The sequence below is a fragment of the Podarcis liolepis genome, assembly GCF_965112155.1.
Source record: "Podarcis liolepis genome assembly, chromosome: 3".
Taxonomy (NCBI): Eukaryota; Metazoa; Chordata; class Lepidosauria; order Squamata; family Lacertidae; genus Podarcis; species Podarcis liolepis.
Window position 1 is genome coordinate 6,933,760 of NC_139557.1, and position 72,089 is coordinate 7,005,848.

The following is a 72,089-nucleotide window of genomic DNA, read 5'->3' on the forward strand; positions in this document are numbered from 1 at the left end:
AGTCATGCTGGCCACATGACCGGGAAGCTGTACGCTGGCTCCCTCGGCCAGTAAAGTGAGATGAGCGCTGCAACCCCAGAGTCGGTCACGACTGGACCTAATGGTCAGGGGTCCCTTTACCTTTACCTTAAGGCTAATATAGGCGGACCTCACTGGTAGTGCGGATGGTATCAAAATCACTGAAGGAACTGTGTGTGTGTTTGTGAGATAAATCCATCCTTAGACTGAAAGCTATGACATTCCCACTGTGCAACCCAATTTTTTCTTGGCTTGAAAGTTACTTTAAACACATTCATGTGCATCCATCTACTACTAATTCAGTTTCAGTTATATGTCTGGTCTGTTAGCTGCAAAGTCTACATTACAAATTCCCACCCCACCCTCAGCTAGCTTGATAGATTTGAAATTTGCTATCCCCACAGGTTTGGGGTACATCTGTTAGAGAGGGCACCCGGGATCTCCTTTGGCTGAATGCTAGCGATGGCTCCAGCAGGCAATTCTGTTTCTTCGTAGCAATAACTCTCTTTCTTCAATCAGTCTCCAGAGAAAAGAAAATGTCAGCACACTTGAGTCCCAGAAAGTGAGTTTTCAATCACCAGGAAAGACAATTACGTCCATAGAATTACCCTTTTGAGGAGGTCTGCAAGAGTGTGACGTGACAGACTGGCTTGGCTGTACCACCAGACAAAATTCAAAGTCTTTCTCGACCACTTTCATTTTTCAACTGTTCCATTTAAACCACTGCAATCATATGTCAAGAGACAGGTCACCCCCATCTGCCATATTGCCGACTTACATTATCTGGGCCTTCCTCAGCAAGCCCACAGCACACTTCACAGGTTATCAGACAGGCAGGGGTTATCCTGCCCATCGTGAAGCGATCAGTGGATAGGATATTGATTTGGGGAAACAAATTAATGAAAGAGATTCAGGGTATCAGAGAGGCAGAGAGAGGAGGAGAGAGAGAACGTGGTGGCTCCACCCGTTGCCGACTCCACCTTTGCTCCCTGCCATCAGTACAGGCATCAAATGAATGTGACCCTCAACAGATAAAATGCCCCCCTCCAGCATTAGGTACTCTATCCCCAGTATATAAGCTCCATATGGGGAGATGTTCACTCAGATAGCAGTGTGGTATAGCTCTCCAGGCTCAGGGAGGGATGAGAGAATATGTCAATATAGGGTTGTTGGTTTCTCATTTTTCCAGTCTTAACTTCAGTTCTCCACACTTCCACAAGTTTGTGGTTATTTTTTTGGAATGCAAGTTTGCCTAATACATACATTTTTGCCAAGCAATTTCCCCTAATATAAGGCAATTTTGTATGTCCCTTTCAATAATATTTGCATTTTTGCACAGTTTACCCAGTACATGCATTTTTATTTTTATTTTTGTACACATTACTTGGCTGGATAACGGTGATGAAAATTTCAGAGAAGGGTGAATTTTGAAGGGTGGCTCACATATTGCTTCAGGGAGGAGGTTTCAGTTGAGATATATGACATGGGGTCCAGCTGCTAAAGAAAAAACTGGAAAATTCCACTGGGGGACCACAAACTCTGGACTAAGGAGACCTTTAGGGCTTGAGAACTTTCTTAATTTTTAAAGAGCTGAAAACTTTTATAAGGCATTCTAAAAGTAAAAAATAAAATAAAAACCATCTTTTTTTGCTTCTTGGCATGCCATCTTAAATTCAGATTAAAGCCCCTTTGCACCATAGATCTATGGATATCATAATGAAAAATTCAGAGTAGTTTCTGTGAAATGAAAGGGATAACTTAAAGTTAAACATTGACTTAACTTTAGGCATTTAGTGTGCTGGTGCATCAACAGCCATCTTATTCCCTTGTGCAGGATTAATCAGTGCAATGGAGAAGTCTCGCTACTAGAATGATTCCGGTAGGGAAATGGGGTTTTGCCAAATGACAGTCAGCATGGCCACCACCACGACTCTTGTTGAATTCTTGAGTTCCCCTCTTTCCTTCCACTTCTTAACTTTTCGGGAAGTCAAGTTATGATGCAGTGCGTTTGGCTCTGTAAGCAGAGCAATTACTTTCACGCTGCCGAGACCCATCGGCAACCTCATGTCTCTTGTGGTTGTCTCTTCCATGGCTAGTTGGTATTATTTTTGGCAAACTTGGAAAGTTCTCGTGTTGTTTCAGACGTTCTGAAAATGTGAGGCACACAAGACCTTTTGATTTCTCCCCTGCCCGCTAGGATTATTTCAACTCCGCATACGTAAAGCCTCACATTATGCAAGAAATTAATCATATCAAGGTAAAGTAGCTACTGGATTGTTGCCAAACGCCATAAACATTGGCCAGAAAGCAAGCCAACCATTTACCTATGGATTAATAGAAGCTCTGGATTCAGAAGAGTGACTTACAACTTTTCACGATGAATTACAAGCCTTGACAGACATAAAATGGTGGTTGTCTGAGGGACCATGTTACCTAAAAGTTTTTGATCACCGTTTTATAAAAGTATTGCGATACAAGGTTAATCCTTCATTCTAGCATGGCTTTAAAATGGGATTAGACAGATTCATGGAGGATAAAGCTATCAGCAGCTACTAGCCATTATGGCTACGCTTTGCCTCCAACATCAGAGGCAGCAATGTTGCTAAGGAACCACAGGAGTTGTGGGTGAGTTTTGCACAGGAATCTAGTTGGCCACTGTGAGAACAGGATGCTGGACTAGACCGGCCATGGACCTGATCCAGCAATGACCTTCTTATGTTCTTAGCAAGAGATATCTGGATCTGGGGGAGGCAGGACTGTACAAGTTCAGGGCAGTTCCCTCTGTCTGCTTTTAAGAGGCACCACATTCATGACACCACGTTTTGCAACCTACCTGAAAGCACGTTTTCTTGTCCCATGTTATTGTTGTTTAGTCGTTTAGTTGTGTCCAACTCTTCGTGACCCCCTAGACCAGAGCACGCCAGGCACTCCTGTCTTCCACTGCCTCCTGCAGTTTGGTCAAAGTAGTAGTAGCTTCGAGAACACTGTCCAACCATCTCGTCCTCTGTCGTCTCCTTCTCCTTGTGCCCTCCATCTTTCCCAACATCAGGGTCTTTTCCAGGGAGTCTTCTCTTCTCATGAGGTGGCCAAAGTCTTGGAGCCTCAGCTTCAGGATCTGTCCTTACAGTGAGCACTCAGGGCTGATTTCCTTCAGAATGGATAGGTTTGATCTTCTTGCAGTCCACGGGACTCTCAAGAGTCTCCTCCAGCACCATAATTCAAAGCATCAATTCTTCGGTGATCAGCCTTCTTTATGGTCCAGCTCTCACTTCCATACATCACTACTGGGAAAACCATAGTTTTTACTATAAGGACCTTTGTTGTCCCATAGTCATGGTTATAATTGTCCCAGGATAAACCTTTGCTACTGTGAGTGGGTTTTTTATTTCATTTTTTGACCTATATTTAAGTCATACTCAGAGAGGAGACCACGGAATTCATGGGCACAAGCTACTTCAGTTGCTTATTATTGCCACAAGATATAGTTATGGCTAGCAACTTGGAAGGCTTTCAAACAGGATTAGACAAATTCATGGAGGCGGTGCGCTTCTGAATACCAGTGGCTGGGAACTGTAGGAGGATACAGCGATTTTGGGCTCATTTCCTGCACATTTCTGGCTGGCCCCTTTGAGAACAGGATGCTGGAGGAAGGTTGGGAATCTAGTCTTATGTTTTATGTCTATTGATTTCAGTGTGTCCCCACTGAGCATGACTAACCCTGTACATCACCCATTAATTATAACGTTCATTTATACATTTGTAGCATGCCTTTCAACCAGAACTGAGCTTTCCAGGTGCCTTGCACATGTAATTTATTTGTTACATTTGCTCAGTTTCCTCCAAAACAGGATTTCCCAACTCCCATCAGCCCCAGCAATCAGGGCCAAAGTTCAGGGATGATGAGAGTTTGAGACCAAAACATCTGGAGCCTTCCAGATAGTAGAAAGCTTCTGTAGGGAATTTTGGGAAGTAGCCTTCTGACAGCCCTGTGAAACAGGTTATGCTGAGAGACTGGGCTTGACCTTGAGATACCCAGTGATCGCCATAGTGAACAAGGATTTGAATGCGGCTTTCCTCATGCATAGGCCTTTCGCTCTAGACGTTGCACTGCTCACGGCTCGCGCATTATGTAAAATGTTGGGCTTCCCATTTTCACTGCAGAAGCTATGTTTGAAAATGACACAGTTATGGGTCACAAAAGAGCAGATAACATATCTCTGTTTATGAAAAAAAATGGGAGGGGGTAATAACAGACAGGGGGGTGGGAGTATATGCCCGAGTGATTTTCTTTGCATTTTTGCAACCTACCTAATGACAAGCCTCACTTCATTCAAGGCTGGTCTAATTAATTTGACAGCACTGGAAACTTGTTCTTCCTGTTCACACTTATTATTCATCTCTTCAGAATGCCCTGTAGGGCGTACAGAGCACAATAAAGCAGAATTTACCGAGTCCTTTGATACTAAATACACCTTTTAGGCTGACTCTACACAACACAGCAGTGCGAATATCTGACTTAAGGGGAGCCAAAGAAAGATGACATCTTCCAGAGCTGTGTCAATTTAAACTGGGCCAGTAAGTAAAGCAGGGAAAAGACACTCTCTATTTGTTGTTACAGCTTTCAAATTCTGCCAGGGGCTTCTTTTGAAATTTTAGTTTATTCCTCGATGACTTCAGGGAAACCAAAGCAACTGGCGTAACAGCCTTTCTGACACTCAATACTTAACATATAATGTTAGTTCACAAATGCACACACATTTTATTTCCTAACTGGATTTGAATTGGGATTATCCTAACTCAGCATAAAGCAAAAATGGAAAGGGGGGGGGGTCTACTGCAGGCAGGAATGTGAAACTGTCAACTGGGATCTAAACAGTCCGAAGTGTTGGAACTTGTTTGGAGAAAAGCAAATCCACTGGTCTGAGAAGGTCCCGCCAGGACGGACCCTTGGCCCCAACTACCAGAGGTCCTGGGGCTGCATAGATGTCAGGAGCCAAAGTCAGGAGTAGGGAAGAAGAAGAAGAAGAAGAAGAAGAAGAAGAAGAAGAAGAAGAAGAAGAAGAAGAAGAAGAAGAATAGTAGTAGTAGTAGTAGTAGTAGTAGTTTGGATTTGATATCCCGCTTTATCACTACCCGAAGGAGTCTCAAAGCGGCTAACATTCTCCTTTCCCTTCCTCCCCCACAACAAACACTCTGTGAGGTGAGTGGGGCTGAGAGACTTCAGAGAAGTGTGACTAGCCCAAGGTCACCCAGCAGCTGCATGTGGAGGAGCGGGGAATCGAACCCGGTTCACCAGATTACGAGTCTACTGCTCTTAACCACTATACCACACTGGCTCTCAAACACCCTGTGTCAGTGGTTAACTCTTTATTCAAAGAAACCAAAACAGTGCAGGCTTAGTGATCAACAGCAACTCTTCCCAGTAGATCTTGCCCCCAAGGAGGCAGTTGCAAGGACTGAAGGTTCTTCCCACCACTAAGACTCCTCCTTCCCCAGGTCCTTCTCAAGCAAGCTGAGCCTTCTCAGTCTATTTCTCTTAGCTCTGCCCTCTTCATTCCTCTATGTATTCTGGGAGACCAGGGGGGAAGGGAGTTGGTCGCAGCAGGAGGGGAGGACTCACTGAATTCTTCAGCAGCCTGCCTCATTTCTGTCTCCTGGCCCCCTCCTTTCCTGCTTCTGGGTCTGGACTGCTCTATGCCCCAGCCTCTTCCTGCTCACTAAACCTTGTTACCCAGATCCAGATTTATGTTTGATGAGGCCCTAAGCCACTAAAGGTAATGGGGCCCTTTATATGTCTGGCTGTCCTTTGTCAACAACAAATTGTCACTGTTTTTTGTGTTGAATATATGCTATATGGTAATTTATGGATCGTGAAGCTGAGGCTCAAATACTTTGGCCACCTCATGAGAAGAGAAGACTCCGTGGAAAAGACCCTGATGCTGGGAAAGATGGAGGGCACAAGGAGAAGGGGACGACAGAGGACGAGATGGTTGGACAGTGTTCTCGAAGCTACCAGCATGAGTTTGACCGAACTGTGGGAGGCAGCGGAAGACAGGAGTGCCTGTCGTGCTCTGGTCCAGGGGGTCACGAAGAGTCGGACATGACTAAATGACTAAAAACAACAACAACAACAACAACAAGCAAGCAAACAAACAAGCAAACAAACAAACAAACAAACAAACAAACAAACAAACACTTTGGGTTACAGACTCTGCTAACCGGGAAGTAGTAGCTCGGATTAAGAACAAATAGGTATCTAAAGCCATTTGCACATAACAAAATGTGTATTTTATCAAAGTAATTGTTGAACTAAAATACAGTTAAGAAGAAGTATATTAATGGTGGATTTTGGGGGGGGCGGGCCCCAAGAGAGTGGGGCCCTAAGCTATAGCTTATTTAAAGGTAAAGGTAAAGGTACCCCTGTCTGTACGGGCCAGTCTTGCCAGACTCTAGGGTTGTGCGCTCATCTCACTCTAGAGGCCGGGAGCCAGCGCTGTCTGCAGACACTTCCGGGTCACGTGGCCAGCATGACAAGCTGCATCTGGCGAGCCAGCGCAGCACACGGAAACGCCGTTTACCTTCCCGCTGGTAAGCGGTCCTATTTATCTACTTGCACCCGAGGGTGCTTTCGAACTGCTAGGTTGGCAGGCGCTGGGACTGAATGACGGGAGCGCACCCCACCGCGGGGATTCGAACCGCCGACCATGCGATCGGCAAGTCCTAGGTGCTGAGGTTTTATCCACAGCGCCACCCGCATCCCTATAGCTTATTTAGCTTATATGTAGATCTGGCACTGCTGTTACCGCTTCAGCTTCTGACAGCTCCCCCCCCAGTCTGCCCCCTCTTCTCCCTCTGACCATTCGTTGTTGTCCCACCACCACTCCCTTGGCTCTGAGTCTTCTTCCCTTGGGGGCTCCCTTGGGGGTTCCCCAACTGGGGGTACCTCCCACCCCTCTTCTACAGCCAGCCAGTCCATGACAACAGAGCAAAAGAGAAGGACATTCTGGCGTCTGCTATTGGCCAGGGTACCAAAGGCTGTTCTGCTCTGCCTGCCAGCAACAACATCATGGAAGGCAATAGCAGATGGCATGAATGGGTCGCTGCCACTCACCTGATCTCTGGGTGATCACATCAATTCTGCTTACTGGTAGCTGCAGAGGATGCAGTACAAAATGCACCTGCAAAGACAATCTGGTGCTCCTGCTGGTACATTTGCACTGTGCCAACTTCTACTTCCTAGCAAGCAGGAGCAAGATGACTGACCAGAGATCAGGTGAGTGCTGGTGCCCCAGCAGGCCATCTGCTAGTGATGGAATTAGCTTGCGCCATCCATCTCCAGGGAAGAAGCAGCTGCAGGAACATTGCTTTCCACACTCCCTTCCAGAATGAGTAAAGGGCACCCCTGACCGTTAAGTCCAGTCGTGGGCAACTCTGGGGTTGCGGCGCTCATCTCGCCTTACTGGCCGAGGGAGCCGACGTTTGCCTGCAGACAGCTTCTGGGTCATGTGGCTAGCATGACTAAGCCGCTTCTGGTGAACCAGAGCAGTGCATAGAAATGCCATTTACCTTCCCACTGGAGTGGTACCTATTTATCTACTTGCACTTTGACATGCTTTCGAACTGCTAGGCTGGCAGAAGCAGGGACCGAGCAGCGGGAGCTCACCCCGTCACGGGGATTCGAACCGCCAACCTTCCGATCAGCAAGCCCAAGGCTCAGTTGTTTAGGCCACAGTGCCACCCGCATCCCAACTCCAGAATGAGTACTTGGCCCCAATGACCAGTTGCCCTGAGACTGCAAGAAGTGAGAGGAAGTGCCAGTCAGAGAGGAACAAGGGCCATTGGGACAGTTGCAAGATGTCCATCCCAGCAAGGGTAGATCAGCCTGGCACCAAATGAATGTAAATATTAGTTTATCACTTGCCAGTTTCACCTGGACAGTGCATGAACTCCGTTCACACTGCCCAGGCTTGTGTCCTGGGGAGATCACTTCGGTGCTGCTAATGCAGTAGTTTGACTTCACCCCTGAAGGCACACTCCATTTTCTCTCAAGATAAATGGATGCCAACAATACTTTCTTTTGCCATTATCAATGATCTCTCTCTCCTTTGCCTTTTCTCTCTGCTCCTCTTCTCATATGTCTCTTATCTATTTACTTGGTACACTTAAGAGCAGGGTCTCACAATTTTTTTTATTGATGTGAGACACTTTGGGAGAGAAATATTATTTGTTTGGGGGGTGGGTGGGAAGGAAATAAATAAAGGAATACCCAATTTCATTACAAAAAGGGGTTTTATATTACAGAATTTTGTATTATATAATTATATAATTTCATTTTTTAAAAATGCTCACATGAATGAGGCACTTCAAATGTTATTGAAATTACGAAACCAAATGCATCCAAAAATATCACTGTGATACAGCTACCTTTAACTATTTAGTCTCTTAGAAGAATTCCCAAAGACTTTTTCCTCCATGACAGAAAAGCAGCCCAAACGAACCCTGAGATTTGCCTGAATATACAGAAGGATGCTTCCTGCCTTAGTTAATGCCATTTGACAGGAACTCTAGAGGAGATCCTTCTCAGTTCACACCTCTGCCTAGTTCCTGTGCAGGATAAACGCTAAGCACCTCATCTTTACAGTGCTTGGTCTATGTGCAGGCGCATACATTTGTGTCCCCTGTTGTCCCTCCTGGAATAAAACATGAAAATGTGGTTCCCTTGCTATGTCTTTTGTCTCCATTTGCCCAAGGGAAAACTGCTTATTCACTTCAACTTCCAAGCAGCTCTGCACATACAAGAATGCTGTGCTTTATGTAAGTTTTTGAAACTAACAGGAACTGTATCTGTGTATCTTTTACACTGTTCCATAATTGCTTGCTTATCCTGAAAACTTTAATTAAAAAACAAACAAAACTTGAATCAGAAGCTTGAATAACTTTGCTAGCTCACAAAGTTGGGCAGCTTGTGTCTAAGATATTTGGTTAGTTAAAAGAAACTTGCTGATGGGTATCTCTGCAGGGTTGCCATGTGCCCAGACTTGGGGTGTCTAATGTCTGTGATAGGTGGTGGCAGATTAAGAAGAAATCACCTCTCATCTTTGTTGTTGTTTAGTCGTGTCCAATTCTTCGTGACTCCATGGACCAGAGCACACCAGGCACTCCTGTCTTCCACTGCCTCCCACAGTTTGGTCAAACTCATGCTGGTAACTTCGAGAACACTGTCCAACCATCTCGTCCTCTGTCGTCCCCTTCTCCTTGTGCCCTCCATCTTTCCCAACATCAGGGTCTTTTTCCAGGGAGTCTTCTCTTCTCATGAGGTGGCCAAAGTATTGGAGCCTCAGCTTCAGGATCTGTCCTTCCAGTGAGCACTCAGGGCTGATTTCCTTCAGAATGGAGAGGTTTGATCTTCTTGCAGTCCACGGGACTCTCAAGAGTCTCCTCCAGCACCATAATTCAAAAGCATCTTTACCTACCATAAAAGGAAGGTGGGAGCTCTTTTATCACAAGCTGGCTTCCTCAGTGGCACAACTTCACAATGCTATTCAAATCCTGTACTCAGGGAGAACCATAGAAAGAGTCCAAAAAGTTTCAGGAAATGTGACCAAGTCCATCCAATATAAGAAGGAAGTTCACAAGATGTGCTGCACTGAAAGGAAGACACATTCTATAGATGTGCTCTGACTTATAGGAAAGAGCTTTAAGATAGCACACAGCATTGTTTTACATCTCCCAGTGAGCTCCTGTTGCTCTGTCCCAGCTCTACCAACCTAGCAGCTCGAGTAGATAAATAGGTACCACTGCAGTGGGAAAGTAAATGGCATTTCCGTGCGCTCTGGTTTCGGTCACAGTGTCCTGTTGTGCCAGAAGCAGTTTAGTAATGCTGGCCACATGATCTGGAAAGCTGTCTGTGGACAAACGCTGGCTCCCTCAGCCTGAAAGCGAGATGAGCGCCGCAAACCCAAAGTCGCCTTTGACTGGACTTAACTGTCCAGGGGTCCTTTACCTTTCCTGGTTTTACCAGGGAATAGAACTCTTGCATAGGGATGCGGGTGGCGCTGTGGGTAAAACCTCAGCGCCTAGGACTTGCTGATCGTCAGGTCGGCGGTTTGAAGCCCCATGGCGGGGTGCGCTCCCGTTGCTCGGTCCCAGCGCCTGCCAACCTAGCAGTTCGAAAGCACCCCCGGGTGCAAGTAGATAAATAGGGACCGCTTACTAGCGGGAAGGTAAACGGCGTTTCTGTGTGCTGTGCTGGCTCGCCAGATGCAGCTTGTCACGCTGGCCACGTGACCCGGAAGTGTCTGCGGACAGCGCTGGCTCCCGGCCTATAGAGTGAGATGAGCGCACAACCCTAGAGTCTGTCAAGACTGGCCCCTTCGGGCAGGGGTACCTTTACCTTTAGAACTCTTGCAGCATCCACAACCACTCTGAAAGCTTATGGTATTTCCATAAGATCTATTTCATTTCAAGCATACAAGCTGAGCAGGAGGAGGCAAACACACCAATAGTGCTAGACTTTAAAGCAGCTTCAGTTTTCATAGAACCCAGCTGCAAAAATTGCAGTTCCATCTGGCAACATTCAAAGTATTTCATTCCAAACTTTACCCAAGCAAGTACAGGATGTTCAGTAGCTAGCAGCTACCACTCATCCAAAAGTGTTAGCATACCTGCCAACATTCCTCCGATGAAAATAGGGACATTCCGGGATCAAATCAGAAACCAGGATGGCTTCTCTAAATTAGGGATGTCCCTGGAAAATAGGGACACTTGGAGGGTCTGTGTTAGTGACGATTTAAGCAAGCATCGTACAGCTATCAATGGTCCATTAAAGCTATATGAAAGCTTAGAGGAAGGGTAGTTTCATTTGACAAACATAAACACATTCCCAATACAGTAGGAACAGGGAAATGTTTTCAGCCTGAGCGTTACAATCCCTTTTGAGGGCCACATGTCTGTGGTGGGAAGGGACAGAAGCAGCAGGTGACCAGAGCCACAGACATGACTCTTAAGCTTTGCTGATTATGCTGCATTCTAGCCACACAAATTCCAGATGTTTCGTCCTGCGCAGATGTGCCCCACATCTCTTCATTTGGGCAGGCAAGATGCATTATCAGAGTTCAAGGACATTTTCCATGCAGGCAAAAGCATTTGACGTGGGTGCAGTGCAAGGTTAGTGGTGTGGTTTTAGGGAGAATTTCAAGGTGCCTTTAACTCCGGCATTACAGAAGTCTGAGAATTTATTTGATTGGGGCTGTAATTCTAAACACATTGACTAGGAGAAAGTGCCAGAGGACATGCTTCTGAGTAAAAAATGAGTAAAAATGAATAGGATTGTGCTGTAGATGATATTATCTATAGTCAGTTTCTATACAACCCAGTAGAGAAACTTTCACATCTTCTGTGAAATTTTGCCACACTTTCTTCACTCCTCTTTTCTATCACCAGAAATGGACTTCTGGAATATTCTGCATTTTCATAACATTACAAGCCGACTTGCTTCCATTTTATTTCATACACAACTAATTAAATACTTGTAACGATTTGTATATTATTCCATTGATACAAATCATTACAAGCATATTATTTGGTTGTATATGGTAAGCCTGAAAACTGGGGAATAAGTATCTTTTTGACTTCATTGGGAAGAAGAGGTCTACTGCATTTTTTTTCTGATCACAGCTGAACCACAATTACCACTAATTGTTTCTAGACCCAAATTCTGCTCCTGGTGAATCCCAATTGATCTCAGTTGAATAACTGGAAAGACTCTGGATATGTCACTGGGATTATTGCTTCTGTAAAGGCACTGAGTATTTGGCCTTTGGTCTATTACATAAGAAAGGTGGGTCTTGGAGCTAATTAATCTTCCCTGAAAAGATCAGCTGATCCATCACATTGTAAGCAACACATTTTTTAATTGTTCATTTTAGTCAAGCATCATTGGAACACAAGTCAATTTGCAATTTGATTAGAGTACAGAAAAGGCCTGAGGTCTATTCCTGGCAAAATGGGTAAGGGGGTGGGGGAGGGGAGAGAGAGAGAGAGAGAGAGAGAGAGAGAGAGAGAGAGAGAGAGTGATTCTGGCAAAATTTCATAAAAGATGTTAATCCTCTAATTAATTTTACGTATGAAGCAAGAATTAATGTGGCCTGCAATTTAAGCAGAAAGCATCTTGCCAAGAAGTGCATTTTGTCATACCTTCCCCTCCAGGAAAACCTCTTTACAACCTTTGTGGTGAGATATCTTGCCAACTAATGAGTAGCTTTGAAGCAACATTCACAGACCATTTGCTTTGATGACATTTGGAGTTCTTCTCTCGCGCTCCCCACCTTACCGTTCTCGCCTCCAATTCCAAAGTCTCTTGCAGCTGTGGGGTCCAGGCTGCAGACCCATTGGAAAACTAATCAATACTATAAGATCTGTCTGCCTGAAGTGACAGAAGATTGCATCCTTTTACTCTTTTCTTGCTTGACTTGGTGTACACATTTTTAAGTTAAACCTTATGAAGAGAGCTGGATGAATGATGCCCGCCTACATTCACAGGCACACAAGAGTGACACAGCTTTCCTTCTGTGCATTAACTTCAAAAGCTCCTGACAATCTGCGTTGGTTAGCCTTCCATAAAACTAAAATTACATGGTCATCATACATAATCTGCTGATTGATTGCATCTGTCAGAACGTCACAAATAATGAATGTATACCACAGTTACACTGTGAAACGCATGACACTTACTGTGCAAAAGACAACAAAGACTACATGTTCATTCAAACTGTAGTGGAATCTTTTAGCAATCAATCAAACGAACACACATTTGCTCCCCAGGTGGAGGCCACACTGTCGTCCCCATATCAGGAAGCTGTGCCTCTTTCACCAGCCAACCCTTATTTACGATGCGGATAGATGGGGCAGGTGGAATGGTTTGTGGTGGGAGCAGGCAGTACAGGCAAAATGAGCACAGGTCTATGTATGGGTAAATTCAGTGGGAATACTGCTTACCAGTCCCCTTTCAGTTGTTGCTGGTTATCTTTTTTTTTTTTTTTTTGATGGGGTGACTGTTCTCGGCGTCAGTTGATTTAAATGAGAAACCTGGTGCTTGCTTTGCTGGGTCTTAAGGTGTCTCGCGGTCGAGCGTTCTGCCTCTTTAGCGCAAGGTTCTCCTGTCCTACTCACAGCTTTTATGTCTGTTTTCAGTGGTATGGAGTAGCCGGAAACCCCTTTTTGCGCTGCTTGATGCTTTCGATTGGAGACCTCCTCCTCAATATTTTTTTTTGGGGGGGGGGGTTAACGTCGCCTTGCGCCCCCTCCCTCTCATTTACTGCAATGGGTATGCTCCACTGAAGCAGAGCACTTTTCCCGACCCACTCCTTAAGCGCACCATGCCGGAAGTCCATTCACGAAGCATTTCTGATGGGAAAACCTAAACCAATGAATGACTGTGTAGATATGATGGGAACCAACCGTATCACACAGAGCAACATTCTAGGGATGCTATTTAGCAGTCCACAAATGTTATCAATCATCTGGAACGTGTCCAGATGATTGATAACATTTGGTCCAGATGACCATTTTGGGCAACCAAAATGGTCAAAGGCCTGGAAACGATGCCTTATGAGGAACGGCTAAGGGAGATGGGCATGTTTAGCCTGGAGAAGAGGAGGTTAAGGGGTGATATGATAGCCATGTTCAAATATATAAAAGGACGTCATATAGAGGAGGGAGAAAGGTTGTTTTCTGCTGCTCCAGAGAAGCGGACACGGAGCAATGGATCCAAACTACAAGAAAGAAGATTCCACCTAAACATCAGGAAGAACTTCCTGACAGTAAGAGCTGTTTGACAGTGGAATTTGCTGCCAAGGAGTGTGGTGGAGTCTCCTACTTTGGAGGTCTTTAAGCAGAGGCTTGACAACCATATGTCAGGAGTGCTCTGATGGTGTTTCCACTTGGCAGGGGGTTGGACTCGATGGCCCTTGTGGTCTATTCCAACTCTATGATTCTATGATCTGTATATACAAAAAAAGGCACATGTGCAGTACCTTAGTGTATTCAGCTTCATTCAGTAATTCTCATAGCAACTCTGTAAGGTAGGACAGAATGAGTACTCCCCCCTTGCCTCCGCTCTTTGCATATGGGGTTTAAGAGGGTGGTGACTGATTGAAAGTAGCTTGCCAAACACCAGTCAAGGCATTTGCACCGACAGGCAGAGTAGATGAGCCATTGTGCTGATCCAGGAAGCTTGCCTTATACTCTTATTATTGATGTAATCAAGAGTGGTCTATAAAACCGTCTGATAATAAACAATGCCTAAATGAGGATAGCTGATAATGATAATAATAAAAAATAAATAATAATTTTTTATTTATACCCCGCCCTTCCCGATTCAAAAACCAGGCTCAGGGCGGCTAACAACAAATTTAAAACACTTAATTGTAAAAGCAGCATAAAATACAGTATAAAAACATGAATAACAATAAAATTCAAAGTTCAGAAATCAATTTAGGGGAAATCCATCTAATAAGCATTAGATAATCACCAGGGCTAGCTGGCTGAATTGGTCCTACTTGGGCCAGCAAGGAGGCCAAGGAAGAATTAGCTGTGGGGTCTCAGAGCAGGTAATCTTCATAAAAGGGGAGGGGGAGGGAAGAGAAGGGAAATAAAAGATCAGGCTGAATTCAAATTGAAGGCCAGGCGGAATAGCTCTGTCTTACGGGCCCGACAGACGGTGAAATCCTGAAGGGCCCTAGTCTCATGGGACAGAGCATTCCACCAGGTCGGAGCCATCACTGAAAAGGCCCTGACCCTGGTGGAGGATAGTCTGACTTCCTTAGGGCCCGGGACCTCTAAGCTATGGTTATTCATGGACCTTAAGGTCCTCTGTAGGGCATACCAGGAGAGGTGGTCCCATAAATATGAGGGCCCTAAGCCACAAAGGGCTTTAAAGGTCAAAATAGTTTAACTCTTGGCCTGGAGGTGATACTTAGAACCTTGAGACTTGAGATTTGACAAGCCTACCTGAAGGCCAAGGTCTGACCTGGTGGGCATGTTGAAGCCCAGTGATAGCGACAGGCTTTAAGAACAATTGGCTCTGTGGTGGATCAATTGCTGGCTGTGGTCACATTCACAGCATACATATAAAACCCTATGACACCACTTTAAACAGTTGTGGCTCTCCCAAAAATATTCTGGGAGCTGACAGTTGTTAGGAAACCCCCTATTCCCCTCACTGGGCTACAATTTCCAGAGCTCCTGTGAAGCAGGACTGATTGTTAACCCACGCTGCAAATCACAGCTGTGAATGCAGCCTGTGTCTCACACAAGTCTGAGTTATTTGCAGAAATTGTAGGCTGGGCGGCTTCTGCCTCCTGAGTCAAACTGAGGACCAAACTAGATGGTATGGGAGCAGCAATGCCTTTTCACGTGTCTGCCACATTTGTGTATAAAGGAGGGATTTACTTACAAGGAAATGTGCTGATGAGGGAGGAGAACTGACAGTCACCTGCCCCTGCTCGCTGTCTCCATCCATTTCATTGCTTCACCACACCCCTATGAAGGAATGGGTTTCTGTGCAGTCAGCTTGAAACAGGACCCCAACCCCCCCTTCTTTCTTCTTTCTCCAAGAAAGCATTTCTAAAATGCATTAACTTGAGCTGTTGAGCAAATGCATAACAAGAACACAGCTTTATAAACAAAGCTCTCTCCCTTATCAGTCACGGCAATGGACGACCTTGGCTGTTCCAGTGGAGTAGGGATGACATGTCTGGGTCTTATCTTACCACACTCTGATGCAAAGACCTAGTCCAGGAACAGTGCCAGAGTGTGTTCTTGGAGTTGGTGACCTCTTGCTCCAAGATAAGAGTATAGGAACAGGAATACCCTTTTATGGTCAGAAGTACAGGAAGGAAAACCCTTTTATGGTTAAGAGTACCGGAGCAGGAACATCTGTGATGTCAACCTGCGTATACAAGCTGACGTGGCTGGATTCCTGGAGAAGGGGGGAGAGGGTGCCTGGAGGATATATATACTGCATGAAATTTCTCATTTCTTTGGACTTGCTGTGGACTGACCACGCAAGTGCCTTTCTGCTGCTCCGGAAAGCAGAAATAAAGAACTCTTTCTCTGAACCAACCCTCGGTGTCATTTGACTTCCTTCCTCCCGTCCATGAGCTACGCAGAGCCCACCAATCGGTAAAGTCTAATAAGGCTACACCTCTAGCCCAGCAAAGTTATGGTATCATAGCCAGGCTGGATGAAAAGCACACACAACACTTAAGTGTGCTGAAATCTTGTTTTTAGCCGGATTCATCATGCCTGAATCTGGGGCAACAGCCAGAGGTTCAGCTCGCCTCTCCTCCCTTGAATATTTCCTTGCCAGAGTCCACAATGGAAACAAAAGCACAACGGCCTCATCCTGTCTTATTTGCCTCCCAATATGGCTCCAGTTCTGCAGACACCCCAGACCCATGAGAAGCACGGCAAATATCACTTAAGAGTTTGGCCATCAATTTATGCCTGTGCGACGGAGATGAGAACATGGCCCTGCGAATTTTATTTTTATTGTAACATTTCTCTTCTTCAATCAATGTTAAAATCTTTAAGTTGGATTTCTCATTTTCAGTGGCTTTGTGTAATGTGTCTCCACCATATACCTCAGCTAATTTAATAAGGTGCAAGCTAAGGAAGTACTTAAGTTACTTATCAAGGGTTTCAGATGACACATTATTATTGTACTCAAAAGTCAATATTTGCTAATCATGTTAGTACAGGAACTCTTCCAGGTCTACAATTCATGGATTTGCAAAGACATTTAAGATTAATTAAACCTATTTCTCCTCTCATTCCCCCTGTGCAAAGCTTATCTCCCTATTTCCCCTGCCTCCCTGTTGGAATGGACAAATCAATGTCACCGTTAGAGAATCCTGAATAGTTGACAGCTTCATGCTGAAGAGCTATTGCAGTTCTTAACTCTTATTTTTATAGACATTGCTGTAGTTACTTAATGCTGGAGTATAGCAGGCACCAGACGCTCTTCCATTTCCATTAAAGTTAATGAAAAATCAGCCTGTCTCAGGTTCCTTTCTATTGCATCTCACTTCAATATCAGACTGATAAGATGCAATTCCTGAGTTTACAATTTAATCTTGACTGCCCATGGCTACTCCCCTGATTAAGAGTGGTTGGAAATGATCTTTTAGACAGGGAGAGGATGCTAAAGATTTCATGATTTATTTATTTTACCTAACGTCACAGGGGCATCTGAACCATATGATAGATGCCCCCTTTTAATGATTCCAAGCTGTTGATAAATTTGCTGCTCATAAAACAAAAGATTAATTGCATTTCTCACTAGCCAGGCAAAATGTACACAGGTGATGTGCAAGCTTCCTCATATAGCCCTGCCAAAGCTCTTCAGCCAGGAGTTTCAACACTTCGCTTTTTCCAATCGTTCGTTGCCCAGGAGTTGAAGTTACCAGAAATGGGATCCAAGCTATGAAACACTATGGGGAAATTGGTGATAGGAACACATGCTCATTAGAGAGATTCTGATTTATTCTAACACAGGTTTTATTCTAGGCCCACCAACTGAAGTCACTTGCTTGATTCCTCCCTCGCCCCCGGCCACTTAAGCAGAGCAGAAGCCTGATTTATAAGATAGTAAAACTGGGATACAAAATTGCAAAGAGCATATCTCACCATTAATGAGAAAAGAGAATGTGGTGGCTTTTGGTTTTGTAATAAACAATGTGGTTGCAATCTAGATAAGAGTTAAGATCCTTTATAGACCCTGTTGACCTAATAAGACTAAGGCATAAAGAAAGGTAACAGGTCCTGGAAGATTCTCACCCCCAAATCCTCCTGCAAGGCACCGTTGCTCAGTCCCTGCTGCTGCCAACCTAGCAGTTTGAAAGCATGTCAAAGTGCAAGTAGATAAATAGGTACCGCTCCGGCGGGAAGGTAAACGGCGTTTCCGTGCACTGCTCTGGTTTGCCAGAAGCGGCTTAGTCATGCTGGCCACATGACCCGGAAGCTGTACGCCACATGACCCTCGGCCAGTAAAGCGAGATGAGCGCCGCAACCCCAGAGTTGGTCACAACTGGACCTAATGGTTAGGGGCCCCTTTACCTTTACCTAAAAGGATGCTTAGCTTGGATTGCGTTGTTCTCCTTTATATATTTTTCTGGTAGATCTTTTTTTTTCTTTCTTTGCAGGGTTTTAAACTACAGTTTAAATGAACGCTCCTACATGTTATTGACAGTATAATTCTATGTTGGTCTACTCGGGAACCAATCTCACTGAATTCAAGGGGACTTATTCTTTGGCCTTTAGCTATCTGTGGCCTTTTAGAAGTTAGCAGGATGATTTTCATGTATTACTTTTTCCTCTTGGTTTTAATGTATCTACATTTTTTTTGTCAGTCTGTATGTTTGGTTGTGGGTTGCTTTGGGTTGCGTGGGCAAGATAAAGCTATAAACAAATTTAATAAATAAAAATAATAAATAAAAATACTAGTTTCCAGTAAGTTGGTATAGGATCAGAGCCAGTGTGGTGTAGTGGTTAAGAGCGGTGGACTAGTAATCTGGTGAACCGGGTTCGCTTCCCCGCTCCTCCACATGCAGCTGCTGGGTGACCTTGGGCCAGTCACACTTCTCTGAAGTCTCTCAGCCCCACTCACCTCACAGAGTGTTTGTTGTGGGGGAGGAAGGGAAAGGAGATTGTGAGCCGCTTTGAGACTCCTGAAGGGGAGTGATAAAGCAGGATATCAAATCCAAACTCTTCTTCTTCTTAAGCTAATTCATGTAGAGCTAAAGCAACCCTGAGTTAGGGTAGGTTCTAATTTTGCAAACATCAAGCATGCATCCCATCAGTAAAAAAATAATTTGCTTTTGGCTATGTAGCGTGCTGTGGTCCATGGGGTCACAAAGAGTCGGACACGACTAAACAACTAAACAACAACAACAATGTAGCAAAAGAACCTGACATTACACTCCAAGCAATGCTTTAAAGCATTTACATATTTTATTACCTATTTAATTTTATTACATATTCTAAAGCATTTGCATATTTTATCTATCATAAGAATAATTGAATCACAGATACTCTAACAAAGTTTTCATCTGAAGCGTTTTCCCTTTCATTTTATATTTCTCTCATTTTTTCCTAATAAATATTTCTGCATATTATTTGGTTCACCATTTAAAAATCTTACATGAAAGTACCTCCTTTTGCTAAACACACATCAGCCTTCTTCCCTGATGGATTTTCCCATTAGCTCCCATTAAGCTCCCATTAAGATGCATGCACTTGGCTATCCAAGGTCATTAACATTATTTAATCCAAGACTCAAACTCTGACCTGGTATTGATGTAAGGCAAAGCCATACTGATGTACCATGTAGAGCAATCAAATCTTAGACCTTAAGACCACACTAAAGTTTATAAAGAAGCAGACACGACAACAAAAGCAACTGGAAATGCAGTATTTCAGCATGCAATTCATACAGCTTTCTATTCTTTCCCAAAGATGGCCAGCTCTCTGCCTTGTACCTTTCTGGGACTTAAAAGAGATATACAGTACTCAGTTGATTCTGCCAGAAAGGTTGCCAAAAAGTTTGCAGTGTTTATCTAATATTTATTAAGAACTTGAACCAGCATCCTCTCTCTCTTAATGGCTCAGCACTATTTGGGGTTAAAAGAGCACACTATAATAACAGAAATAAGATATGGGAGGACTTTTCATGACATTCTGAGATACATTTTATTTTATTTTTGCTGTAGAAATCCAGCAAACGCAAGGACATAAGTGCACATGATTTGCAGCAACCTGATCCTAAGCCCTCTGGACATTGGAACTGCTCCATTAGTTTTTCACCTAGAAGCAAATTATACAAAAAAAGGGGAATCAAATAGTTAAAGGGGCTGGATAGAAGCCAGGGAGCCTTGTCTGTCAACAAACTGAAGGATGGGTGATTTAGAAGATGTGTTCTAAGTCTATAGTGAAGAATCTGTAAAGGTTCCAGGTTTGATCCTCAGCACCTCCAAGCCCAGTTTGGAATGTCACTATCTGCAAGTATCCTTTAAACACCTTCCAGTCCCTGTCTATCTTCTCTTTTGAGATCCTTCCAATTTCTCCCATTGTTTTGGATATATTGCAATACTCCAATAAGGATACTTGCAAAACCATATTGAAAAACCAGAACACCTATTAGAATAAAGTTCCGTTTTAAATACTGAAATACTAAATAAGATGGATAACAATGTGTAACAGAAAAAGAAGCATGAAATTAGGTTAAAGGTGTGTGAAATAAAGTAACAGAAGTGGAAAGAAATTGCAATTGAGCAGATTGGAAGACTAACACAAAGGTGGGGTGAGGGGTGGCGGGTGGTGATGGGAAAAGGAATTATCTGTGGGATTGAGTGTAGGTATGTTTGACCATTTTTAAGGATTGTATGAAATGTATATTTGTATGCTTGTATATTCGCAATATGTGTGTATTAATGCTGAATTATTTTAATAATAAAAACTTTTCAATAAAAAAAAAGGAATGTCACTATCTGAAGCTCTGGAGACGGTGGAGACAATCCAAAGCTTTGAGAACAGTTTGGTCAAAGTAGTAGTAGCTTCGAGAACACTGTCCAACCATCTCGTCCTCTGTTGTCCCCTTCTCCTTGTGTCCTCCATCTTTCCCAACATCTGGGTCTTTTCCAGGGAGTCTTCTCTTCTCATGAGGTGGCTAAAGTCTTGGAGTCTCAGCTTCAGGATCTGTCCTTCCAGTGAGCACTCAGGGCTGATTTCCTTCAGAATGGAGAGGTTTGATCTTCTTGCAGTCCATGGGACTCTCAAGAACCTCCTCCAGCACCATAATTCAAATCATCTATTCTTCGGCTATCAGATTTCTTGATGGTCCAGCTCTCACTTCCACACATCACTACTGGGAAAACCACAGCCTTACTATTAGCTGTGGGATGGTGGAGAATAGAAAACGGTTGAGACAGGAGCCCTCAGCAGTACAACATTTTGTTGGTGAGCCCACTTGCTTTTAGTTTCTGATCTAGACCTTCCAACATTGGATTGGATTGGATTGATCTTTATTACGGCCATTGGCCCGTCACACGACAGTTTCCCATACCAACATAATGTACTTAAACCTCCAAATTTAAAACCGTCAAAACTTACAAAAAACAGACAAAAACCAAAGCAGAACAAAAACAAAAGACCAACATCATACATTACAATAAATTTGTAACATAAACATCACCCTCTACTCATAAATTAATAGAAGACATCAATGGTGATTCACCTAGTTACATCCTAAAACATAGATCATGGTTTAAAGGGATTTTCCGAGCCGCACAGGAGTCCGTTTCTCTTCTTTAGGGATAGGACGCTGATCAAGAATCTGGCAACCGTGAGTGATCTTAGGGGGTCATCATCATTTAATAGATATCTCAGTTTGGCTTCATTCGTATCATCGGCAATTCCCTTTAGATACTGAGCAAGAAACTTGCTCCTGGCCGATGAGTGAAAAGCACAATCAAAAATTATGTGATGCAACGATTCCGGTGCCCCACAATTACAATCACATAAGAGCGATATCTGTCCATTGGAGAATCTATTTCTCAGCACGTTCGATGGGAAGGTGTTGAATCTTGCCTTTACAAAGGCATATCTATGAGCCGAAGAAGTTAAGGAATTCAAATAGTTTGGGAGCCTTAAGAGGGGTAATAAACCAAGGTTTAGAGGTGAGCAGGTACCATTGCCCAAGACCATTTTCTGCTGCAAGTCCATCTCCTCTAGTTTACAGGTTACTGTTCTTTTAGCTGGAACTATGTCCTGCTCTAGTAATTTGGATGGGGAGATTCCCATTGCCGTAATTTTCAGCTCTAAATTTTTTACCCATGGGCTCTGGAAATCATCTCTCCACATACATTGTATCAAGTACAAGTTTGGGAGATTGTGCCATAGAGATAACCAGTGACAAAGTATGTGCTTCCACAGAGCGTTTTCCAGGGATAGAATATTAAGTTCCGTGCGTAACGCTGTATTACTTACACAGCTGGGCAGTTTCAATATCCCTCTTAAAAACTGATTTTGAATAACCTCTAGGTGAGATAGATTGACAAAAGTCCCCCAAATTGAGATGGCATAGGCAATTGTTGGGATCACCTTGGCCTTGAAGACTTTCAACGCCGATGGGATATGAAGGGCCCTGTCGGTGAAGAAGAATCACAAGATCGCCAAGGAGATAGCTTTGGCTCTATTTGTAACATAGGCTACATGGGCCTTCCATCTAAGGTTATGTTGTAACCAAACTCCCAAGATCCGGCTCTTTGAGAAAATTAGGATCTTAGATTTTCCATAATTAATTGTAAGGGAATTTGCGTTACAGTATGATCCAAAAAATTTTAAGGCCCTCCTGAGACCTACTCTAGAAAAGGAAAGGACCTTCCAACATTGTTGATCATAGGCTATATTTTATTATCTGGACAAACTAATAGGATTGTTGGCTATGGGGCATCCCTGGAGCAGCAGGAGGTTGAACAGAAAACCCACATGCCGCTCTTAGTTCAATACTGTCCAGCATTGCTTTGCTTTGGGGGTTACAAAGAAGGGAGAATGGAGTTCTTAATATTAAATAGCTGGTATTTATTTTGTTTTAAATGATTGTTTTGGTGAAGCTTTTAGCCAGGCGTCTTTTGGAATTGGCAGGGCAGGAATCTGTTTGGAAGGGCACCGTTACTCAATGAGAACAGTAAAAGTCTGAACACCAGTGGTGTCACTGAATTTTATATATCCTGGCCAGAAAGATGGATCTTGGCAGTTTCAAATACAAGGCAAGCATTACTGCCTCCAAAGGTCTCTCTGGCTCAGATTTTAATCCGAGTCTGAGAACATATTTTCACCATGTATCTACCCCTACACCAGCCCCAAACCCTCATTCCTTGCTATTCCCACTAGCCATCCTTACTGCTCCAGTAAAAATGGAGCTCTGCCTCTTCCCTGACTCCTGGCAGTCTGCTACAGTAGCATGCTAGGAGACTTGGGGCAACTCCATCTCCCATCCTGCCTTGCATGCAGCTATAAGCAGCATTCTGGGAGCCAGAAAAGGGAGGAGGTAAAGAGACCTCCTGACCATGGGACACTAGGGGAGATAGCAGAGGTGTAAGAGAGCTGTTGGGACGCAGGTGGCACTGTGGGTTAAGAACAGTTTCAGGTTAAGAACGGACCTCCGGAACGAATTAAGTACTTAACCCGAGGTACCACTGTATATCTTTTTGCTCCATGTACCATGGAGTCGGGGTGGAGTTGCATCAAAGTAGGAACCACAACTTACTAGTGTTATTAGTTTTGTTTTATTTCCACCTCTTCCCAAGTCTTGCACTGGATAACCTCAGGATTAGAACGTATCTCAAAAAACTTTAGATCAGGACTGGGGAACCTGTGCTCCTCTAGATGTTGCTGAGCTAGAACTTCCATCATCCCTGACCATTTCCCATCCTGGCTGAGCTGAGGGAAATTGGCATCCAACAACATCTTGAGTGCCACAGGTTAGCCACCCCTGCTCTAGAAAAAGGAAACAGTGTCTGATAAATCGCTTGTCTGATTCTGACCTGCCACGTTTGTTCTTTGCTTGTGCTCTTCTATGCAACATCCATGTGTCAACTCTCCCTACACCTAGATTGTTTTTCCAGGTTAGCAGCTATGCCTTGGGGGCTTATTCTAATGGCCACTAAATGCACATTGTGTGTATGTGTTTAAAAAGCAACATGTCCCTGAACCAAATAACCAAAACCTTGGGAAGAACAAGCAAGAGTTCTGATTTACAGCTCAGTTGTCAATGCATTCTTAGATATTGGTTTAAGCCCTTTGGGCAGTCTTCCTTGGTTTATTGCTGAACAGCCTTCTTATATAAACACTGGAATCATGGAAGTGGATGAATAGTTGTTAATTCAGTTCTCAGATAATAGAGCTTTTGTGTTGGCTTCCTTATAGTTTTTCTTTTGATTTTTCCTATTTTAGATCACTATCTTTTCTAAGAGTTTCCTTTTCCTTGCTTTTCAAATTATTGTTTATTTTTAATCTAATGACATAACCATTTTGCCAAGGTCTTAAAGGCATTTGCATGCTAACAGTGGCATTTATTTAAACTATGTTTAGACTGCTTTTAGTCCGAAGTGAAGAAAGAAGAAAGAAATAGTGCAAAATTTTAAAAAGCTACAAATTTACCACTAGAATTTTTTTGTTTTTGTTTTACAGAAGCAGATAACTGAGACAAACCATTATCACAGTGTTTGGAATGAACTAATTCAGATTACGAAATTCACTGAATTAACACAAAAATCTCCAAATTTCACCCAAAAGTATTTTCTACAATTTCCAGGTGATCTGGGTGTGAATTAATTTTCTTCTGCAGTGGAACTTTGGGCTGTTTTTAATTCAGTTCAATTTTAATTTTAATTTTAATTTTAATAATAATAATAATAATAATAATAATAATAATAATAATAATAATTTCTTATTTATACCCAGCCCATCTGGCTGAGTTTCCCCAGCCACTCTGGGTGGCTTCCAATCAAATGTTAAAAACAATACAGCATTAAATATTAAAAACTTCCATAAACATATATATATATATATTTGGATTTCATCATACTTAATTCTGCATTTGTTTGTAGCCATTGCATTTACCATTTTAACCTTGTTCACATTACATTATATTACACATTGCAGCACCTCTGTCTTTCTTGGATTCAACCTCAGCTTGTTTTGCCGTCCTAGAACTGCTGCAAGCCCCTGGTCAGGATCTGAGGGCGTAGAAGATAGAGCTGAGGGTTATCAGCACTGCAGCCCAAAACTGTGAAATTAAATGGCCCTCCATATATTGGAGCAGAGCCAGGTGTGATCATCAAAAAGGGACCTGAACCATTGTAATATGGTGTCTTCTACGCCTAATTCTGATTCTCAACTAAGAAGGATAGCGTGGCTAACAGCGCTGAAAGTCACTGAGAAATTCAGGAGAATCAACAGGGTTTCTCCATCCTTCATGGAGAACCAAGAAAGCTGAACCCAGCAGCATCTAAAACTGCTTTGGTTCGAGAGGTTGCATTCTGCTCTATCACCTTCCCCCCAAAAAGGCAAATTATAGACTGAACAGTAGTTGTCCATAGTAAAGGGTTCTGTGATGGCCTGGGATTCAGACTCAGATGCTGAACCCGAGGGATCCCAGGCTGCACAGGATTCCCCGCCTCCAGAACCAGCTGAGCTGGAGCTGGGGCATGCGCCTGGAGGGTCCTCCCTTGTGCTGGATCCTCAGGTGCAGGCATCAGCTGAGTCTGCTCTGGCTCCTGAGGTGATGGAGGACCCATTGCCTGCAGCTGCTCCACTCTCAGCCCCAGCAGAGGAAGCTGAGGTTGCTTCTGGGTCTGGCAACCCTCCAGCCTCCCCTGAGCTGCAGAAGCTCAGGGCAGAGAGGCGGAGGGAACTAAGTTCCCGCAGGAGGAGTGCTCGCCTCCAGGCCAGTCACCAGAGGATTGGGGCCACCCTATGCCTCGGGGCAGATAAAAGCCGGCCAGCCCAAGGCCCAAGAGCAACATTGTTGGTTGCTAGTTCCTGCCTGAACCCTGTCTTGCTTTCCTGCCTGAGCTCCTGTCCCGCCCTGGCTCCCTGCTTGCAAGCCTGTTCCTGACTTCACCCTGCCCTGCACCCAGCTTCAGCTACTACAGACTGCCTCCACTTGGACCTTGCCTCTCGGGTAATCCACAGGATCAGCACAGGTTCTGGCTTTTTAAGGCAAGGCCTCTCTATTGCACCCTTGAAGCAGCCAGGATGCCCTCCTTTTCTCAGAGGTCCACCAATGACCTCTGAGATCCAGACACTCAACCCCAATCTTGCCTATCTCAAAGGCCACAAAGGGAGCAGGTAGCCTAAGCAGCCTGTAAGCTTTAAGCAGTTTGTCTACATTTTCAGGCAAAACAAGGTCTCCGTCCTAACAGTTCTAGATCGTAACCTGGTTCTGTCCATCTCTGACTCTGCCACAACAAGAGCATCCAGTTCACTGCAGACATGAGCAATTCCACCTGCAAGGTGCTTACAAACTGGTTCCAGCAGCACCTTAAGGGTTCCTGATGTTTCCGCTTCATGCCCATACTCAACAAGCACTTTGCTCCTCAAGAGAAAGCCACTGGGTGGCAAATCACATCCCGAGACAGCCCTGTTCTGTAAGCAGAATTGGATTCACAGAATTTTGGATTCAACCCATTGTTCTCTCTCACTTTGTTGCATGGCAATGCCAACATTTATCACCCAGAATTTGATGGATTTTATGTAATTTCCAGGGAAATAAGAACATTGTTATTGTTATTTCCAATAATCATTCAAACCGTATGTGTATGTCTACACCTAATCTTGATCATTAGGTGTGTCCCTCTTCATCAGTTTAGAATATTCACCCCCGTTTTATCTGCGTACACATGAATTCATGCTTGCATAAATGGAGATGCATCATATAGTTTTCGCGTTTCTAGTTTTCGCAGGTTTGTGAGCTGTGCGGCAAAGCCACTTCCCGTTCCCGGGGAGATGACGCTGCGGGCTGGTATGCGTATGGGGTGGGAAAGCCCCTATGCTATTGGATGGTCCTCAGCCTCGTCATCCTTAGGCCATCCAATCCGGATGGTCCGGGGGCGTGGCAAGAGCTAATTAAACTGCCCGCAGCTGAGGACTCATCCCTGTTTTTTCTCCCTGCTCGGTCAGTTCTCCCTCCCTTCCTTAGGTTAGGCTCTTTATTTCTGAACCTTGCTATGGACCTCGGTTGGTCACCTTGGTTGTCCAAGGGGCCTGGTAGGAATTTTCCCCCACTTGGAAAAGTGGCACCGGCCATTTGGTTTTTAGCCTACTCATAGCAAATCGTTACAACTTTGTAAGGTTTGGTGGTTAGGGATTGGAGTATTCGGTTGGAGGTGAGGGGAGGTAGTGGCCATCACCTACCCCTCCTAATTCAAGGGTATTCCGTTAAAGGAATCTGGGGTGTGTGGTTTCTGTCCGAAGCCCCAGATGGGGGGCTAGGGCCATTGCACGACCCCTAGCGGTGACCCTGGGGGAGTTTCTAGTTGATGTGCATCAGCAGGGCTCCCCCTACTGGTGGTTAACCCTTTCAAGGCTCCTGCAGACTGGCAGGAGTCAGGTATAGTTGTGTGGTTTCCAGTGCTTAAGCCAATACCACTCACATTCTGTAACCAATAAAGTTGTGGCCTTTTTTGCCCATTAACCTAAAATACTGTTTCATGTGTCTTTATTCCACTTCCTGGGAGGGTTTGGGACCTGGCCACGCAAATATTAAGCCACAGTGACAAAAAAAAAAATATTTCTAAGCAGCTGCAGCTTTTCTTCAAAATACTACATCCAAAATTTATTGCAACAAGGACAAGCGATGCAGAAGAAGAAGCAATGATGTACAACAGAAAACAACCTCCAAAACCTTATATTGAGTGATTATGTGGATATATGAGAATGCCATTTATACTAAATAAAAAGGCCCTCTCTATCATTCTGTTCATGTCAGAAATTACTGCGCTGAGGAGGAAATGGAGATGAGGGCTTGAGCAAACAGTCATAAATTAATTTATAATGAAACATGACACTCATAATTCAATGTGGAATGTACTTAAAATTGTGGTTACTAGTTATATAGGTCTCTTTCTTTGCCCAGAGGAATATGTGATGCAGTGCAATGTCAGCTATTGGAATACCAAACTTCTTGTGAGTACATGTGTAATAATTAATTAAAATGATGTAGTTTGTTTTCGCTAGTCAAAACTGCTATAGCAAACATTAGGAAGTAAAAACACAAAAAACCCAAGAAAATGGCTGTTTATGAAGATTCTAGAATGTTCTCATCAGAAAATAATGTGTGCATGAGCCCAGATACATCTTTTTGACTACTGCCATGGATTTACCCCTCCCCACTTACATGAACGGAAAATTCCTGCATGCACAAAGGAAGGAGGACAATATTTCTTTTTTTTTGTGGCAGCCTCTCAAGCTGTATTTCGTGTTGCTCTAGAAAGTTCTTAATCTTGGGAAGTACTATTGAAAGAAAAGACAAAATAGCTGACACTTCAGATCCTGCTCTATATAATTTTTGCAAATAATAATAATAATAATAATAATAATAATAATAATAATAATAATTTATACCCCGCCCATCTGGCTGGGTTTCCCCAGCCACTCCAGGCGCCTTCCAAAAAACACTAAAATACAATATATTTATAAACAATATAATAAGAAATATAAAACTTATTTCCCTTATAGACTAGCCGTAGGTAAAGTCAAAGTAAATGTGTGTACACACACACACACACACACACACACAGCAACAGAATCTTATTAATCCTTTTTACAAGAAGCGGTTCAGTTATGCTTTGCAACTAGGAATGTGTAGACAAATCTGGTCTGCAAATAAAAGAAGAATACTTTTTGTAAAAAAAAAAAAAGGTGAGTTCATAGAGCATAAAGCTCACTCAAGGTTGTACAAATCACATATGTGACCATTACACTCCAGTCTATATTTTGATTTGTATTTATTTTGAAATTTTCTTAAACTCTTTATATTCAAATGCAGTTTTAAAGAATCTCAAAGGGTTATACAAAATAGAAATCAAATACAATGTGTTCATAATCAATTAAAGCCTATTAAAATAAGATACTTTGAAGGGATTATCAAAAAGAGAAGCTTCTTCTAAGTCTCTGCTGCATCTCACTCAGTTTTTCTTTTGAAAAATTTCAACATACACTGTTTAGTCAATGTAGGAAAACGTGTATACTTAACGTATACACTATATTTGCACTAGTCGGTCCTCATGCTAGTGTGGAACTGTGCATGCTCCGGGCTGGAGGAAACACCGGAGGCAAGCATGGGAACAAACAAGGCTTTCAGCAGAGCAAGCAAGAAGTGAGGTGGAGGGTTGAAGTGGGCAAACATGAAAGGCATTGGGCAAGCCAGCTGGGCTTATGCTGGCATGGCAGGTCAGGTGAGAGGGTTGACATGTTGTGGGGACAGAGTGGACTTGATGGGCATGCAGAAATGAGGTGGGTTGAGTGAGGGGGCAGAGCAGTGACATGGGTGAGCTGGGGAAGTTTGGCAAGGAGTAAGGAAGGAGACATGGGTGGCGCTGTGGGTTAAACCACAGAGCCTAGGACTTGGTGATCAGAAGGTCGGTGGTTCGAATCCCCGTGATGGGGTAAGCTCCCAAAACTCGGTCCCTGCTCCTGCCAACCTAGCAGTTCGAAAGCACACCAGTGCAAGCAAATAAATAGGTACCGCTCCAGCGGGAAGGTAAATGGTGTTTCTGTGCGCTGCTCTGGTTTGCCAAAAGCAGCTTAGTCATGCTGGCCACATGACCCGGAAGCTGTACGCCGGCTCCCTCGGCCAGTAAAGCGAGATGAGCACCGCAACCCCAGAGTCGTCTGCGACTGTATTTAACTGTCAGGGGTCCTTTACCTTTACCTTTATGTAGAAAAATACATTATGTGGAAAGTCATAATGTGCTCACAGGTGAGGAACCTTGGCCCCTTTGGATATTGACGTGCTTTCGAACTGCTAGGTTGGCAGGAGCTGGGACCGAGCAACGGGAGCTCATTCCGTCACAGGGATTTGAACCGCCGACCTTCTAATCAGGAAGCCCTAGGCTCTGTGGTTTAGACCACAGCACCACTCATGTATTTTTCTGCACACAGATTCTATATATAATATTGTGCTTTATATCGAAATTCTACATATATTTTACAAACAAATAAATATGAATTCAATATAATTTACTCCCAGATAAGCATTGTTTGGGTTACAATATTACTCAGAATCATAGAATTGTAGAGTTGGAAAGGGACCCCAAGGGTCATCTAGTCCAATATCCTGCCCTGCAGGAATCTCAACTAAAGCATCCATGACAGATGGTCACCAATCCTCTGCGTAAAAACCTCCCCTCCATGGAAGGAGAGTCCATCACCTCCCAAGGGAGTCCATTCCACTATTGAGCAGCTCTTATTGTCAGAACGTTCTTCCTGATGTTTACTTCTACTGTCCTTCACTCTAAACAGAACAGTGAGTGGCAATTTAATAGTTCATAGTATGAATCTGTAGCAGCATAGGCCTTGGTAATTTGGGGTGTGATGTTGATGTGCCTGCCCTCCTGAATCTGATCATCTTATGCTTGCCGTTGGTTTTATTGCTTGTGGGTCAAAGGTTTAAAGCTGATTGTACTTAACTCCACTCTCCTTTTCTCTTTTATTATGAATGAAACTTTTGCAGCTCAGCTAACCTGCATTGACCTTAACTTTGGCAATACGATTGGGCTGCAGAAGCTTGGGCCACAAAGAGCTGACATTTATAGCTGAAAGCGCAGGTACAAAATCTCAGGTTATTTTTCATCTGAAACTGTGATGGGTAAAGGCAGATGAAATAAATTATTGTCAAGAAATAATAATCATCAGCAGCATCTTTTTACTCATGGTTTCTAGGACATCTTGGTATTTCAAAGGAAGAAAAACACTGGAAATATTTTTACTTTTTAAGCAGGCAGAAAGGGAAAAACATTTAAGCTATTAATTTGTGAACACTGTGAATTTTGCTGTAGAAAATTAATAATCCCCTTTTAATGCTATAGCAAGAAATCAGCTGCTAATTATTTGTTGGTTCACAGAACAAGGCCAAAATGTTAACAAAATTGTTTCGTGTGTTTTTTTATTATGCTTCTGCTCAGGTGTCAACAATTTCTTTAATAATCCAAATCAGCAGAGAAGTCTCAGGTAGGCGCTGCCTTGTTGAGCAATGCTTGCAGTTTATATTTTCCTTGTTCAGAGTTTTTCCCCCCTTGCAACATCTCCTTGATAATATGTCCTTTCTTGTTCCACAAGAGAAGACATGCTTTAGCAACCTCGCATGTCATGAGTTGCACGATCTAAAATTATTAGTCTTTGTGGTTTGAAGGTAGCCAGGTTTGTCTGGCTGTACTATATCGTCCTGACAAGTGGACAAAGGTGCTTTATTAATAATCTGCTAGCAGCCCTCGAGGAAGGAAGGGGATAAATTCCTGACCTTTGCAGTGCTGCATGAATGATGTCTACCAACCTGTAGGGGAACAGACATTTGCTTCAAGGAAATTTTGCAAGGTTGCCCTTCAAATGAACCATTTGACATTAGGAGCCAACCCAGAGAGTCCGAGGAACTGGAGTATCAAGTATCAGAAAAAGCAGAGAAAAGTACTCAAGGGTACTTAAACTGGGCAGAGAAATTAGCCCTGGGTTTTTATTTTAAAAAATAGGGGTCATGTATAGTACAGGTCTCAAACAAATAAAATCCCTGGGGTTGAGCGAAGGTCAAAAACAACCAGAAGCGTAGCAATGGTTCCTTTGCAGTAATAAACAATAGTAAGTTTATCGTGCCTTATTATTCTAAACTTTGTTGGTGCAAAGACTAACCTGAATGCCAGGGTAGGAAAAAGAGAAAAAATCTCTCAATGTGGAGGGCTTCACTGGCCCTTATGTGGCACATTCTCAGTATGTGCAATATAGTATATTCTACACTTGATTTTGGCCAAGAAGCCACAAAGAAAAATGTTCAGCTGCTGTCATGAATACCAGGAAAAAGTTTATACAAATGAAAGAGTTATTCTGGAAGAGGAAGTAAAGATTGTTTGACTGGTTTCATTGTCAGTTGGAAGGTTTATATATTATAATGAAGGTGATTGATTGACCCTAGTATGGTTTAGCTGGACATTTGCTTGTCCCCTGTGTCAAAGTTGCCAGAGTCCAACAATCTCAGTTTTCTTGTGTTATGTTAATACAGTGGTGCCCCGCAAGACGAATGCCTCGCAAGACGGAAAACTCGCTAGACGAAAGAGTTTTCCGTTTTGGAGGTGCTTCGCAAAACGAATTTCCTATGGGCTTGCTTCGCAAGACGAAAATGTCTTGCGAGTTCCTGTGGGTTTTTTTCTCCCCCCCCCCTTTTTCTAAGCCGCTAAGCCGCTTATCAGCTGATCCGATAAACCGATAAGCCGCTAAAAGCCGCTCCGCTAATCCTTCAATGGGCTTGCTTCGCAAGACGAAAAAACTGCTGGACGAAGAGAATCACAGAATGGGTTCTTTTCGTCTTGCGAGGCACCACTGTATAGAATTGGGCTGTCCATGTTGTAAAATGCTCCTTACTTCAGTGCAAAGCAAATAACGTACATCTGCACTAGAGGTCCTCTGTTATCATTCACACGGCAAAACCTTCGTTTTCCTGGCTTAACATTTAAGTGTGAAGTCTTACTGTGGTGACACTGGGTGAAAAAAAACAGTATAAGAACTTTTCTCATTCCTGCACTGCAGGGGGTTGGACTAGATGGCCCTGGGGGTCCCTTCCAACTCTATGATTCTATGAAAAAGGGCAGCCTTGCCCTTATGGCTATGGACGAATTATGGAGGAGTCTCTTGAAACCTTGGAGACACAGACAGGATGCCCTGCACACAACTTTATTTTTATTTTTTTTAATATTTTTTATTAAGTTTCCATATTACCAAATTAAACACATCAAACCAATTAATCCAAATTATAACAATACACATATATAATCCAATTGTTTTCCGAATTATAAATTTTTGTAGGGGGTACCCATGCTTCTTGATCGGCAGGAGTCCAATCTTCCATTATTTCTGCTGCTTTCATATTTACAATGATATTTTCAGTCCCCTCTTCTCAATCCTTGTCGTTACTCATTTTCCTTTTCCTTCACCTCTCAGTTGCTCCGCAAATGGGTTTAAAAAAAAACAGTCTTATTTGTATTTCTGTGTGGACTTTGTATAGCTCTCCTGTAAATCACTCTCATCCAATAGTCCAGGCGTTTCCGCTCGAGCAAGCAATCACCATCTTGCTGTTCCGATGAAATACAGTCTAAAAGCCCACTTGTTAACTTTCCCGACCTGTTGCATCGTAAATTAGTCTTTTCCAGTAAATTAGCCTTTTCCAGGAGGGCTGCCCCTTCCAGTTCACAATCCCATCCAGATAACAAATCTTCGGCTCGCCCTCCCCAAGACCAAACTCTCTGCAACGAAGGTCTGTCTTTCCATATCAAATCTCAATTATTGCTGCGTCACAAAGAGAACCTTTCTTCTTTCCAAATCCTTCACAGAGTAAAACCTTTAAATTTATATTATTCCCACACAGTTCATTTTTAGTCCCATTTGCCAATTAGTTGTTGTGACGGATCTTCTAAGGGGGAGGGTTGTTAGGTAATCACATAAAACAGAAAATAAAAAGCCGTTCCCCCCCTTTCCGTTCTGTTGCATTCCACATACCACATACCAGCATATCTGTAGTACTTTGATGTAATCTTCCGTCTCAATCTTCTTCATTTCAGTGGTAAAATTATTAGCAGATAAAAACCTCCTGCCTCTCTCGAAGCATGTGCGTTAGCTTTCTCCAATCCCCCCCCCTTTTAAGTAACACAACTAGTTTTGCTCCTAGAAGCAGCTTCGGAGGAGTTCTGAGACCCGCCGAGGGTTATGCACCCAGTGCCTCTCACCCCCTCCTTCTTCCAAACTCGGGGGTGATTTATGGCAACCGCGGGTGAAAACTGCATCTCTTCCTTCCCTGAAGAGATGAGGGAGACTGATATATTCCCCATAATCAATCTCTAATTACCTCGGCGAGCTGGATAGATGTTATTATCCACCATCTTCCAAGGCGCCCCTAGTGCCCCCCCCTGCACACAACTGTAGGTGCCCCACTTCCTCTCATCACAATCCCCCTCATTTTTAAAACAACTGCAGGCTGTGTCTCTGGAAAATGTGCAGCAGTTCCCTAAGGTCCCAAAGAGAAGCTGGTTCCAGTCCTACCTGGACATGCCAGAGACTGACCTGCATACCTTCTGTAATAATAATTTATTTATACCCCACCTATCTGGCTGGGTTGCCCCAGCCACTCTGGGTGGGCTTCCAACAAGTACAAAAACATAATAAAGCATCAGACATTTAAAATGTTGCTATACATGGCTGCCTTCAGATGTCTTCAGAAAGTCAAATGGTTGTTTATCTGTTTGGCAACCGATAGGAGGGTGTTCCACATGGTGGGTGCCACTACTGAGAAGGCCCTCTGCGCTGGTTCCCTGTAGCTTCAAGTTTCACAGTGAGGGAACAGCCAGAAGGCCCTTGGAGCTGGACCACAGTGTCTGGGCTGGACGATGGAGGTGAAGACGCTCCTTCAGGTTTAGAGCACCAAGGCCATTTAGGGCTTTAAAGGTCAACACCAACACTTTGAGTTGAGCTTGGAAACATACTGAGAGTTAGTGAAGATCCTTTAGGTCCTGGCGGCTGCTCCCAGTCACCAGTTTAGCTGCCGCATTCTGGATTAGTTGTAGTTTCCAAGTCACCTTCAATGGTAGCCCCAAATAGAGTACATTCTAGTAGTCCAAGGGGCAGATAAGCAGTGCCGAGGTCCAGCGGGCCTTCGCTGCGAGAAGCCAAGTTACAGGGAACCAGGCAGAGGGCCTTCTTGGTAGTGGCACCCGCCCTGTGGAACGCCCTCCCACCAGATGTCAAAGAGAAAAATAACTACCAAACTTTTAGAATACATCTAAAGGCAGCCCTGTTTTGGGAAGCTTTTAATGTTTAATAGATTATTGTATTTTAGTGTTTTGTTGGAAGCTGCTCAGAGTGGCTGGGGAAACCCAGCCAGATGGGCAGGATATAAATAATAAATTATTATTATTATTATCTCTGATGAGACAGGACACAGGCAGGTAGGGTCTCAGCCTGCATACAAGATGGAGCTAGTAGAATTGAAAACATTTCCTTCTACTGATTGAGCCTTTAAAAAAAATCTTTTTCATCATGTCTTGGTCCAAAGTATTCCCCCGCAACACCCCACCAACTTCATCATACACACTTGATACAGCAAGTTATCATTATCTCAGTGTATGCCCCAAAGACTCTCAGATTTGCCAAAAACGTCTAAAACTTCATCCAAGGACCTCGGCTCATTCGAGTCATCAAATGATGAAACACATTTCTTTGGCATTTCCGCCTGCTTTAGGTGACCTGTGCTAGCTTAGCTAGTTACTTTCTTTAGGTCATTAGGCTTTGTATCAGCAGAAATGGAAGATGATTGATGGTAAATACTGTGCACGTTAGTTCTGTATTTTCCAGTCTGTGGTTTAGTGAGATTAGAATGCCCTGAATTAGAAGTTGCTTTTCCCCAGGAAAACCCATACTGGTGACATATTAAAGCTGAGTAAAGCCTTCCTGTACACTCTATATTTTCAGGTTTCATTGAAACTTGATTAGAGCCAGAAATTCTTTTCTGACTACTTTTTCATAACAGAATTTGTCATCCTGGTTTATGAATAGCTGTCACTGTCCGGAAGAAAAACCTTTGTCTTTTCTGCCCTATTGCTTTGTTATTGTTGCTTTATAAAGCATGAAGTGCTGGAGCAATATAGAACGATTTCAGAAATGTGCATGAGCTGCTGTTAGGTTTGTTGGCGTTGAAGCTTCTTTGTCTTGCTTCACAGTTTTCATTTGAACTGTGGGGCAAGGCATTTTCAGAGTGCTTATCAATTCAAGTTGTTGAGTAATTTGTATTACACTCGAATAATCTTGCAAGAAGTCAGCATTCCGGTTGCTGAAACCACGCTTGACAACTCTGTCAAGCTTGTTCGGGGCAACTGACTCCATCTTAGAAGAGATTGCTCTTAACATTGTTTGCTCAGACCATTTAAACCTTCTCAGTTTGAATAGGTTCCATATATTTCAAAACAGGGATCTCTTGCAGGCAGACTTGAAGTTGTATTATAAGGCATCATGTCTTTGCTGGGTAAGAGATTGGATAAAGCTCAAAAACACGAAATTATTATTGGACTTAGAGGGATTCGACAATAGGTTCGGGTGGCACGCTTATTTATGGAAGGAGGGTAAAAAAGGTCATCAATCTTTTGGAAATCATATATTCCGGAAACATTGGCTATCCCCTTTAGAGATGATGGGAATTAAGCAACTCAATATGAGAAGTAACTGGGTCACATATGGAGACCTGGTATTCAAAGAAGGGGACAAATGGACAGTTAAACCATATGAACAAGTGAAAGAACATGTACGGGACTGGTTGCACTATTGGCAGATAAGTAATATGTTTAAAAAGGAGGTGAAAGAAAAAGGGTATGAGGAAAAGGATTCGAAGTTCCAAACAGAAATTGTTAATAATGATCGTAAAATCATATCAAAAATGTATAAAATCCTACTAGAATGGCATACGATGGATGAGGAAGTGAAAGAGGTAATGATCCACTGGGCCAGAGATCTAGGGTACAGTATAGAGCTGGAAGAGTGGCAAAAGATATGGAATCAAAATCTGAAATTCACAGCATGCATAACACTAAAAGAAAATGCCATGAAGATGGTATATAGATGGTACTTAACACGGGTTAAATTGGCCAAAATGTATAAGATCTGTAATAAATGCTGGAGGTGTAGAGAGAAAGAGGGCACGTTTATGCATATGTGGTGGGAATGCGAGAAAGTGAAGGGCTTCTGGGGAAAAATATATGATGAAGTAAGGAAAATGCTACAATATAGCTTTGTTAAGAAACCAGAGACCTTTCTACTAGGGATAACCAGAAGGGAAATTAAAAGGAAGGATTTCAAACTTTTCCAATATGCAATAACTGCCGCGAGGACGCTGATAGCTCAAAGGTGGAAACAAGAACAAGTACCGACTCTGGACGAATGGAGAAATAAACTAATTGATTATGCGGAATTAGACAAACCAACGGGGAAAATTAGACTTCAAAGAGACCATAAGTTTTTGGAGGATTGGGGAAAATTTAGAGAGTATTTGAAAACTATATGTGAGGAGAATACAACGCTAGTGTGTTTTAAAGAGGCTTTGTGAAAAGTGAGGAATATCGCAAAAATGTAAATAAGGATATAAAGAAATTACTTAAAGGTGATACTATATATTAAGAAATGTGTAAATAGGAGAATTATTATGGATGACTGTCAGAGGAGTGGAGGGAGGTTCAACAAACTAAAATACGTGATGTGGAAAATGGAAAGATGGAAGTTTTTATAGAAAATGTAATAAAAAATATTTGCAAAACAGGGATCTCTTTGGTGCATATTTCTGATCATAGTTTCATTGACACCTGCGATTTCTTCCAAAGTATGCTCCTCTTCTCCTTCCCCTTCTTTTTCCTCCTCTGTTTTCCTTTGGTCTCCTCTACTCCAAGGATTACACACACAGGAAGGTGGTAGGCACAAAGGTTTTTAGGAGCGCATCTCTGCAGCTGCCACCCAGACTGGAGGTGCTTTCCATCCTACCCGCCACAATGTCTGAGCAGGATGCCTCAGCCGTGCATCGTCCCTTGATGGTGGGGGAGCTGGATGGATGGTGATGCTCACAGCTGTGGTGGTGGTGGCACCCCAGCCCAAGGAGACACACACACATGTCCCACTGCTGCTCTGCAACTCCGTCTAGCAGCAGCGCCACATGGAGGCACCAGTTAGGGGGTGCAATACTTGCCTTGTCCTGGACACTGGCAACCCATGCTACACCACTAGTCTCCATTGCAGCTTTCCCACCAGTGCATCACAATGATGTCCAGCTAACATCGTTGTCTGTGTTGTGTATAAAATTTTGGCATGGAGCATCTTGAATCTGGATTACAGCTATTACTCTTTGCCACGGCAGTGTACCAATTGTTATTGGTTGACAGGTCAAGACTGTTTTATTATCTGGAGCTGCTGTTGGCTGTTGGCAATGAATGTGTCTTCATGTTGCTTTACTGCTGTTAGAGCTGTTTAATACCACCTATTGTCTGTTGCATTTTAGTAACCTTCTGCTGTGAATGCCTGGGGGAAGTTAGGATGCCATGAGCTGCATTTTTTGCCAGCTTCTGTTAACAGAGGAGCACTGCTAGGGGGAGGCACTCCACGGTGACGGAGGACCAGCTCTGCCTAAAGAGGCCTTAAGCTACCAACAGTGGTCCTCCTAATGGTGGTTGTCAGTATCCTAGCAAAAGTGAGTTGTGACAAACAGCCAAATCTATGCATGGTTGCTTGGAAATAATGGTTGAGAGTTGATGGAGCTGAGAGACTAATGTGCATAATGCTTAATGATGCATTGATTGAAAAAAAGCACAACAGGTGACAAAAACTTATAACACTGAATGAATCTATACATTGTGTGCAATAGATGGTTGAATCTATCTAAACATCACTGATGGATGACCTAAAACTAAAGATTAAATAAATGATGTTATATTAATTAAAAAATCCCTATTATATATTGGTTAAAAATCAGCATACTCCATTTAATAAAATTCCAGCAAATAATAATATGGATAAGAAAAAATGAAATAAAAACTAAAAAAGACAATGTTATATTAATAATAAAAGCATGATTTTTTTTAAATAAACAAATAAACTTAACAGTGCAATCCTATACATTTCTATTAAGAAGTAAGCCCTCACAGAATTCCATGGGAATTAGTTCAATATATGTGTGTAGGACTGCACCCTTAAATAATTACAAATTTGTTTAATCAGCTCGGGTTGCAGATAATACAAAATATACTGGCAAATGTGATCCAGTTCCATGTGAGTTTTTTTGTGTGTTTTTTAAGATGTAATGTTAGAACATTAAACAAAAAAAAATCAGGCACGTATCTTGATAGCCTGAAGAATTGCTAGGAAGGAAACAGCTCAGCCCAGCTTCCATTTCCTCAAAGTGAGCTGTTTGTGCAGAATGGGGGGGGGGGGGACACAAAATGAAAGAAAAAGAAAATATACTGTGCATGTACAGCTTTGTTTTAGGAAGTAGCAATTACCTGAAGGAGCAGTATGATTAACCGTTTTTGCCGTTTCAACTGTGCAGCCAGCCAGCCACTACCTGTCTGCTTCTTCCATTCCATGCTTGTGAGTACCATTCTATCTAGCAATTGCCAAATACAACAAGCATTGCAAACTCGATGCTATAAAACCGCCCTGTGATCTTTGCATAAAGGGCGGTATATATGATTTAATAAACAAACAAACAAACAAACACAAAGAATGAGGATTTCCCAACTTTCCAAGCAGTCCAAGCCCAGCAAAATCTAAACGTGCCCATCTAAGACGCAACAGAATTGCTACGCTTACTTGTATTGCAAATCGAAACCTTCTGCTACACGAACAGTAAATTAAACACACTTCCACCACAAACTTCAAATGACAAATTAAGGGCAGACATCAAATTAGAATGTTTGGGACAAGTAGTTGCTCAGTTTATTTGCAATAGGCAGGCAAGTACCCCCATAAGCGATACACTACTTTCATTAGTAGCTGGATGGAATAGAGGCTCTTGGTATTAATTGATGCATGGCGCATTACAGAGGTGGATAAGAACATGCTCACTTCCAATTCTCCCCATTTCTCATTTTTCCAGTCAGTTCTCCACATTGCTGCAGCAAATTGCTGGTTTTTTTTAAAACCATCATGAAAATTCATCAGCATTTTAGTGTGAATTTCTCCTAATAGTATAATCTTTCGTATGCAGTTTTGACCAAAGTACATTTTTTTTTTCAAAATAATTCATCCTGATATGCAGTCGAACATCATTTGGGGGAGTCACAGGTTCTCTGTCCCTGGTCTATGCCAACAACTTTGGCAAAGAAAAGTTTAGGATGAATTAAACAAAAGATTAGGATTAATTAAATAATTTCCAGCATATTTGTAGCACACAGGCCCTGCCTTTTCCATTTATTTGGGTTTTTCTTCTTTAAAAAAATAGATGGTATGGGATTATTTATATTTTTCTGCTAGTAATTATGGGGATAAGTCAAAGGCCACACAGAAAAGGTAGTTTTGAAGACAGATTTGAAAGGCGAGATGGAAAGGTGTTATGGGCTAGTCAGTGCTCTCTTTTGAGTCTTACCCTATTTCCATCTGTAAAAAAAATGCTTAATTCAAAATAAGCAAATATTTTATGTGACAGAAATAAACCAAAGAGACATGAAACAGTCAGCTTGCTGTCTGCACCCATTTGATGTACTGCAATAGATGAAACTGACTTGGAGCTGGTGTTATTCGTAGCAACAGAAAGGATCAAGTGTTTTCTTTTGCTTCAGTCATGAACTTCTAACCGGAAGTAAGTCATATTGGTTTTTTCTATATGTATATACATATATAGCTAGCTATATATCTGCAGAAGTAGTTTTCCATTTTTAAAATATTTAAAATTTAAAAAGATCAGATTCCAAAAAGAGCACATTGTTTGGGTCAAGATAAAGAATACTATTGCAGTATTACAGATTTGTCTATTGCAGAATGTTCAAAGCAGCAAGAAAATCCTACAGTGCTCTAGTGTCTACCTGTAAAATTTGGCCTCTTAAGTCAATTGAGGATGGTTGTTAAGTTTGAACAAGCCTTCTGACACTTCTCATTCACACCTGGAAATTGGCCAGAAGGAGAAACTCCAAGGACGGGGAGAATTCTTTACTTCACACTCCTTATCCACAATGCCCAATACTCGTTCAGAACCCAAGATCTGACCTCCATATTTCAAAGGTTAACAGGTTTCTCTGGATTGACTTGGTGACCTCTATGCAACACATTATTTCTGTCCAATTATTTTACATTGTGAGATAGCACTGATTAAAGATAGGACTTGGGAGTGCATGGAGTGCAAATTTGAAGAGGTTGTCATAAGTCAAGCAAAGCACATGAGGTTCTCCATTCTTATCTTTAACATGCAACACAGGAGGTTAGCTCACTGCAAGATAATCCACAGAGCACCAGCATGAGGATTTCCTGAAGGAAGAGCTCCTCTGAAGTAATACCTAAGTCTATCTGCACAACCCAGTTCCAGTCAAAATATGAAGGCGCTAGGGTCCAAGTAACCAGCTTCCTTGTTTGCATTAATTTTTCAATAATAAAAACATACACACTGAGTTTGCACCCTCCATGACAGGGATACGCAACCTCTCGCCCTCTGACCTCTGCCTCCCACCAGCCCATGAAGCATTTCTCCAACAAAATAATGTACACAAATATTAGGGGAAATGGTGGAAAAATTGCATATATTATTATAGAAAACAGCATATAAAGTGCATCATTCTAGGGGGAAATGGCTTGCAAAATGTAACAGCAGGAATGTGCACTTAATTTATTTTTCAGGCAGCCTATATATATATATATATATATATATATATATATATATATATATATATATTTGCTTTCGTAGATTTTCACGGGTACAGGAATGCAGGTTTTGGTGTCTTCGGGTGTCTTCCCGTGTAAGAGTTGGGGTGTCTAGGCGACGTTTCGACGAGGTCTCACTCGTCATCTTCAGGCTGGTGCTTTCGGCTTCTTGTTACTGGAACAGAGCAGGATCTCAGTGTTTGAGTTCCTATAAATACTGTTGAGGGGGTGTGGTGTATAGCCTCCGACGTTCTGGGCAGAGAGGAAGTTCCCAGGTTAGTGTGACTTTTCTTCTTTTGTTCCTTAATTACTTGAGGGATATCTTGAGTGATTTCTTGAGTGATATTCTGAGTACCACTTAGGAGGGTCATTAAGTGTGGATTAGTTGCTAAAGCTTTCGTGTCTTGACCTCTTGAGCTTGTGAAGAGTTTTTCTGAGAAGATGGCTGTACTGCACTTAGTTGTGCTCTGGCTTGGCTTCGTGTATAGGGGCGAGCTGTGGTTTTGTGCCCTGTGCCAGCCAGATCTGTGTAGGGATTGCAGGGGGGTGCAGCATCCGGAGGTGCCACTATGGTTTGGCTACTGGATGGTGTCTGTAATTTATCTGTGGAGAGGGTCTGGGTTTGGGTCTGGTGTGGTTGATTGGTGATGGCGTTCTGTGTGCCTCTGGTTCTGGTGTCGGTTTTTGTGGGGAGGGCTAATTTCCAGATGTCTGGCAGGCGGGACGTGTCGTCACGCTTGTTCATGTTGTGAGGGTGTTTCTCTATCTCGATGGCTTCCATGATTATTCTCTTGTGGTGATGTTCCATGTTAAAGAGCAATTTGGAATCTGCAAAATTAATTTCGTGTCCTGTTTCTTTCATGTGTTGGAAAAGAGAGGAAGTTTTTTCTTCTTTTTTGACGGCATTCTTGTGTTCTGCGATACGTGCATTTATTCGTCTGTTTGTTTGTCCAATGTACGTGGCTGGGCAGACTTTGCAGGGTATTTCATAGACCCCTTGGTTTTCCAACTGGATTTTATCTTTGGGGTTTCTGAGGATATTGGCTATTTTTTGGTTGGTGCAAAAGGCTGTTTTGATATTGTGTTTATGGAGGATTTTGCTAATTTTATCTGTAGTGCCCTTGATATAAGGAAGGAGGGCCATGCCATTGTTTTCTTCTGTGTCTTGGTTTTTGGGGGGTGTTTCTTTTTGGATTAGCTTCGTAACCCTGTTTTGCTGGTATCCATTGGCGATTAACACATTTGAGAGATTCTGTAACTCAGTTGTCAAGTGGTCTTTGTCAGCCAGGCGTTTGGTTCTGGAGATGAGAGTCTTGGCTACAGAGTTTATTTGTGCAGGGTGGTGGTGTGATTGTGCATGTAAGTAGCGGTTGGTGTGTGTTTTTTTTTTGGTAGATAGTGTGTCCTAGGGAGCCATCAGGTTTTTTGTAGATTAGGACGTCAAGGAAGGGAAGTTGGTTGTTGGCTTCTATTTCCATAGTGAATTGTATTTTGGGGTGTAGGCTGTTGAGATGTGTGAGGAAGCTATCTAGTTTTTCTTTCCCGTGTGGCCAAATTACAAAGGTGTCGTCAACATATCTGAGCCAAAGTTTGGGTTTGTGTTCTGACTTGTCTAAAGCATTGGTTTCAAAGTGTTCCATGTACAAATTTGCGATGACCGGTGAGAGGGGTGATCCCATAGGTGCTCCTTCTATCTGTTTGTATCTTTGTCCATTGTGGATGAAGTACGTGTTGGTTAGGCAGTGGTTGGTCAGGTCCAGGATGTATTCGGGGGGATTGTATTTGTTTTGAATGGCTGTCAAGGCTTCATTAATGGGCACTTGTGTGAAGAGAGATACAACATCGAAGCTCACAAGTAGGTCATCGGGATGTAGGTTTTGCTTCTTTATTGTTTCTATGAACTGGAAGGAGTTAGTAACGTGTGAAGCGATGGATTCTGCATAGGGCTGAAGTTGCTTAGCGAGAAATTTAGCGAGATTTTGTAGAGGTGAGCCTATGGAGCTGACTATTGGTCTGAGTGGTGTTCCTTCTTTGTGTATCTTGGGGAGACCGTAGAGTTTGGGGCATCTGGATGATTTTTCTCTGGGGATGATTCTTAGCTGGATTTCTTCACTGATAGGAGAGGCTTTTATTTTGGATTTGGTGGTTTTTTCCAGATAGGTGGTGGGATCTGTTTTTATAGGTTGGTAGGTAGGGTCTTGGAGTAGATTTGATAATTTTGCTTGGTAGTCCGATGTGTTCATCACAACAGTGGCATTACCTTTGTCTGCTGGGAGAATGATTATGTTGTTGTCTTTCCTCAGGTTGGTGAGTGCTTTCTGTTCTTCTTTGTGTAAATTGCTTCTGGGTGGTTTGCTGGAGCAGAGGATGTTGGTGACTTCAAGTCTGATTTTATTGGCTTCATCTGGGTTGATTTTGGTTAGGCTAGCTTCGACTCCGCATATGATGTTTTCCGTGGGGATGCGTCTCGGGGCGACTGCAAAGTTGAAACCTTTGGAGAGTACTTTGGTTTCAGTTGAGGTGAGGATCCTGTCTGATATGTTATGTACTGTTTGTTTCATGGGTTGTTGTGGAGGGTGGCTGGGCTTCTGGCGTTTCTCTAGTTTGTGGAGTTTGTTGGTGTGTCTGTCTGTCTTATGTGAGGTCTCAGTTTCAGCTCTCCAGACGGCTAGTTGTTTGCATTTGTCCCAGAGTGCAGGGTGGATTTTGTTACAGAGTTTGAGGTGAAGAGTGAGCAGATCTTTGTTGGTTTGGTTTAGTAGGTATCTTTTCTTATGTATTTCGTTTCTGATTAGGGATAGTTCAGTTCGTTTCAGGATCCTTTCGGTAGCTGGGGTTTTAGAGTGGAATTTAAGTTGGAAGCATGTGGGAATTAAGTTGTTGTCTCGGCAGTTGCGTAGGAACAAGAGATCACATAAGATGGTGGCTCTTCGGATTTCTAGTTTCTCGTAGGTTCTTGTCAGCTGGAAGGTTTCCTCCCCGTAGAGGTGAGATATTTGCTTTCGTAGATTTTCACGGGTACAGGAATGCAGGTTTTGGTGTCTTCGGGTGTCTTCCCGTGTAAGAGTTGGGGTGTCTAGGCGACGTTTCGACGAGGTCTCACTCGTCATCTTCAGGCTGGTGCTTTCGGCTTCTTGTTACCGGTCATCGCAAATTTGTACATGGAACACTTTGAAACCAATTTGTACATGGAACACTTTGAAACACTTTGAAACCCTCTCACCGGTCATCGCAAATTTGTACATGGAACACTTTGAAACCAATGCTTTAGACAAGTCAGAACACAAACCCAAACTTTGGCTCAGATATGTTGACGACACCTTTGTAATTTGGCCACACGGGAAAGAAAAACTAGATAGCTTCCTCACACATCTCAACAGCCTACACCCCAAAATACAATTCACTATGGAAATAGAAGCCAACAACCAACTTCCCTTCCTTGACGTCCTAATCTACAAAAAACCTGATGGCTCCCTAGGACACACTATCTACCGGAAAAAAACACACACCAACCGCTACTTACATGCACAATCACACCACCACCCTGCACAAATAAACTCTGTAGCCAAGACTCTCATCTCCAGAACCAAACGCCTGGCTGACAAAGACCACTTGACAACTGAGTTACAGAATCTCTCAAATGTGTTAATCGCCAATGGATACCAGCAAAACAGGGTTACGAAGCTAATCCAAAAAGAAACACCCCCCAAAAACCAAGACACAGAAGAAAACAATGGCATGGCCCTCCTTCCTTATATCAAGGGCACTACAGATAAAATTAGCAAAATCCTCCATAAACACAATATCAAAACAGCCTTTTGCACCAACCAAAAAATAGCCAATATCCTCAGAAACCCCAAAGATAAAATCCAGTTGGAAAACCAAGGGGTCTATGAAATACCCTGCAAAGTCTGCCCAGCCACGTACATTGGACAAACAAACAGACGAATAAATGCACGTATCGCAGAACACAAGAATGCCGTCAAAAAAGAAGAAAAAACTTCCTCTCTTTTCCAACACATGAAAGAAACAGGACACGAAATTAATTTTGCAGATTCCAAATTGCTCTTTAACATGGAACATCACCACAAGAGAATAATCATGGAAGCCATCGAGATAGAGAAACACCCTCACAACATGAACAAGCGTGACGACATGTCCCGCCTGCCAGACATCTGGAAATTAGCCCTCCCCACAAAAACCGACACCAGAACCAGAGGCACACAGAACGCCATCACCAATCAACCACACCAGACCCAAACCCAGACCCTCTCCACAGATAAATTACAGACACCATCCAGTAGCCAAACCATAGTGGCACCTCCGGATGCTGCACCCCCCTGCAATCCCTACACAGATCTGGCTGGCACAGGGCACAAAACCACAGCTCGCCCCTATACACGAAGCCAAGCCAGAGCACAACTAAGTGCAGTACAGCCATCTTCTCAGAAAAACTCTTCACAAGCTCAAGAGGTCAAGACACGAAAGCTTTAGCAACTAATCCACACTTAATGACCCTCCTAAGTGGTACTCAGAATATCACTCAAGAAATCACTCAAGATATCCCTCAAGTAATTAAGGAACAAAAGAAGAAAAGTCACACTAACCTGGGAACTTCCTCTCTGCCCAGAACGTCGGAGGCTATACACCACACCCCCTCAACAGTATTTATAGGAACTCAAACACTGAGATCCTGCTCTGTTCCAGTAACAAGAAGCCGAAAGCACCAGCCTGAAGATGACGAGTGAGACCTCGTCGAAACGTCGCCTAGACACCCCAACTCTTACACGGGAAGACACCCGAAGACACCAAAACCTGCATATATATATATACACACACACACACACACACACACACACACACACACCGTATTTTTCGTCCCATAGGACGCTCTGTCCCATAGGACGCACCTAGTTTTTTTGGGGGGGGATAAAGGGGGGGGGAAGGAAAGAAAAAACCCGACCCCTCTCGCTCTCCAAGCTTCAGCGAAAGCCTGCATTCGCCCCATAGGACGCACCCAGATTTCCCCTTCATTTTGGGAGGGGGAAAAGTGTGTCCTATAGGGCGAAAAATACGGTATATCACAATCTGATGTGGAAATGTAAGAAACTGCACTGAAGTCTTGAAAGCAACTGCGAGAAACTGAAATGGATCTCGGGTCACCCAGTGAAGTTGAATGGCGAAAGAATCGGGACAGAGAAAAGGAAGTACAGCACATAGTTGAACTGTAGAATTTCCTACTACAAGTGGTGGCAATTTATGGATAGATAAGGACCAGTGCTTTTTTTTCTGGGGGTACTTTTTCTGGGGGTACTGGTACCTCCACCCCCCCCCCCCGATGTTAAATGTATGGCACATGAAGTCACTGTAACAACTTCATGGTGACTTCTGGCACCTTTTCCCCTAAAAAACAAACAAAAAACAACCCACTGGATGAGGCAGGCATAGGCCAACTCGACCCTCCAGATGTTTGGGACTACCACTCCCATCATTCCTAGCTAACAGGACCAGTGGTCAGGGATGATGGGAGTGGTAGTCCTGAAACATCTGGAGGGCTGAGTTTTCCTATGCCTAGGTTATATAATTCTTTATCACCTTGACATCTGATGGGAGGGCGTTCTACATGGTGGGTGCCACTACCGAGAAGGCCCTTTGCTAAGTTCCCTTTAGCTGTACTTCTTGCAGTGAGGGAACTACCAGGAGGCCTTTGGAGCTGGACCTCAGTGTCTGGGCTGAATGGTGGGGGTGGAGACGCTCCTTCAGGTTTACAGGGCCGAAGCCATGTTAATAAACTAGCAACAATAAAGCCAGGAACTCCTTGATAATATCTCATTGACTAACACTGACCACAGAAATACCTTTTAAATAAAACTACAAACATGTCACAATACTATTAGACAAACACACATTTTTGAGGTTTCCTTGACAAACCATTTCCTAAAAGACACAGGACAAATGGAGAAATCTTTATGGAAAAACCACCCCAACAAAGTCTCATAGAAAAAGACAAAGCACCTGTCTATGTGCCATCATCTCCTGTCAAACATTTTAACTTGTTCAAAATATGCCAACCCACTGGATAAGGCAGGCGTAGGCAAATTCCGGCCCTCCAGATGTTTGGGACTACAATTCCCATCATCCCTAGCAAACAGGACCAATGGTCAGAGATGGTGGGAACTGTAGTCCCAAACATCTGGAGGGCTGGAGTTTGCCTGGGATAAGGCTATCAGCGATTACTAGTCGTGTTAGCTATATGCAACTTCCAGGAACATATGGAGAACAACAGTAGGAACAAGTGTTTGTCCTCATGTTATGCTTGCAGGCTTTCCGAACGCACCTGGTTGACCAGTGTGGAAAACAGGTTTTTGGACTAGACGGTCTTTGGTTTGGCCAACCAGCATAGCTGTCAACTTACAGATTTGAAAATAAGGGACCAGCAGCCTCGAAAATAAGGGATCAGCAGCCAAAATAAGGGATTTTAGTCAACCAGTAGCCAAACGAAGCCTCAAGCAGTGGCTCCCACAGTGCAGCAACCCGGCAAAAGGGATGCAGCAAGGAAAACCACCATCACCTCTCCGCTGGGAAGCACTGAGCAAAGGTGAGTCCCCAGGCAACGCGGTCGATTTGATCGGCACAAAGCATGCAAGCTCCACCCCCCCAGTTGTTCTTAGACTCCTTATTAGGTGAGCAACGCAGCCAAGCAACACAGTTGGAGCTTCCCTCCTCCTTGGCCGGCAGGGAGGGAGGGGGAGGAGCTGCTTCCTTTGAAACCCAGGAAATTTACAGGGTATCATCAGTCCGGGACAGCAGCGGGAAATGGCGCTGGGATAAGGGAGTTTCCCGCCAAATAAGGGACGGTTGACAGCTATGCCAACCAGAGCTTTTCGCATTTTTAGGTTGATGTAAAATGATGTGCATCAAAGCAAAAAGCCTTGTTCCTGGCAGCTAATTGGTCGCTCATAAAACAGAATTGTAGAGTGGAAAAGACGACAAGGGTCATCTACAATGCAGGAAACTTTGACCCAACATGGAGCCCAAACCCACAACCCTGAGATTAAGAGTCTCATACTCTACCGTCTGAGCTATTTCAGCTCATGCATCCCTGCCACTGACTTGAATGGTATATGATCATCATTTAATTGGCTGAAAGTCAAAGCACCATCCAATTTCAACATGTTCAAAGCAACTCAAGAATAACTTATAAATGTAGAAGTTGGAAGATGATATTGCTTCAAGAGTACTTGAATTACCAGGAGACGCAGAGAAAGATAATGCAAAAACATAAACTGGACTATGGCTGCGTAATTTACTGTGACATTTAATAATACTCTACTAAAATTTCTAAAGCAAGGCTACCTCAGGTATTTTAAGGTTGTGTATCATTTACTGTCTCGGAGTCTAGGTCAATCCAAGCATCAGCAAAAAGTGTAACCATCTTTTCTATGAGGCATTTAAAAAGTAAATGTAAGTATAATTGTTTGGACCATATTTTTCCCAATATACCTGCTATGGGAACATTTCACCTTGGAAATTAAAGTAACATTCTGTAATAAGTGAGCTGGCTATGATATTTCAAGGAACATCAAGGACAAGCGTTGCAACTGAACTATCAAAATGCTATTAATAAGAGAGAGAAAATATGAATGATGCCTACATTCTATTACGTACAGGAAAAGTTATTGACCATTAAGCTGATATTTCAGATGGCCTCAGTTTTTTCTTATGTTCCACTGAATGGAACAAAATCCTTATAACTCTTCTATTTAATTTTCTTCATTCCCGAGTTACTGCAGAATCCTTCTGGAGTTGAGTAAAACACTTATTGCTATAATTTGGACCAGGGGAGCATGCCAGTGCCGATCTATGCTACAAATATTTACTATAAAAGTTCACAATTAAAATTATGTTATATCCTTGATCCAAGTGTCTAGAAATGACGTGGAGGGTGTGCATCATTTGCCGATTTGTGTTTATTAGAAGGCAACAATATTCTAGATCATGGGTAGTCAAACTAAGGCCCAGGGGCCGGATCCGGCCCAATCGCCTTCGAAATCCGGCCTGCGGGCGGTCCGGGAATCAGCGTGTTTTTACATGAGTAGAATGTTTGCTTTTATTTAAAATGCATCTCTGGGTTATTTGTGGGGCCTGCCTGGTGTTTTTACATGAGTAGAATGTTTGCTTTTATTTAAAATGCATCTCTGGGTTATTTGTGGGGCATAGGAATTCGTTCATTTCCCCCAAAAAATATATTCCGGGTCCCCACAAGGTTTGAGGGACAGTGGACGGGCCCCCTGCTGAAAAAGTTTGCTGACCCCTGGTCTAGATTCCCTAATGAACTAGCCTCATAAGTGTGTTAAATTAGCACACACACACACACACACACACACACATCAGAATCCTGAGTAAAATTATTTTAATATTTTTTTTAAAGCTTCAATATTTCCTCCATTTTAACCTGAGAAACTATGGTATAGTGCAGATTTTTAGACTTTGGTGATCTCTGAGATCATTGTTGCTTTCCTCCAGAAAGCTATGTAGGCAACCTTGGGCCAGTTACCACATCATTTTGCCAACTTACTAATTAGGGATGGGGGGGATAGAAATGAGGTGGCTTTATATGTGCAAACATCAACTCACGGGAGTTAAAGTTATTGAAGCTTTTAACCAGTATGGTTGAAACTGAAGCCTACATTCACTATTCCTGTTTACTCCTATCTGCTGTTACTGTTTGTTTATCAGCACGAGTATTAATCCATATAAAGTAGACCAGAATATAAATACAACATACTTTGCAATTTTACTTTGTCCTGAAGTTCTACAACATACTTGGGACTAAATATTTATAGATTTAATCTGGCCATTGCATATTTGGGAGTTTAAACCATTTACGTTTAGTACTTAGGATATTGCTAAGAAAGCCACCTTTTCAAGTTCAGTACACAGCACTGTGGAAAAGATTTTTTTAAAATAAATATTTATTAAATTTTCACAAATTATAACAACACACACAATGTACAATACAAACGTACACACACAAAAACAAACAAACACGTATAATTTCAAATCCCTTTTTTTTCTTAAACCTTACTTCACCGACTTCCCCATACCTCCCCTTTCTGCATTCCCATTCCAAAATTTGTTTCAGCAAATCCTCCCCTTAATCTTATCCAATTTTTCCTTTTCTTTTCTTTTACTTGATCTTTTACAGCTGTAATCCCTTCCTTTCTAAAACCACAACATTTTAACACTCATTAATTTTACAATTTTTCTTAAGATAAATTTTAAATTTCTTCCAATCTTCTCCCGCCGCCTCTTTCCCCTGGTCTCGGATTCTGCCAGTCATTTCAGCCAGTCCCATATAGCCTATCACCTTCATCTGCCATTCTTCCAGGGTGGGTAGATCCTGTGTCTTCCAATACTTTGCGATGAGTATTCTTGCTTCTGTTGTAGCATACATAAAAAATGTTCTGTCTTTCTTTGGCACCAATTGGCCGACAATGCCCAGGAGAAAGGCCTCTGGTTTCTTAAGGAAGGTATATTTAAATACCTTTTTCATTTCATTATATATCATTTCCCAGAAGGCCTTAATCTTCGGGCACGTCCGCACTGTGGAAAAGATAAGCTCTCAGGAGACCAGTACAAGTGTGCAGGGCTTATATTTTACGTATTACACAGAACAAAAACAATGCAATATTTTGCAAAAATGTTGAACTGTTGCCATTAATTAATGGAATAACCATCCATGGTAGAAGGACCGTTGTAACTCAAGTTTTTCATTTTATAATTCTTGCAATAAAGAGCAAGGATGCATACTGGTTTTCAACTAAAAAGCCTTTGCAATACTCAGGAACACAATCCAGAAACACTGGACATGTGTGTTTATAGAAATATGCAAAATAATAGTTTCACATGCACTTGAAACATATTCTTTTACTGTGGCCCACACTAACTAAGATTTAGGAGAAGGTGCTGGAATATATAAACAAGACACTATGGGGGGGGGGGGAAATCAAGATTTTCAGAGGTGAATATGCTCTTGAACTATATACCTATTGTATGGAAATTGACACCAGGACAACAAAAATGGAGTCTACACTCCCTCAGAGTGGCCAAGAGACTGATACTGATGAATTGAAGGAATAGAGATACACCAAGACTACATTGGAAACATTTGAACAGAGAGTTTATAGATGCAGACTTTGTTTGGATAAATACAATGGTATTTGGAAAGAGTTTAGACAGAATATATTACGTTACTGACAATTATATGTGTATTAGAATAATATACAGGATCTGTATATTAATGTATGGTAATGTAACAGTATTTTCTTTCTTTCTTTCTTTCTTTCTTTCTTTCTTTCTTTCTTTCTTTCTTTCTTTCTTTCTTTCTTTCTTTCCTCACTCTATATTTTTATAAATGAAGCACTCTTAATAAAATATTAATATAAAAAAATCCAAGACCACTTGAAGACAAAAAACACAACGTGGTCAAGAAATCTGGGTTGTGTGCACCAAACTTTCTAGAACAATTCTGGTAATTGCTGGGCTAAATAAACACTCTTAATAAAATATTAATATAAAAAATCCAAGACCACTTGAAGACAAAAAACACAACGTGGTCAAGAAATCTGGGTTGTGTGCACCAAACTTTCTAGAAACAATTCTGGTAATTGCTGGGCTAAATAGTGGTTTTCCATGAGCTGGAAAGTAAATGACCATTATATTTTGTTGAAAGGACCATAAATGCTAATAATTTGCCACATTAATAAACACAATGTGTGCTATAGAATATTTATGTTATTTTGCCTCCATTGTCCTTCTTTGTATATAAAAAGGCAATTTTCTATGCTGCGTGCTAGACAGAGGAGTCAGGACTTCAGTTTCCAGTGTACAATTTAGCATGGTTGCATTAAATTTTGATATATTTTTTTTGTAAAGCAGGGTTGATATGGCTGATTCATAATTGGTTTTAAATTTAAATCAGATTGTTATTTTTTTTAAAAAAATAATAATAATGATCCATGTGTATCAGCCTTAGCAATGATTATGTTTTATGTGGTGATTTCCACCGCTCTTAAGACTGATCCACGTAGTACGCCTGTGACACACCATCATATGGAAGTGTCTGCACCAAGCAGAACAAGTCCAAGCAATGAGCTTTGAAGGTTTTATTTTTACACTTGAGGCTCATAAGCTGTGAATCGAACAACATGGATCTTGGACAATCTAAAGTGATGCTGAGTCGCAGCAAAGCTTGCTGTTTCTTGAGCAAAAGTCCCCCTTTTTAAAATTAGGAGCAGTGTCAGTTCAGACTGGGGAAGAGAAGTGTTTCCAGGCTCCTAATCCTACACAATTGTTGCTTTTCTCCTGTAAGTTATATGTGGAATTATCTCTAGCGAATCTCACTGACTCTCCAAGCTTTATTCCTTTCACAAAACAGAATTAATAATAATAATAATAATAATAATAATAATAATAATAATAATAATTTTTATTTTTACCCTGCCCTCCCCAGCCAGAGCCGGGCTCAGGGCAGCTAACACCAATAAAATCACAGTAAAAACGTTATGGGGGGGGGGAGGAAAAGCAAACAAAAACAATTTAAAATATAGGCTAAAATGCAATTTAAAATGCAGCCTCATTTTAAAAGTAGCCGATAAATCAAGACCATAAGGGGAGGGAAACATGAGGGTCCGTCCATCTTTTTCATGGCTTCCCTTTTCTCTCCCTTCCAATCTATGCATTCCTCATAAAGTTCAAAGTGTTTTTGTTCAGACATCAAATTCCTATCACATGGCCAGACCATTTAACCTTTCCTCATTTCTTTGAGGCAATTCTCTATATTCATCCAACTGGTGACGAAAACCCAAAAGGGTTCAGATAAGATGTTTTACTAAACTACGGAAAGAAGATAGAAAACTTTCAAAAGAAATCAAAATTGTGTAAACCACCCAATATAGTTGATACAACAAAAGTCACATTTTGTTGTTGCCTTTATTTACCCACCTAGCCACTGTAATCACAGTGTGTGTGTATTATCATGTCTCTTGATTCAGGATCACATGTCCACCCTTGCTCTGTGCACACATATCTCCCAATGCATTGAGAGCTCAATCTACATGCTCTGCTTTTATGGTGTAAAGATTTCGCTGGTTTGGCCCTTGCATATTGCATGGTCCAAGTGTTGCGCTTTGAGACCCCCAACCACCCAAAAAAATGAAGACACAGTGACACAGGATTTTAGTTTAAGTTACTGGGCAAAATTTAGACCACAACTTTATTGAACACAGAATGTGAGTTGTATTGGCTTAGGCATTGGAATCATCCAAACTATATCAGACTCCCACCCGCATTGCGGGGAATCTGATAAAAGGGTGGAACTCTGCCAGAGGGAGCCCCATCAATGCAGACCGACTCGAGCTCACCCCCCAGTGCCCCCATGGGATCCTGGTATGGCCCTAGCCCCTACCGCAGGGTTTTGGACAAGACCCAGACCAACCCCTGATTCCTTTAATGGAATACCCTTGAGCTTGGAGGGGCAGGTGATGAACGTACCTCCCCTCCCCACACATTGCTGATCCAATGCCTCACCACCAAAGTTGTGATGATTGCTACATGGTAGGCAAAAACCAAACCAAATGCCAGATGGAAAAAAATTCCTACCAGGCCCCCATTGCAAAACAATGTCCATAGCAAGGCCAACGCCAGATAAAGGGGGTGGGTGGGCGGGTGATCTGCTGCACAAAGGCAAAGAGGTCCAGCGAACATCACGCAGGGATTAAATAATGTTTTGTGGCCAGCCCCCAAGCCAAGCCAGTGGCTTTAGGGACCAAGTGACTGCAAAACGACCAACCGGAGTGGAGCAGGGCATATCAGAATCTCCGCTATGACCGAGATACTCCTCCGGTCGAGCCCTCCAACGTGATTAACGACCTGAGCCTTTGATAAGGCTCCAGACATGTTCCCCATTCATCAGATTATCAAACACAGCAGAAGAGACGAGAAATATGAGCTACATCGCTATGCTTTATTTTCTAACTATGCAGACAGAAATGAAATATACATGCTCTCTCTGTGAAAGCAGAGAGCAGCTGGAACACAAAGGAACAGGAAACCAGTAACAACACATCCATCTCCCGTCTTCCGTGAGACTTCCAACAGTCTGGAATGTCTGGAATGCAAACAGAGTCTTGTGACTCTTAAACCTAACAAGGCATAGCCTTGCCCACACCAGGAGGTGGGAGATGTCTGGGGCTTAAGCGCAACGCGTACCCTCCTTGAAGAGGATCCTATTTGTAGGGGAGGGGCTTCAAACTCCATTGTCATGAGCAGAGAATTTCCTGGTGAGGTTTGGACTCATGGCAACAACTCCAGTTAGATAGTTCGCCCCCAGAAATTAATGGAATCTAGCAGATTCCTTTAAAACCCCCGACTAATTTGTTTTTCAGTGTGTAATTATATAACAAACAATCCCAGTATCCTGCGCCCCCTTAGAAACATTTCATGTGTATACAATGCAAATGATACAGTCAAGCATTAAGCAGGTGATAAAAATTTAGAGTTTATTATATCAGGAAAGTATCTTCTGCTCCCCTCTGAATGTAGAGTAGTCTATAAATTTTGAATTAATTAAATGAGTAGGGGCTTATGCCAGCATGATCTTGGTACCTCATGTTAGTATAAATCATGTTGCCTGACATGCTATGAAATCCCAGGGTAATGCCCACCCTTCTCCCTGAACTGTGCTCCTTTATAAGCCCATTGCCATCTTTATCTCCCCCAGAGCTTCTCCACAGTTTATTTTTGGCTCCTCTTAAAATCACAATGTTCACGTTCTCAAAGAAAATGTGTTGCCCAGATTTTTTAAAGCACACAACATGCTCCCATTGCTAAACATTAAGAACTGAGATGTAACCGAAGAACACAGAACCAAAGGAGGGGTGGTTTGGAAGAGATTGTTTTAATGAGTCTCAATTTTTAATGGCTAACAAGGGTGAAGACAGTTCCTGGAAAACACTTTTCTGTACTTGAACAAATATGGCCAACCCACAGCTTTGAAGAGCCTCAGCACAGAGGAGTTAAGATAACTCCAGTTCACTTAAGTGTATGCAACTTCAATTACTTCAAATGCCTTGAATGGTAGTCAAAGTCTGAATAAATCAGAGTGGTGTTAAATTAATATCAAGCTGCAGTGTTCAGAACATTGTGGCGCTGATTTCAGGTAAACAAGCACCTAGATAACCAACATTTGGACAGGAACCCTCTGCTGTCTGAAGAACACCAATAACCAAATACAGATTAATTGCTGCAAAGTGTCTAATTACTTTAAGTTTGAAATTAAATGATCTTTGCAAATGGCATTATAATATTTTGCCTACAAAGTCAAGAATTTCTAAATCCAGACATGACCTAACAATTATTTTTTTTTTTCAAAAACCTTGGACTAAAAGGACTTTTGTGTATTTATCCAAGTATGTAATTGTATTAAAAACCAGTTTATCAGCTATGGGACTACTGGGTATACAGCAGAGAGCAGGCATTTATAAACGCGGACAGGCTTACACACGGAAAGAATCAGCACAAGCCAGCAAAGTTCAAGTGGGAAAATTAGGTGAGCCAACTTTCTGTTGCTCAAGATCTACAGCAGAACATACAGCATTTTGAGGAATGCCAAAACCTCAGAGGATTTCATAAACCGAATATGTTTTAATCAAGGTCTCTGCCAGTAAGATATTTGACCTCCTTGAACCCGAGCAGCTTTTCTAAAGGGTAAAAACTGCTTAGAAATTCCTCACAGATTAGTGACAAATAGCCTGTTGCCTGTGTAAAACTCTAAACACTTAGCTCAACCCGGGCTGCAAATCCTGTGTGCGCTGAATTCATTGGGCACTGAACAATTCAATAAAGTAAGGATTACAAACAATTTTAATTAAGCTTTAAAATAAAAAATGAGAAGAAACGAGATAATCTGTGTAGTGAAGACCATACTGTCTTTCGTTCAAGTCCAAATATGTTCAATGTCTATCCATATGCAATTATGCATTAGGTTTTTGGGGAGAAGAATACATACATACAAACAGAATACCCTTATTTTCTGCTAATTAACATGTGGTGTGAGCTGTACTTAATTCTTGTTTCCCTGGCACAGATCACCACGCAATGCTCTTACATCTAGCCTGCCTCCCACAGCGCTACAGCCTCAGTACAAACACCTGACACTGTTTTTTAGCAAAGAAAAAAGTGTCCCATCGAGGTCTGCCCGAAATTCTTGTAAATAAAGATAAATAAAATCATGAACAAAGCCGTTGTGCTGTGTTGACCGAACACATTTGGCCCCTGAGGTGGACGCCCAAATGGCACCATTCTTTCCCACCAGGGAAGAAGGGGTGAGGAACGATCTATATCAGGAACATGGAGGGAAGTAAGATTGACATCAGGATCTGCTGCCCCGGTGAATCCTTCCACCTGAGGTGGTTGCCTCACCTTGCCTCATGGGTGGGCCGGCCCTGGTAGTATCAGAACAGCCTGTTTTGACATGGATTGTTTGAACTATCATTCTTCCATAATGTGACATTTTCTATACAAACATAGCTAAATGAAAAAATGGGGGGGGTCAGGATATGATTTACAGATTAATTGGTTTATAGTTTTCAGTGCTTTTTTCTTTAAAAAAATGTTTAGGGGAACTCTACTCATATTGAAATACTGCCCCTCAATGAGGCCAAACTTAGATTTACAAAATGTTTAGGGGTCTGCGTCCCCCTGTGTCCCCCCAGAAAAAAGCACGGACTGTTTTCCTTATATAGTATGGATGTTTTCCTATGTAGATTTAGTTAAATGAAAGTTAATGGAACAGCTAGTTCAATGTAGGCTTTGTAATTATTATTAGTTTTTCACTATTCTTTATTCTAACAGAAAGGAATAATAATAATAATAATAATAATAATAATAATAATAATAATAATAGTGCGGCCTTGGGCAAATCTCTTTCTCTCAACCTCAGTGAGATGATGACCTGAATCTCAGACATGTGTTGAGGCCACTAACCCAGAAATAGTGCTTCAGGTTAAGAACTTTGCTTCAGGATGAGAACAGAAATCATGCTTTGGCGGCGCGGCAGCAGCAGGAGGCCCCATTAGCTAAAGTGGTGCTTCAGGTTAAGAACAGTTTCAGGTTAAGAACGGACCTCCGGAACGAATTAAGTTCTTAACCTGAGGTACCACTGTACTTAACCCAGGTACCACTGTATCTCCTTGGTAACTGGTGATAGGATTGTAGCCAAAGCGCTTCTAGTTGCTAGAAAAATAATAATTCAGTTCCTCTAAATTCATTTCTTTTATTAATGGATTTCTACTTTTCAAACTTAGTGGTTTACAGATAATGTATGTCTATATAACACATTATTGGTATTAGTATTATGCCTCAAAAGTATCACGTTGTTGTTTTTAAGATCAATACGCTAAGAGTTTTTCCAAAAGACACCATTAAAACTTCACTAACTTTGTTATCAATTCAATTTCCTCCTTTCTTCCTCTTCCCAGCTGGTTCAAAACCAGGACTCAAAAATCCCAGCAGCACTAAGAATCTGTTGCCATTCCCCGGAAGAGAGCCGTACCACAATTAGCCATTGATCCAGCTGCTAGCATCATGACAAGGGAACTCAAACTCCCTCCTCCTTGAGGCAATCACTCCGTGGGGAAACCTTTGAACATCACCGATTCTCACAGCACACTTCTTAACTGAATAATCAGGCTCAGTCTATTTCTCAAAGTACAATAGGGAACATACACACACGGAGAGAACTTTAATTCACTATGAAGCTGTATTTACATCATGGGCTTGTACAGTATATAGGAAATATATTTAAGCCACCTCATGAAAAGGATCCTTGCATTTATCTGAAGAATAACCATAAATGTAGAACGATCTTAATTTTAAAAATGTACCACAGTCACATTCTAGTTGCAAGGGATCCTTTTGGAGCTCTTTGCAATCCATTTTTGTTTTTCACATTCTGTATATTCTCTATACCTCTTGCTGGCTCCTACCTCCAGGTCAATTTTGAACAAGTTATAGAGCACCAGTTCTGGTAAAGATCCTTGAGGAAACACACAATGACACTTCTTACTTCCTTTCATTGTGAGAATTGTTCATTAATTCTTACTCTCGGCTTCCTGTGTTTAAACCTGTTACTGATCTGTATATACTTATTTTAAAGATTTTAAACCAGCCTTTCACAAGACTCAGAAACACATAAAATACAATAATTCATTCTGAAATGTAAACAATAGGATCATGTGGCCAGCATGACTAAGCCGCTTCTGGCGAACCAGAGCAGCGCACGGAAATGCCGTTTACCTTCCCGCCAGAAGGTACCTTACCTATTTATCTACTTGCACTTTGACGTGCTTTCGAACTGCTAGGTTGGCAGGAGCAGGGACTGAGCAACGGGAGCTCACCCCGTCGCGGGGATTCGAACCGCCGACCTTCTGATCGGCAAGTCCTAGGCTCTGTGGTTTAACCCACAGTGCCACCTGCGTCCCTATGTTCCATAATTATGACCTTGTGGGAAATTAGAAGACATGCAATGTGTCTGTCTGAACTGTGGGGAACCTGGCTATCATGATGAAATTTTGTCTGAAACGAATGATGGCTGTCATGGGCAGTATTTTGACATCGTCTCTACCTGCCATAGCTCTCCTTTGATCTGAACTCACAAACTGACAGCTCACATCGGGTTAGAGGAAAGTGGCCTGTCACAGATGTCTCCTAAAACATGCCTACAAACCAGCGCCCCTTCCACACAAAGAGCACATTGGTCCTGTACATGTGCCACAAAACTGAAAATATTGCGGCTCCATTCTAGATCTTGTACAAAAGTTAGAATTTTTTGTAGTGGAAGAAAAAGTGTGCCCCCCCCCGTCAGTACTGAATGACAACAGTGTAACATAGAAATATGCCCCCCCTGAAAAAACCACCCACCAGCAAATATTCCATTATAAATTATAAATGTGGAAAGACCCACGTCTATTGGAAAAGTACTCAGAGGATAGGACAGGTCCAGTTGTTCTCCAATGAATGGAAAAGGTCCTTGTTAAATGTAAGAGTTAAATGGTTGGGCGTGTACCATGGGATAGATGCCTCTCATGCCTGCAATTTTTGCTCTGCAGTCACACATTGTGCCATTGTCATCAAAGCACCAGCTCATATCTCCCATCCCGTTAATTCCACATTTAGCCTTTCTAGGAAGGGATGCGGGTGGCGCTGTGGGTTAAACCATAGAGCCTAGAACTTGCTGATCAGAAAGTCACCAGTTCAAATCCCCGCGATGGGGTGAGCTCCGGTTGCTTGGTTCCTGCTCCTGCCAACCTAGCAGTTCGAAAGCACCTCAAAGTGCAAGTAGATACGGTAAATAGGTACCTCTCTGGCGGGAAGGTAAACGGCGTTTCCATGTGCTGCTCTGGTTCGCCAGAAGCGGCTTAGTCATGCTGGCCCCATGACCCGGAAGCTGTATGCCAGCTCCCTCGGCCAGTAAAGCGAGATGAGTGCTGCAACCCCAGAGTCGGCCACGACTGGACCTAATGGTCAGGGGTCCCTTTACCTTTACCTTTTTAGCCTTTCTAGGGTAAATCCAGTTAAAAAGCCCTGTTGCCTTTTCCCTGCCTGTGAGATTTGAACAACCACTTTGCAATATTGTCACTGCCTCTAGATGCACCTGAAACGACATTGGTTCTTAAAATAAAATTATTACATTATTGCTTTATTATGTAGTTTAACTTATATGAAAGTTTAAAAGTGGCTGTGTATATAGCATATGGTGAAAACACACCTCCCACCACAGAGAATCGTGGGAGCTGTAGTTTACCACTTAAAGAGATACAATCCCAAGCACCCTTAACAAACTACAGTTATTGAGGGGTGTGCTTTAAATATATGGCGTGTAAGTCCCGTTTTGCACATTAAAAGTGACCCTTGGAGCTTAATATCCCGTGAACCTCCATGAGACCTGTGGGTATAGGGTGGTATATAAATTTAATTAATTAATATTATTTCCCACCACCAAAAAAACCAACCCTATAAAAAGCACTCGTACACAGCTTACTCAGGAATAATCCCTGAAATATATATTTCTTTTTTTATATATATAAAATTGTTATTAGTTTTTCACAATTTTTTATACAAACAAACATTACACATCACAAACAAACACACACATATACAAACACGTATAATTACAAATCCTTTTTTTCTTGAGCCTTATTTCAGCGACTTCCCCATACCTCCCCTTTCTGCATCCCAATTTTCAAATTAATTTCAGCAAATCCTACCCCTTAATTTTAACATATTTTCCTTACTCTTTCTCTTTAACTTAATCTTTTACTGTTGTAATCCCTTTTTTCTAAAACCTCAACATTTTAGCATTCCTCAATTTTACAATGTTTCTTAAGATAATTTTTAAATTTCTTCCAATCTTCATCCGCCGTCTCTTTCCCCTGATCACGGATTCTGCCAGTCATTTCAGCCAGTCCCATATAGTCTATCACTTTCATCTGCCATTCTTCCAAGGTGGGTAGATCTTGTGTCTTCCAATACTTTGCGATAAGTATTCTTGCTGCTGTTGTAGAAATATATATTTCTAAGTAAATAGGCATAAGATTGAGTTGTGAGGCACTGGGAAGCAATATGTATGCCTAATCAAAGCGAAAACAGCCTTTGGGCTAGGGGAATTTAAGTGGAATGCAAATGTTTTGTCTGACTATAAGAAGGTGAATCCTTAACCTCTTTTGCTTTCCCTTTCCAGAGCTTTAGCTTACATAGTTTATAGATGTTGATCTTTTATTTGGAGTAATGAGATTCTGAAGCCTACTATGCTTCTAAATATGGAAATTAAAGGAGCAAAGGGACTATTGAAAGGCTGTAAGAGTCAGCAGTAGTTTCCACACTTGATGACCCAATTGTTGGGTTTCAGTTTTCCATACCCTCCAACATTCCTCAGATGAAAATAAGGACAGTTCTCCCTCCTCCTCAACTTACCCTCATTGAACCTCCATTTTTGTCCCCCACCCTGCAGAGCATTTCTTATCAGAAGAAGGGCAAGTGCCAACATCACTTCACCAACGGGGCACAGCACACCCACCCTCCACCATTCTAAGAAAACCCCTTCATGTTAAATTATTTTTGTATGCCACAACAGCCGCACGAATATTACTTGCTAAAAATTGGAAAACACAAGAACTACCAACAGTGGAAGATTGGCAGATGAAGATGATGGACTTTTCGGAGCTAGCTGACCTGACTGGAAGAATCCACGACCAGAAAGAAGAGGAGTTTCAAGAGGACTGGAGGAAATTTAAGGACTATTTGAATAAATATTGTAATATAAAAAATTAGAAATTACTTGAAAGAAACAAATAGGCCTAGGATTAAACTAAGTTATAATTAAATAAATGGGATTTAGAATCGTAAGAAAAGTGAATAAGATGGACTATAATTGGAAATTGTTTTAGTTTAATAATGATATTGGAAAGCTGTTACTTTTAATTACAAGGAAACTCAGAAGGGAGGGATTTGAGGAAGTCAACCAAGATATTTAAAAGGTTGGATTTGTCAAGAATTAAGTTTGTTGTTATTGTTTATCTGTTTATTGTTCCCCCTTTTTTTCTTCTTCTTTCTTTTTCTTCTTCTGTTTTTGTGTATCATTTTGCTTTGTGGTTTGGATTATCATTGTGGAAAATCTAATAAAAAAATTATTTAAAAAGAAAGAAAAGAAAACCCCTTCACCCCCATCTTCTTCTCTTTTACTCTTTGGTAGATTGATAAACAGAAAAACACACACCAATCAATAAATTCTAGAAAGGGGCAAGATTAGATGCAGGCACACAAAGCATTTTGAAAAATCAAGACTGCTTGGACTCCACGCTCCTCCTCCTTTCTTCCAGCCCTGCTCTCAGAACATCGTTCCCGCATCCAAAATGCTGTGTTGCAAACTCCTCTGGTGAGCATTTTATATCACAGAATCATCCTGATAGGGATTTCTTGTTCACAGTAGAGTGGTACCTCGGGCTAAGTACTTAATTCGTTCCGGAGGTCCGTTCTTAACCTGAAACTGTTCTTAACCTGAAGCACCACTTTAGCTAATGGGGCTTCCCACTGCTGCCGTGCCGCCAGAGCACAATTTCTGTTCTCATCCTGAAGCAAAGTTCTTAATCCGAGGTATTATTTCTGGGTTAGCGGAGTCTGTAACCTGAAGCGTATGTAACCTGAAGCGACTGTAACCGGAAGCGTATGTAACCCGAGGTACCACTGTACTGTGGGTGAATCAGAAAACCATCAACAAAAGACAAGATCATGAAAGACGGCTACGACAGAAAGAATCTCAATTCATTTTTATGTTTAAGACCATTCACCCTGAAGGACTTAATTCTGAAATGGATTTAAATTGTTTTATTTGATGTTTTTCTATTGTTATATTGCTCTGTACTTTTAAATTGAATTACTGCAATTCAGTCTGCCTGCAATGAGCACCACCTGGGAATGGTTACTTCTACTTCAGGTATCATGCAACTGGTAGCAGTGGTTACGTATACTTATGACCACTGCTCCATGTGCATTTTTCTAATCTATGGGGTATGTACCTTTGTTCTTCTTATTGTAGCTGTAGCATATGGGTTGTAATGTGTGAAGTTTATATAGTTTTCATGTATACAGGTCATTGTTTCATATTTGAATTCCTTTGCAGTTGTGCTGAAGAAGATTCCAGCGAAACAGTCAGATTATCCGGGATCACTGTCCTACGCTGTTATTCACTTCCTACTTCAGCACCATGAACGCCTAAAAAAGTTTTACCGCTTGGCCCACAGCATAGCATCTATTACTTTGTTTCAACTATAGACTTATTATACTTCTACAGACTTTCAAAGATTGACAGACGTGTGTTCATTTGATTTCAAATATATTGGAGAATTTACAAGTGTACACATTTTGTTGTACTAAATCATGTATATCATGTGCTAAGAATTGCAGTGCTATCTAGTATACTGGTCTTTGTGTTGCTTGTATTGTTTGTTGTGTTGTGTTTGCAACACAGGGTTTGTTGTTCTGTCCCTCAGAGCTGGCACATCACATGGGTCTAGGCCTCGGTGCCAGCAACCTCTCCTCCTCACCTGCTCTCCAGCAGCTGCTATGAGCTGCCCAAGTGAGGAGACCACCAGCAGCCGCCATGGAGAGGCCATAGAGAGGCAACAGGATGCTCACTCCCAGCAATTGGGACATTCCAGGATCAAATCAGAAGCCAGGATGGGACTGTCCCTGGAACATCGGGAGACTTGGGGGGGGGTATGGTTTTCAAGACTCATTGCCTCATCTATGGAGTCCTTTATAACTGCTCAGTCTACACCACACACATCTCCTTGCGCCTGTGGTCTGCACAGTAAGAGTGTGCATGGACAGAGGGAGGGGCAAATGTCAGCAAGCTCCACCCCCCAACCTGGCTGAATTCATTTTAGTATCTGAAGAGAATCTGTGGGACCCTCTTCAGACACGGAGATGTAGTTTGAAGGCTGTGATTCCCAGCCAACAATGCAAATTAATTCTGCAGAGATTAGGCCTCTTGAGCTATAGTGACATTGATGATACATTGTCAGGTCGCAATGCAATAGTGTCTCAGATACAATTAATATTCTCAGAAGCCACACTGCTGTAACATAATCAATATTTTTAAAAATAACTGATCCAGTCATTGCTATCACTTCTTAAATGAAAGGAGAGCACAAACAACACGGGAATCTGATGTACTCCTTAGAAGTACAGCAAGCAAAGCTTACCTTAATCTTTAGGCTATCACAAGAGTGTGAACTATATTTTCTGTTTCGGAGTTCTGTAAAGAGCAAGTCTCTGTTTATTTGTGTCCGCGTACAATATGATACACGTTTATTTATTAAAGGAAAAGGACTTATCAAAAAGAGAGAGAAGGAAAAATTGGCGGCCTGTTTCTTTGGGAATCTGACAAACATTAACCTACTCTATATCCTGTAGACAATTTCTTTCATCAGTGATAAAAGCTGACCTGTATTTGAAGGCCTAAAATTACTTACACACTCTCACAGAGTGTGTAGCATAAACCATTAAGCAGTAAGTCATCTATAAAGCGCACACACACTGCGGTGAAGTTCAGAGAAAACAGATTTCTGATTAGGCATCAAAGAAAAGGGAAATAATAATTGCTCATTTATTTAAATAAGCTTAGCATTTGATTGAAACATACACCTCCAGAGAACTTTTAGCCTGCAGTGTTGAATAGCTTGTTGAAGAGCTAATAATCAAAATCTACAAATGTATATACAGTACTTGGAAAAAAACCTTACTTTGTTTATCTCCAACATGCTTCCTTCTCCACTGCTGCCATAAAATATTTCCATGACACATTTTCATAGCTTACAGTTGAAAAAACAGGTCTGTTAACAAAATGCATATTTTTGCTCTGGTTCTGTAAATTCTATATATTATCTTTAGAGTCTGCATTGCATTAAATGTAAGCCACAGTTTACATGGAAATGCATAACAATGAAGTCTCTCAGCTCCAGCTGCGTGTGCAACTCCCATTAAGCAGTACACACACTGCCAGTTCAAATGTCGGTGGTAATTAGAAGTTATTACCATCCAACAGCTGTTCGGTAGTCTACATGAAGTGAGCCAGTCATCTCAGCCCTGTACCTGATGTCCATATTATAAAAATTACCACCACAGCTGGCATTAATTGCCAGTATTCTTGGCAGCCTTGCTGAGGTGGCCAAGGTTTCGGTGGCTTCTTGAGAAGTGGTGGTCCTTTCCGTTCCAGTTCAAAACTAGGCCTTGTCAGAATCTTTTAGGAAAGTTTGTATTGCTTGAATTGGGCTTGTCCTTGTCACCAGGCCTGTCAAATACTGTGCCCTTCATCAAGTTCTATAAAATATACTGCACATAAACACCAGATGCACACAGAGAAACAGAAGAATAACACACACAGGCTATGTCCTTTTCTTTCTTTCTTTTTGGGTACTCCATTAAATGAAGTTTTATTTCACATTGACCATACATGACTTCTGTGGCACTCTAGTTGTGCACTGCAGTGTAGAAGTTGTAGAAATGAAGCTAATTTAACACCCACACACACCCATAGAGAATCTGATAAATACAATTGGTTATGGTGTAGGTCAGGAACAACAAGATGCACAATCTGTTCTTTTAAAAAAGTTTCACGGTTGGAAAAATGCAGGGGCGCAAAATTTAGTTTATAGAATTAGGCTGTGGAGAATTGGATAATTTCTCGACTCTCTGGAGAAATGGGGTGAAATAGTCATCCCAACTGTTCTGCCCTAAAATATGGAGGAGAATTTCAAGAGCGCATTTGCACATAGCTGAAGTTCAAAGGCTTTTGAAACGTTCTTCTAAAAAGTGCATATACTTACTGAGAGTGTTAAGAATTAATAACAACCAACCAATACTTTCCAGGGGTTGGAGCAAATCTGGCAAAATGCCTCAAGGACCCACAAAGTTGTCCACCAACATTTTGATTGAGCCACCTGATGCGAATGAAGACACAGTGTTCATTAAGTGTTAATATATGCAGTGGACCCAGATCTGGAGCAATGTGTGAACAGTTTTCACTCGTTAAAATTAAAGAAGACTCAGGACTGTGTGGCAACCATGGTAAAAGCTGCACATTGATTGCCTTGAACCAAATTCATGCAAGAGACGTGGAAAATCGATTTCTGCAAATGGCATTACTCCAATAATGCTTATTTGCATTCTGCAGCTGGAACTTATAAAGCATGGGTGACGAAGGCTTATTCTATAGGGGGCTATTTCTCAGTGGGAAAAGTCACACTGGTGCCCCAAATGGGCAGAGTCTCCCTTCCCTCTCAGGTGAGCTGTTTAGCAATGGCAATTGGATTGTCTGTCACCTGGCCATGCACTTCTATGTTTCTTCTCCTAGAACTGCTCAGAGGTAGAGATGGAGAAAAAGGCATGGAGGAGAATCCTGCCCCAACATTTCTGAAGGAGACCCTTCTGTTTCCCATTTCTGATTGTATGCTACAGTGTCCAAAAAGTTGTCATGGAAAGCTGCTGCTCTAAGGGAGCCACTTTGGATGGTGTGAGGCATTTTCTACCTTCACTCCTCCCCCCACCCCAGTTTCCTTCTTGCCATGGGTATCATCTACTACATCTACTACCAAAGATATAATATTACCATTGCCCACCCTAACAGATGCATCGGTTGACGAGAGCAGCGATGTAATTTTTAGGGCACCGTTTTGTCAGGCTAGTGTCTTGTTAGTTGTTTGGAGAGAACAGCTTCCCCAATGCAGCTTTAGAGCCCAGAACTAATTTCTCGTAACATGGCAGGTGCTTTGTGCTCACGCAAGAATACTTACCTTTATAACACCTCCTGTGTGAGCTTGACGGAATGTTTGCCTGTAACCATTTCATCACACATAGGCTCATTATAGGAGTTTCCTAACAAGCCAAGAGTTGCACCTAAACCTTTGAGTACTTTAGTGATAACTTCTTGGGAGGTGTTCATCCAAGTGTAAATTATTCTGGCTTTGAACAGATTTTATCTGGTGCCTGACAGCTTGGATGACTGGCACGTTGTCATTTTCATAACACACCTAAAAACGAAAGTGCAAAAAACTATAAGCAGTTACTTTTTTCTCCCCAGATCTTGTCCCTTTTCATTAGGACATAGTGTCACAAATGCATCAGTTTGATTAACAAGTTGGGTGTGAAGCTCACTCAGGGTCTCAATAAGCACGGATTCTCGATTCAGGACCACTTCATGTTAGTGGAATTAACAGGTGCGCATCTGTATACTGCGTGTGCTTGCACTGTTCCCCAAAACACGTTCAGAACCATGCTCATCTTTTTATTTGACTGTTTGGACCAGGCCATGGAGACCCAGGACCAGCTGGGCTCCACATCCTAGCTACATGCAGAGTACAAAAGAATATTATGGGGAACACGGTACATAGATACGATGTAGTCAGAGGTGCTACAGAGAGCAGAACTGTATTGCCAATTTGTGTTTGCTGTGTTGCTCTTCAGGTTGGAGCTTTTAGAGCACATCAGCCAGTCATTTCATTGTCTACTAAGAAATGCACCGTGCCATTTGTATTTGAAAACAGCCATCCTGCCCACAGCCTTACACCTCAAACATTGTAAGACCTGAGTGGGGTGGGGATTTGCCAGAGTATCCCAGTTTTAAACTCAGTTTCAGAGATATCTTTCATATATGCCTCTCATCCTGGTTTCTCTTCATCTGTGTGTCTCATCTATGCCTTTCCACAAGTTCCCTGGCCTGGGCCACTTAACTCAGCACCCTAAGGCAGGAGTAGTGTACAAGGGTCAAGTTGTGTGCAACCTCCCTCCTATCCCTACCCCATTTCTGTGTGTGTGTAATAAAATGTAGCCATGGCAGCCACAGTCTGGAGCAGAGGAGTCAACTTCTAGGGGCCGTGGGAGCTTCAAGTTTTATTCAAGTTGGCACCCCTGGGATGCAGTGGAATTGCTATGCTGGAGTTTAGGTTTTCTATATCACTTCCTCACGGTAAACTGTGGTCAAATGAGGGATCACAGAACTGAAGAGATGGAAAGGACCAGGAGGGGGAAGAAATTGGATTCACTTTGCATTCAAAACTGAATCTAACTGCTTAACACTTCCTGAAACAGGATGCGAACTAAAACATGGTCTTCCTTCAAAATTCACATTTTTCCAAATTTTGTAATCAAAAAATGACAACACAAATACATCTATTAGGGGTATTAGGGGGAAGTGTGCATACAAAAATATTCATGAAAATACCGTACAAAAGTGCATTGTATTAGGGAAATTTGCCTTCAAAAATGTGTATATTGCATACCAAATATGTATATTATGAGAGATTTGCACTAAAATTCTGAGCTCTAGCTTAACACGTCTCACTAAAAAACATTAAAATATAAAAATGCGTAACACCGGGGGGGGGGACGACGACAATTTGATTCAGCACATATCAATAAATTCAAATAAAGCAAAATTGACATTCAATAAAATATTATAGTAACCTAGAGTCTAGATTATTTATCTATGACAATGCATAGCAAGCATAGAGCAAAATCAAACTTAGCACGCCAGTGACTAACTAAATAAATCTAATATTGTTCTGGTCTTGCTGCAGTGCAAGAGGCCACAGCAGCCTGTCTTAAATACAGTTCCATGACCAGTCCTACCATCTGGCAGATGAGGCAGCCAGCTGAATGTGGATTTTGGGTATCAAGTAAGGCACCACATTGTTAGTTATTTAATTTATTGTTGCATATTATTATTATTATTATTATTATTATTATTATTATTATTATATTGCCAGTGAAGAGAAGCATCAGCACATGTTGGATTGTCTGCCTCAAAATAACTTGCCCTGCCTTGAATACTATGCATCTTGACTGTTCGTCTTCCAGTAATCCCCAGGTGTAGGTTGTTGTTGTTTAGTCGTTTAGTCGTGTCCGACTCTTCGTGACCCCATGGACCAGAGCACGCCAGGCACTTCTGTCCTCCACTGCCTCCCGCAGTTTGGTCAAACTCATGCTGGTAGCTTCAAGAACACCATCCAACCATCTCATTCTCTGTCGTCCCCTTCTCCTTGTGCCCTCCATCTTTCCCAACATCAGGGTCTTTTCCAGGGAGTCTTCTCTTCTCATGAGGTGGCCAAAGTATTGGAGCCTCAGCTTCACGATCTGTCCTTCCAGTGAGCACTCAGGGCTGATTTCATTCAGAATGGAGAGGTTTGATCTTCTTGCAGTCCATGGGACTCTCAAGAGTCTCCTCCAGCACCATAATTCAAAAGCATCCATTCTTCCGCGATCAGCCTTCTTGATGGTCCAGCTCTCACTTCCATACATCACTACTGGGAAAACCATGGCTTTTACTATACGGACCTTTGTTGGCAGGTGTAGGATTGCAGCCTATTTATATACAAATAGTTTAATCAATACTACACATAATTTTGTCATAAAGTGTAGGTCATCATACAGTGCTCTAGCTGATGACAATGATAAGTTTGTTAGAGAAAGGGGTTTTGAATTCCGTGTATCCAAATATATTTTCCCCTTTGAATTCTGTCTTGAATGTGTGTGCTTTACAATTAAGTTCATTCAAAGAAAATAACACAAGGCTTGACTGTTTGTTTGCTAGCGAGAGATTTGAAAGATAATAATTTCTGCAGTGTAAGAATTGCTTTGGGGTGGAAACAGATCCCTTTTTGTGTGTGTTTGCAAGCCAGAAAGCAGGAGCACACATACTTTTGCCGGCTTCATTTACTTTACACTGCATGACAAGATGGCCGTGGAAATGGCTTATTTGAGGTCATTACCCTATTGATTAAATAATGTGGTGAAAAGGGCAAGATAATGCAGCGCTGAGAGATTATTGCCAGACACTTTGCAAATGAGGCTGCTGAAAGGGTAGCGGTTGTGAGGATCAGTGGGTAATTAGTAAGCAAGTTGGAATTAGAATAAAGGATGAATAATGCAGTGATGACATAAAGAATTGTTTTGAGTACCCACTTTTGCTTATTCTAATTATAGCACTTATTGGAGGATATGGCTGTTGGACTACAGCATCCAGAAACTGTAATGAACTGTTTGGTATGTCTAGGACTCCATGGCAGAGAAGCGGAGGTATTTTGGTATGTTAATAGCAAATATTCCCTTTGTGTATAAATTTCCCATATCTCCTCGTCTATATAGCATATGGTCTATGGAACGGCTGTAACTCGGAGGTAGAATGCATGCTTTGCATGCAAAACAAAATGAAATGAAAGGCAGTAAATAAGTAATAATAATGACTTGAGAGGCAGTGTGGTAGCTAGATTGTTGGACTAGAATATGGGAGAATCCCCACTTAATAGGGTTGTTGTGTGGATTGAATGAGGGGCGGGGAGCCATGTATGCCACCCTTTTCCCGGAAGGAAGAAAAGGTGGGATATACACACAATAAAAATAGTAGTATTATAGGTCCCAGGATCAGTCCCTGGTCTCTCCAGACAGGTCAGTCTAAAACCTTGAACAGTGTCTGCCAGTCGGCAAGACTGAGGAAGGTGCACCAAAGAGTCTTACTTGGTATAAATTAGCTTCGTTCCAGCAGCCTTAAGGGTTTTCAACACAAAACCTGTTTTCCAACTCCTATACGCTGCAAATGTCTGGCAGAATGGGGACCTGCCTAAGCTAGATGGCTTTCAGGCAAAATTTATACGATCTCTGCTACAGGTACCCAGCTGTGTCCCCAACTCCATACTTCTGTTAGAAGATGGTGAATGCCCAATCTCAACTAAAGCATGGTGGGCTGCCCTAAAACATTGGCTCAGGATTTTAGTGTTTGATCTAGGGAAGGGTTTGTACCAACACCTGTCCAATGACGAGTTTTTCAGCAAATGGCAGAAAACCATGGCTAGAAAAGCCCCCTCTATTGGTATGTCACCCCCCCAACTGTATTACCTGGGTTATGAAGGTGCCCTAAAGACGTTAAAGCAAAGATTATGGGATAATGCACACAGTGACTTGCGATCTCGATCACACGCAGTCTGTAGTCCACTGGCAGTAGGAGTACAATATGGGCATGTCTTTAAGTTAACACCTTACATTAAAAACCTGACAGTACCAAATTATCAAAGGCTTTTCACCAAAGCCAGACTAAAGTCTTTCTCTCTGCAGTGTTGGATGGCAGGTTGAGAGGAGTTCCCTACCAGGACAGACTTTGCTCGTGTGCTCAAGACATCAATTCCATAAAACATATTTTGCTGCACTGTGCAAAATATGAGCAAGCCAGGGCTGAACTGATATTACCCTTGCTGGTACCTTTCCCGGGAAAATCAGAGGCTCACTATGTCAGGTTCCTATTGGAAGACCGGACAAACGCTAGAACATTAGCAGCGGCAAAGTTTTTATCGGTGGTTGCAAGAACCGATGATCCCTATCTTTTGAACAAAATGCTTGTTTAACCTAGAGGTAGGCTGTATGAATTGTGCATTGCTTTGTAACAATTTGTTGGGTCTCTGGACCGTAATAAAGGTTGATGATGATTAGCTTCGTAAATTCCTACTTGTTTAATTGTCGGTGTTTACCTGACATCCAACATCACAGGGCTGCAACACTTTTAAAACGCTTTAACATTCAAAGGAAAAAACTTGGACACACAGAACAGTCTTTAAACCATGCAGTTGTGCACGCTGAGTATATATGGTTATTTTTGTGGTTTAAGAGAATCAGCTTCTCCCTTACTGTTTGCACAGCTTTGTAATTACAGATTCCTTGAAGGCGAGGGAACCCTCCGTTTCTTTGAACGGCAAGGGGAATCTTGGCTTATTCACTGATGCCAGGGCAGGGAATGCACACAGTGAAAAACGGGTTTGCAGAAATCAGATAACGTTATTGAAATGTTGGGGAAATGGCCGTGGATGAAATCTGTATAACTTGCAAATTTCTTCTTAAAGGGTTACATGAGTATGCAGAAGCTAGGTTGCTGACTGGGGTGTATTTACACCCATGCTAACAGAACTGCACTGACTGTGTACAGCATTAGCTACAAAGTTGCATAGCTGGGGACCAGGTAATCTAACACATCATCTTTCCTCCATATAGAGGTAAAGGTAAAGGGACCCCTGACCATTAGATCCAGTTATGACCGACTCTGGGGTTGTGGCGCTCATCTCTCTTTATTGGCCGAGGGAGCCGGCGTACAGCTTCCGGGTCATGTGGCCAGCATGACTAAGCCGCTTCTGGCGAACCAGAGCAGTGCACGGAAACACTGTTTACCTTCCTGCCAGAGTGGTACCTATTTATCTACTTGCACTCTGAGGTGCTTT